Source organism: Engystomops pustulosus, chromosome 10 (assembly GCF_040894005.1).
Source record: "Engystomops pustulosus chromosome 10, aEngPut4.maternal, whole genome shotgun sequence".
In the NCBI taxonomy this organism is placed as follows: Eukaryota; Metazoa; Chordata; class Amphibia; order Anura; family Leptodactylidae; genus Engystomops; species Engystomops pustulosus.
Genome location: NC_092420.1, coordinates 25617871 through 25689959, shown reverse-complemented (window position 1 = coordinate 25689959; position 72089 = coordinate 25617871). Strand labels below are relative to the sequence as shown.

The window sequence follows — 72089 nt, the reverse complement described above, 5'->3', positions numbered from 1 at the left end:
GACTGCATACACTGCTATGTATGTTTTAATGGATGAAGAATAAAGAATCTTGATTTTATCTTGGATTTGCCACAAGAATCTTTATGTTGTTGAATCTATCTGCAACCAGACGCTGATGTGCTCTCATGTTCGATTGTTTCAGTTCATCCAGCAAAGCTTGGCTATGAAAGACTCCACTTTTTTCCACGTGCTTTACATATAAAAAGCAGTTTGATTTGAGCCTATGTAAAGTAGAACAAGAATTTAGCAACTGGAATTGGCTGCAGATGGTGAGAACGTGAGAATGTTTTTATGTTACTGAATCAATAAAAATCACAAAGTCGGTAAATGAGATTTAGATGGAATTATCTAGAAATTAGCCTTTTTATAGAGTTTAACAAGAGTGTTTGCGATTTGTATGGTTTACCTTTAGATGCTCCTCTAGTCTTGTTGAATAGATATAGCGCAGGACTCTTTACTCCAGACCTGGCTACAATTACAATTTGTCTACGATTTCTAACATTTCATGTTTACAATGGTCCTGAAATCTTGTATAACTGCAGTATGAGCGTACCAGCTGACACGGATGGCAAAAGTCAATTGTTGTTTGGATAAACAGAATTGAGGCAAACTCGGAATGTGGAGACATCTGGGAATGTTTAGGGACTACTGTAAACAACAAAGTCATTCTACGAAGACACTTGAGCAAATCTACTCATGCCCCGTCCCAGTCATCTGTTCATTTAGCTATCTGTCATATAATGCCAGGAACAAATGATTTTCCTCCTCTACAAATACAGAGGTAGTTGAGCAGTAGTGAGGTTGTCTCAAAGAATGATACATTATGGAGGAGATCTATCAGTGCTTCTATGTTTTTTGGCGTAGAATTACTGATATAAATGCAATTTTTTGTGCACTGCAATTATTACAGTGACTACACCACCACCGTGGACGTGGAGGGGCACCACCAGCGGATTGGGCATGCACAGGCGGACCTGACATAGTTTTGTCTGCCAGCAGGGCCGGCCGGTGGGTACAAGCATCATATTGCATCCGTCGTGGTGGCAGGGCGGGGGGTTGGGTTGTTGGTTTAAATCTCCCCCAATGACTTAAAGTGGTTACTAATGGGCTGACAAACAGTGGGGCACATTTACTTACCCGTTCCGTTGATGCCGCCGATCCGGAGTTTCCGACGAGGATTCGGAGCTGCCGCGATTCACTGAGATCGTGCGTCCAGTTTCCTGCATGTGTCACATCCCCGCTGAGGTCCGCCGGAGTTCACCTTCTTCTTCCCGGTGCATGTAAGCGCTGATCTTGCGACACAATTTGGTTTTTAAATTCCGCGGTTTGTCCGAATCAGTCGGGTTGTCCGACGTCTACGCCCCCCCGATTTGTGTCGGATGCAAGCCGTTCCAGGGCAATTCAGGGCAAATTGGAAAAAATTGCGAAACCCGACGGAAATGCGTCTGACGAACCCTTAGTAAATGTGCCCCAATGGGGCAGTTTCTTGTGCACATGTCACAGTGATGTTACTGAATATGGATAAACCCTATCCACATGGAAAATAAACAGTGTGATGTCACAGGGGGAGTAAACAATGGATTTGATGTCAAATACAAAACGATCATATAGTATTTCCAGATATATAAAGTGTAACGGATAGTGTAATGTATGCTATATCTGACTTCATGCACAGTACATTGTGTCAGTGGCTTTGACGTCACATATCGGATGCTAAAAATAGTAATACCACTGATATATCCACACCCCATTTTTATTCATATTCTCCCCATTTTTTTTTGTTCACACCTTACCGTAATGGGCATTGAACATTTATTAAACCTTTGGAGATGATCATAAAAGAAAGTTTCTTGCGTGAGAGATTTTCTGGATCTTCTACCTAGGCACCCGAGTGCTGGATTGTCTGAACAAATGTTAAGATGTAATTTTGCAATATTAACATCTTTTTCTTATCATAGGCTTTTACCTGTAATTGTACATCATATAATGGGGCACATTTACTTACACGGTCTATTCTCGATCCTGCGGCGCGTTGTCCGACATTGATTCGGAGCTTGCCGGGATTCACTAAGGTCCGTGCGCCCGATATCCACTAGGTGTCGCTGCTGCGCTGAGGTCCACCGGAGTTCACCTTCTTCGTTCCGGTGTATGTATGTGAGTGCAATTCTTGCTACACATTTTTTTTTAAAAAATTCTGCGGCTTTTCCGATTCCGTCGGGTTTTTCCACGGCCACGCCTCCTGATTTCTGTTGTAATGAGGATGTAATGGTACTAGTAAAGGGATAATAAATGTTGTGAAGTCACAAAACAAGAATCATACGTACAGGGAATACAAAATAAGATTTGGCACAAAAATAATATAGACAATATAGATGGAGAGAAGTGGGATCTAGAACTACAATCACAGGTCATAATTTATTCTATATCAATTTGCCAATTTAGCTTAAACTATTGATAGACCACAGTATCCACAGTAATATTTGAGAAATATCAAATATGTCCCTTGGTATACTGTATACCATTCCAGGGGTGCTACACTGGTCCTACGTCTGATTTCCCCCTATGTTTTTTAGGTGTGAGGATATTTATCATACACTGGTGCTTTGTGATGTATCAGGTACCGGGTGCTCTGGTGAACAATTATACTACAGTCCCTATATGGCGTAAAGTTGCCCTATGTCCATCGACAATTCAAGCATGAAGGCAATTCAAACCACACAGGCTATACTAGGCTGTGTGGCAAAAATCCTAACAGGTCCCCTTCTACCAAAATTTACCAATTCTGCCCAGTCCTCAAGCTTCCACAAATTCCTCTGTAATGCTAAACAATAGAACCTCAGTATTTATTACTTTACACAGCTTAGTATCAACTGCAAATATTGAAACTTGACTGTGTAAACCCAGTACAAGGTCATTAATAAAAGTATTAAAAAGGAGTGGCCCCAATACTGACCCGTGTGGCACTCCACTGGTAGCATCAACCCAATCTGAGAATGTGCCATTAATGACTACCCTCTGTTTTCTATCACTAAGCCAATTACTTACCCAAATACACAGATTTTCTCCTATTCCCAGCAGTCTCATTTTATATACCAACCTTTTATGTGGCACGGTGTCAAATGCCTTTGAAAAGTCCAGATATACAACATCCACGGCGTCCCCCAGATCCAGTCTGGAACTTACTTCCCTGTAGAAACCAATCAGATTAGTCTGACAGAACCGATCTCTCATAAACCCATGCTGACGGTTTTATAAACGTGGTGCATGCTGCACCATAGATACATTGAATGAATTGCAATGAATGTATGCATTCATATTGTATTCTCTATTTGCGGGACATCAATTTTCTTCCACAATGAATATGAGAACAAGCTTCATAAATGGTGTGTCAGTTGCCGGGCATGAACGCCACCCCCCCCCCCCCCACACACTGGCCCACTCCGCCACCAGCTACACCCCTTTTGTGCCCCTCCACTTGGTGTGGAGCTGAAGTAAAGATGAAAAAGATTGTAATACCTGGTGGTCTGCACAGCATTGTGATTATTTTAGGCCTTGTACCTGGTAAAACTGGTAAACAAGACCTGATAAATGTCCATAGTCAATATAGAAATTGTTTTCAGTGTCACTATGTCAATTTACAATGCTAAACAATATATAACATTTACACACACAATTGAAACTATGATTTATCAGAAGTGTCTGAGAGCAGAACTGTTCTAGTTGCTCATCAAACCAATCAGAGCTCAGCTTTCATTTTCCCACAGCTCTCACCAACGCTAGAATACACTACAGCATTCTACAATAGAAAACACCGGACTGTGCTGTAAGCTGTTGGGCGTATTCATGAGGGGGCGGGATTAGGGGCGGTGAATGCCACGTGAAGCTCAGCATTCACCGCCGGCCTATGGAGTAGGAGGGCGATCCAGGGGCGAAGCAGCCACCTCAGACCGCCCCCTTATGAATACACCCAACCGCTTACAGCGCGGTCCGGTGTTTTCTATTGTATAACAACAACACTGCGACGTCTGTTGTAGCACTAGGAGTGCAGTTTTTAAGGTGACAGGTGCAATATTAGCTGTAATATTACAGCTGAGCTCTGATTGGTTTCAATGGGCAACTAAAACAGTTTAACCTCAGATTGTTCTGATAAACTCCCCCTTTTATAAGTTTTTTACCAACAGTATAACTGGGCCAGTTTATTGGCTCCTAACAGTGTAAATTACACTGGTCAAGAAGAGTTAACAAGGGAAATGACTAGGAAAGTGACAAGCCTAAGTTTCTGCATCTTTAAATTGTCCCGAGGGCAAACTTAGCCCTAAACCTGCCAAAAGTTTGGGAGAAGTACAACTATAGTATGTACAATCCTTCTATTATTCAGATAATGAATATTATTTTTATATAAATCTTAGCTAAATGCTTTATTTTTGCCTTGCCTCTTGCTTTCAAGACTATTCTATAGCGCTTAAATACTCTGTAGAATTTCCTTTAATCAGGAGCGAGCTGACAGCGGCATGGCCTCCATGAAAAGTTTCTGCTGCCTTAACACATGTAGCAAATTCTTTGTAAATAGGTCACATGGGGAAAATTAGCGTTACATATAACAGCCGCCCTTCTAAGACACAAGTGCCTGCTCGGGTAGGGAAGTAATTACTGTACAATGCAGCTAATTAAAGAAATCACTCTGTGTAAAACATGAAAAGATGAACCCGAAAAATCCATCACATCATTGATCTGTATGCAAGGGATTTTATGGTAGGATTGTGGATCAATGTTGCTAAATTTTAAGAAGCGTAATCACTATGCACGATGTACCGTATTAGCGGAGTGTATTCAGTTAGTGATCACCAATGGTATCCAGGATGATGCAGACTACTTATACTACATCCCTAAAACTTACGGTAGATTGTTTGTATGGTTCTGGTCTATTTTAATCAGTTTGATGTACTGAAATATTAAAATTAAAAATACTTTAAAAAATTATTTGCAACTATAAAAAATTAATGGGGTTTACTTGGATAGAAATCGGATTAGCATATCTATACAATGGTCCTCGTTAGCATTCGGCACCAAACTGATCATACACAGGGCGGCACGGTGCCTTAGTGGTTCAAGTCTCAGGGTCAACATCTGCAAAGAGTTTGTATGTTCTCTCTGTGTTTGCGTAGGTTTCCTCCGGGTCCTCCGGTTTCCTCCCACACTCCAAAAAAAGGTAGTAGGTTGATTAGATTGTGAGCCCCATTGGGCACAGGGGCCGATTTGGCAAACTCTGTGTAGCGCTGCATAATCTGTGTGCACTATATATATTATTATTATTATTATTAATTATTATTATCATACAGCTGTTCTCTGACAGCTATGGTCCCTGTGTAGTGGTCATACCAGGTTACTGCAGATACTCCCCATCCTTTTAGTAGTACAGAGAGAATGTAGATGTCTGCTTCCATTCTCTTTTGGGTTGCTGCTTGTTGGTCTCCCACCAATATGATGTGGATGACCGAACTGGTCATGAGTATTTTTGCCAGGAAAACCCCTTTAAGTCTATCTGTATGTTGAGCATTTCAGAATGTTATCAATAGAAAACACTATATAAAACAAAGAAGTATCACATTGCCGTCAATGGGAAACCTCATTGTCTTTTTTTCAGACAGGTTTTTAAAACCCTGCAATTATAAAAAGTTGTAGTTTTTTCAAACAAATAAATATATTTTTATTTATTTGAGTGTTGACAAACATATAACCATCAAATGTTCTTTGGCACTTTATGTACTTGGTATATAACTGGTAGATATTTATTGCACTTTTCTTTTATTCTTTTAGGGTATTTATATCTGTAAGTTTTATGTCCATTATTTGAAAAAGGGTCCCGAAACGCGTTTTAATCTTTTATACAATAAAATCTTTGCAAATTTATCAAGGAGTGCATTATATGAGACTCCATTCCCAATACTAATTAGGTAGAGCACCCCGATTTTTTTCTTTTTTTTTCCCCTTCGTACTGTCCTTAGCCTAACGGTCATGCTGACATTACCTCTGCAGTCTGTGTGTATATATAGAGACCAGCAGTGACAAGAGACCAGAAGATAGGGAAAGCATGGGCTCTTTTCTGGCTTTATGTCCCCTCTTGCTAATGGATATAAATGTCTTAATCCTGGAAAACCCCTTTAATATAATAGGCTCACAATATTATGCAGTATAGGGCTTACATTTCAGCTTTTATCTCTCTGTGCATATGTATATATTTACATTTTACTAATGTAATAGGACATTTGCTTGGTAATTGCTTCCAGAATTATCTACTGACAGCATTTTGCAATCTGATCACACATTGTGCAACATTAGTGAAATATATAAAAGATGAATCTGTGAAATGTAAAATAGGTAATTGTTTCCAGAAAAAAATACTGCTGCAAGTCTGCTGGTCTCTATCTGCACAGTTTCTTCACAGAGATGACCTGTTATTACCGATTGGCAATTATGATACAGTATGGGTGGCTTAAGTGGCCACCCAAAGTCTCCATTATTTGATCTGCCATGTCAGTCCTGCATCAATGCCAAAAATTGGAAATGAGGAGCGTAGGTATTTGTGTATGATCTTAAGCTATTAAAATAATACATTTTAAGCCTGACAGGGTATGATATGGGGTTTTGGGGATATGAATTTTTCTAAAGATTCAGTTTGGGTCTAATTTACGAATCAATGCATATAGTGACAAATTTTTTTCATAATTCTATTTTTTTTCCCTTTTTCTTTAAATTTGCCTTGGCCATCTTCCCCTGATAGTAGTAGCTAACCAACATTTATTCAAAATTCATGTTAAGCAAAGCTGGAAAGATTCAAATTAGATTTGGTTGCTAAAAAGTTGGAGTATTGTACCAAATCTACAAACCAACGAATTGATCGACTCAACTCTATTGTCCCAATTAAAATACTATAATGCAGAATTAGCAGATTACAATTCCACACCGTTTTTTTTTTCAGTATTGAGGGTATTGCAATGAATTACATGTATGAACTTGGCATGGAAGTGGCATAACACATTCAACAGAGCAGCTGCGCAATGCAGATTTAGAAAGCCAAGATTGGTTTCTAAATGTTGGAAGTTCTCCAGGCGAAGGGTAACAAAATAGTTTTTGATCCTTACATTCTACAGTACGATAAAGAATTGCAAGGTAATAATAGATCAAGGCTGTGGGCAAGAGTGATCTATATCCTCAGTGCTGTATGGCATCTGCAGGGTCAGATTTAAGCATAAAGCTACATAAAGGAGCAGAGACTATGCTTAGATGCTACCTATCCTGTAATGGGATGTTTACCAGTATTCCCTTTGTGTGCTTTAAACTATCCTCCATAGCGGCGGTCTCTAACCACTGGGCCGTGGAACACACAGTTCCGGGCTGTGGCCGAAAAACTTAAACTCTTCACCCCGCGGCTCCAACTTCATCACCTCTCTGTCGGTGCACACCAGCTATGACACAGTTGTTTAGCCACCGGCCGATTACATCATAGAGGGTGCGTGCTGGCAGACCCTGTCCTGGACCTGAGAGTGGGGGGGGGGGAGTGGGGGGCTCTGCTCTGGACATTTCAGTGAAAAGCCTGAAGACAAGAGGACATTGTAGGTCTGTGGGGGCTGCTAAAGAAATAGGGGTATTATAGTGTCCCCTTTTCTGTAGCTGTCTTTTTTTCAAGACATTAAAAGAGGGATACAGAAAAAGGGGCACTATAGAGGGCGGACGCAGGAATTGGGATAATATATCGGTTGGTGTTAGATATGGAGTAATTGTGGGGCACACAATTTATTATCCATGGTTAGAGGGTTACCCGGCCCCAGTAAAAAATGTTTAGGTGCAGATGGTCCCCAAATAAAAAAAGGTTGGGGAACACTGCTCTATAGGATGCCTACACATTTTCAGCTATGGTAGACTACCTGCTATGCCATTCAGAGCAGACTATTATGTTTGCGGGAAAATGGCATGGATACCCCCTAAATATCTTTATTGCACAGGGAAACGATCTATGTGAAGCGGTTCCAATATAAAGCTTCCCCTCAATAAATATTAGTCTTCAGTTGAAGTACTACCAGCTGTTCCTGAGGACCAGTAGGAGGATAATTGCTCAATTTAGAGACAATTGTCAATAAAATTGTACAATGATTGCTGGTGATGGTCATGTACCAGGTCATGGTGTGGTATGCTGATAATCACTCACTTTAATAGGGCCATTATCAAATATTGTGTTGATCTTGGGACCACACAATATGCAATATATGGCTTTTTAATGGGTTTTGTAATGATACACAGTTAACTTCACATCACCCAGCATACGATGAGGAGATAATATCTACACAATTATATCCACGTAGGCTCAGGATAGAGAAATTAAGCATACCTATGTGTCCTGTCTCACCTTCCACTTGGTTCTTTATAACCCAGATTTTTAAAAACATGATAAGACAATACTCTCTCTAGTAGTATAGATGCTGTATATGTGGAAACAGGGGCCCAATTAAAACTTCTTCAACCGCATAACTCCTTTATAAGGAGAATGTAAGCACAGCAGGGTTGGTGCCTACCAAAGGCAAGATGAAGCGCTAGACGACGTGAAATGATTTGTCCCTCTCACTCTCACTCCTGTTGTCATAACTCTTCCTGGGTACCAAAGTATGTTTTAAAGATGCGAAATAAAGGATAAAGAATTTTTTTAAGAAAAAATGGTGAGTGCCAACAATTGTTTTCTATTTTCTACTTTTGTGATTGTTATGGTATAGACATTGTATGAACAACCTTGTTATAACATTTTGTCTATTTAAAGCCACCACAAGGGGGAGCTCATTTTGAAAACAAGGAAGTTATAATCACACATGCAACAAGCATCTTCTAGAGGCAACGGCTCTTTCGCTTTGTTAAGATGTTTAAGGCTGTTCTCAATTTTGAGATACCTCCATAAACAAATTGGGAGTGTAAAAAAAGTTAATGATTTACATACCAGTATGTTACTATATAGCAGGCAATTAATTAGATGTAAGTTTGCATCATGAAATACTGTAATATTGTATGTTGTCAGCAAAAGAATGACCAATTAAACTGCTTAAAAGGAACTTTTTTTTAGGTATTATTTTTATTCCATTCAATCTGCAATCAATGAAATATATTCTACCCTGCAATTTTCACTCAAGCCACTAAAATGAATAAATGTTTAATACTTGCTAATTTTGTAGGGGTTTTCTTTGCAGCAGTCACCACAATTACCAAACATACAGGACAGACTAGCTTGAAAACAAAGATAACATGTCACTACAGACAATAGAAAGTGTCACAGGTTATATATTCTTCATACCTGTCCAGAGAATGCCTAGAAAATCTCCCATAAACCCAGAGCATTGACCCCAGCCTTAATGCTGCCTATGGCTATGATGCTGCTGTAAAGTGCATCACTAAATGCTGTTAAAGGAAACCTACCACTTCTGAAGGTAGGCATGAGATGCAAACACCGGGCACCAGCTCAGGGTGAGCTGGTGCCGGTGCTTAGTCTCGTTAGTGTTAAAACCGCGGTATCGCGGTTTTAACACTTTTTAAACTTTCTAGCAGAAACTGCTTCGGCGCTGCGTGCGCACGATCGTGCGCGCGCCTACATTGGAAATGCCGCAGGCGTTGCGCGCGCACGGTCGCGCGCAGCGCCAAAGCAGTTTCTACTATAAAGTTTAAAAAGTGTTAAAACTGCGATACCGCGGTTTTAACACTAACGAGACTAAGCACCGGCACCAGCTCACCCTGAGCTGGTGCCCGGTGTTTGCATCTCATACCTACCTTCAGAAGTGGTAGGTTTCCTTTAACAGACCACAAACTAAGATGGCTGCCATCTTAAAAAGTTAAGTTAAGAAAAGTTAAAAATTCTAAAAGAAAATTGTTAATTCATTCACCTTAAGCAACACAATTATCAAACGAATGGAAAAAAAAAGGACATAGGAGCCAAAGACAATGGATTACATCAGAAGGAGGACTTCCTCCTTCGAAACAAATTGGGGCACATTTACTAAGGATCCGCACACCGCAATTCCGTCAGGTTTCCCGACTATTACACAAATCGGGGGGCGTGGCCGTCGGACAACCCGAGTGATTCGGACTAAGCGCGGGATTTAAAATTCAAATTGTGTCGCAAGACATGCACTCACATACACCGGGAAGAAGAAGGTGAACTCCAACGGACCTCAGTGGGGAAGGGACACATACAGGATATCGGGTGCACGATCTTGGTAAATCGCACCGGACTTCATCCTCGTCGGACATCGCACCTCGGGGATCGCAACAGGACCGGGTAAGTAAATGTGCCCCATTATCCCTATACTTGACCAATAAATTTCTGATGCAACCCATGAGTTTTGGCGCCTATGTCCGTTTTTTCCATTTGTTTCATGATTGGATCTAGGACACTATGGTACCATTACAAATACAGGCGTTTGTTTTAGCCTATAACAGGTAACCCCCAACCCATAAGGAATGGGATACCAGTGGGTTACTTGCTTACACAGTCTAACTACAGCAGTCTCCGGGTTACATACGAGGTTTGTTCTTAAGTTGAATTTGTATGTAAGTCGGAACTGTATATTTTATAATTGTAACCCCAGCCAAAAATTTTTTGGCCTTTGTGACAATTGGATTTTAAAAACTTTGGATTGTCATAAGAACCAGGATTTACACTAAAGCTTTATTGCAGACACCTCTGATAACTGTTACAGCTGTTTATTGTAGCCTAGGACTAAAGTACAGTAAATTACTAACATCCAGAGGGCTGTTTGTAACAAGGGGTCGTCTGTAAGTTGGGTGCTCTTAAGTAGGGGACCGCCTGTATTCTCTTTTTTTGACGCATTTTATTACTTCTTTTAAGAAACCTTAGACCTCCCTCTGGTGCATTATGATGGTTGCATTGGTCTCTTAAAATGACATGGTAAGAAAACCAAATTTACCACTGTTACCTTTCTATTACTCAGCATATACAGCAATTTCCAACCAGCTTTAACTTCATATTTGATCATTCCTCAGTCTGCAGCAATCCAATTTGTCATTTCCCTTGTGAATCAGCCATGTAATGAATCCGTTCTTGTTTCCAGCAGGCAGCGAAACTGCAATTTCAATAAATCCAGATTAAACACCCCAATTTTTATTTGAAATAAATCAGAATTAAGCATAAATAACCGGCTGCAATTACAGCTTTAGATTCCAAATGTTTTCAGCTAATCACTTTAAGAAACAAACAAGAGCCTGAATGTGTATCGCCTGCAGTTGTTATTGGAAACCTATACATAGAGATTGCTAAATTAAGTCGGTCCCAGTGCAATTATGATCACTCAAGCATGCTTTCAATGTATCGTGCCAAATTAGCTAGATTTGAGCAATTTAACTTCCTGCAACAAATCTCCGGGGCACATTTGAGAAAGTACAGACTGTTTACAAACACTATCGGATTTCATGAGTGACTCTCTGCAGAGGGCCTTCCACCGGCCTAAGCACACACACCTGTCAAACAGTCACCCGTGGACCTCGTCTTTTCTTCCAATGTGGTAAAAGAACTCACTTTTTGGAGTGTTTTCTTGTTTTATTTATACAACCCTTATAGTGCCACCAAGGATTTCATGATTTCAAACTATTTCTAAGAAGAGGAAAGATTTGGATCATCTTTTATTACTTCTGTCAGTTGAATCGCCGGTTGTTTCACAGTCACTGTCCTTCTATGGTTCTAGAGACCCCCTGCAACTTGGACGACTAAACTTGGTTGCAACCCCCCTGCAACTTGGATGACTCCAATGACTAAAGTACTGTGACGCAAAATGTTCCCACCTCCTACTCACAGTCATGTCACTCTATATGGCAGAGAGCGGGATCAATCCTTCACCTTTACTAAATATTTATCATTTTGTTCATTTTTTTCATTCTACAGAGGCCATTTATTTTGCCTTGACGTTTTCTGGCGTACAGAGTATAAAAAAGTCTAAATTTCGGGAATTGTCACATTTTTTCACCCCCACATCACCAAGAGTAGTGGACGATGGATCAGCTGTTAATAAATTCCCCCATTATTCTTATCACCTTATTAAAAATTACCATTAATCAGCGGTTAAAGCCAGTGGCCAGTCTGCTGCAAGCAAACTATATGTTCCAGGGCCAAGTGGGTTGGGGGGGGGGGTAAAAGTGTAGGTTTACCATAACCCTGTATATAACCACAACCCCTGTTTGTGCCCACAAAGTAAAATTTTCCCTTACTGTACCTCATGCTATATAGACCCTTCTTATAATACCACACTTCCTGCAGAAACCCCCCTAATATTGCACCATTTCCTGCACCCCCTATAATACCCGCTTCTCTGAAACCCCTTCTTCTAATGTCTCAATTACTGCAGTCCCCCTTATGCTTCTTTTGCTTGCAACACCCCCCTAAATAATGACCCCGTTTATGAAGCCCTCCCTTATATTGCCCCATTTTCTGCAGCAATCCTCCTTTGACGTCCCATTTCCTGCAGCCTCTGTTTTAATGCCCCATTTCCTGCAGCAATCCTCCTTATGATATCCTCATTCCTGCAGCTCCCCTCAAAATGCTCCCTTTTTCTGCAGCAGACTCACTTGTAATACCCGATTGCCAGCAACACCACCCTTATAATGACCCCCTTCTTGTAGCCTCTCCCTTTTAATTTCTCTCACCGGCATTGTTATGTTAAGTCAAATACAGTAAGTGACCAACACACAGTGGGAGAAAAGACAGACATTTCCTGCAATCTTAGGGAGCCACGTCATGAGCCACAGAGGCATAAGCCAAGAATGACTGCCCCCAATATACAGGGACTTTGTCTTAACTGGGCTATTCCATGGTGAATGTGCACAATGAAGTCAATTTTGGGAAAACGACACATGTGGACTCTGGCCCCTCCAATCCATATAATCATGAACTTTCTTGGAGGAGCAGATGCGCAGATGACTGAAATGCTTCTCTGAGTCTCGTCATCTTCGAGGTATAATTATGGTTTAGTAAACATATTCTTGTAGAAGCACCTGTTCTGGGCTATTGTGATATTTTGCCACCCAGTGTGATTTGTATCTGAGGACAGACATAGAACCTTTGTTTGTTTGTATTGCAGTGGTGTTCTTGGTGTGATATCCGGAAGGTATATATATATAGATGCTCCCAATTACCTTTATTTAAATCAACTTTAATTTTTTTTCTTTAATTGTCCCAACACTGTTTTTAACTGCAGTAAAAGTAAAACTTGCGACGTGTTGCACACTTATCCCCAGGAACTACGTACAGCCACAGGACAAATCCAGCATAAGTCCAACAATTAAAACATACAAAGTTAAATCTGACTGGAGCTCCAGATTCGATTTCCTCCACTGCTTTTTGGTCAATCAGTTTCGATACAAAAGTTGGTACTTCACCTCCAGTACAAATCTTCTGATAAGAATAAAACACCATTCAGAAGACTGCTCCTCCGTTATTTGTATATCCTCCTTCCTTCACACTATCCATTCTAGCGGACCGCTGGAAGAAATTCACACGCAGATAGCGTAGTACATTCTTAGCACTCAGGATTTATTCAATAAAAGTTATTCTCACAAACAATCATTAAAAATGCACATATAAAATCTCCACATGGGACGCTAGCTTCTCGTTACCGCCCGACCCTGGGTTTCACCACAAAAGGCTTCTTCCGGGGCGTTTTTAACTGGATAAGAAAGTAAAATAATCCTGTAAAATTTGTAAACTTTAGTGGGAAATACAGAATGTTTATTTAGTTATTAAATCAGGTCATCAATTATTAGAACGATCAATGTTGATAATAAAAATGTTAGCTTGACAAAAAGATGTAGGGGCACATTTACTTACCCGGTCCTGTCGCAATCCCCGATCCGGACTGTCCAACGAGGATGAAGTCTGGCGCAATTCACCAAGATCGTGCGCCCGAGATCCTGCATGTGTTGCTTCCCCAATGAGGTCCGCCAGAGTTCACCTTCTTCTTCCCGGTGTATGTGAATGCATGTCTTGCAACACAGTTTGAAAGTTAAATCCCGCGCGTTGTCTGACGGCCCGTCCACCAATTTGTGTCGCGTGAAAGTTGGCGCCAATGCGCCCAAATCCGATCGCGTGCGACAAAAAGCCCTTCTTAAATGCGGCACACATCAGAAACCGTTGGATATTCCAACGATAGTGCGGTCCGCGGACCCTTAATAAATTAAGAAATATATTCTGTGGCCTTATAAACAATCAACAGTCATGGAAAAAAGGGTGGTTTTTGGAGGCAATTTATGATTTAGGGAATTGATGGTGAACCATTCTGAGACTGAGTACCCAAACTCCAACCAAAAGCCACTTATTTTATGCCAACTCAGCACTTTAAGCAGTAATTTAGTGCTCCTTGTTCTTCCACACTTCTTCTTATCATCCTCCTGAGGATACCAACACAGTTGAAAGGACAAGGTCAAATTTGGAAGAATCTTTGAGTCCTATCTGGTAAACTCTTTTTTTGGGGGGGCAATGGCCTTGGTGCCCACAGAGAGGGTGATGTAGGTTCACCACCACTGATTTAGGGAATCCTAACATAAACACAGTGCATATAAGTAGTGTAGAGTGGAAGATAACATATGCCTACGTCACCTTCTGTTTCAATCACACACCATATTTTGAGATTTATCTATTTCTGTGCTATCTGCCACCAATCTCATTATGCCTCAGCAAAGTATCACATGGGCAGATATAAATAGTACCATCTCTGCCTGTCTGCATGTCAGACATGTCATTTGTCATTTGGGGGGGTGGAGGTTATAACCCTTTGGACATTTGACAAGTAGGATTCTCAGAATCTTCAGATAAAAATAAATAACTAAATGTATCAGTGATAAAATTATTTTTAAAAAGTTAAAGGTTCAATCATTTTCAAAAGTAATAAATCTATTAAATTCGGATGCGGGTGAGTTTGGCTGGATGCAAATTTACAATCCTGTTTGGGTCCGGGTACCTGATCTGACGCCCAAATAGTAATACCCACGATTCGTGCTGGCTCCGGATCCTGGGTGTTATCTATTTAAATGCTGGTGGCTTTTTAATTAATGTGGGCAAATGCCGGTTCTTATCAGTTGCAGTGCATGTGTGGCAATATTTTGGTGAGGATCGTTGCTCCCCATGAGACATTGCTCGCGATCGGAGCCAGAGATAAATTGACTGAAGTTTGTGTTCATGTCAGAACTTGTACTTCAGGTACAGACCTGAACTTTGCACTTTGAGCCCATTCAACACTAGTCACTTTCCTTCACTTACTTCTGATATGGTTTGGGGTGGTAATTCTCCTGAGAAAATGGCAGCGATTTCCAACAATTGAAGAAATATATCATTTTCCTTTGAAAATATTTGGGAGTAATATTGTAAATTGATAAATTCTGCCTAGAGTTTCATTTTAATCTGGACTCAATTCATGGTCTTAGCAATATCCTATTCATGGAATTTTCTGTAATGCTAAAATATCCTATCTATTACTTTTTACTTCTTCTGATCCCATGGAAATTATGTGATGCTTATACTTGGATGAAGGAATGTGTTTTCTACGGCAAATTCTCTCTTTCAATCAGGCAGCCCTCCTGATCTACGTCAAGAATGGCAGGAGGCATCATGTTCACTTTCAATGATTTTTGCGATTGCTCGGGGGCTACCTGTGTGACACCTGCAGACCACATGCAAGCTGTTTCCTTATTTTGACCTTTGTACATTTTTAATGACCTAAGATCACAAGCCACTGACCAGACCTCTGCACATGTTCGCCTCTGGCACACTTTGATGGGAGAAGGGCCGGAGTGTAGACAATAGTTCGCTGATTACACTGGAGCTAAACATTGTGCCGAAAAAGAATTAGTAACACAAACTCCTTGATGTTTGTGAAAATATGTTGGGTAAGTTTACCGCTAATTCTTCCATTAGAATTCTTAAATTAACCACATTTACCAGAATCTGATAAAATTGTATCGATACCATAAAAATATTGTGTGTTGATAAACTGTTAAAAAAAAATTTTGAAATGAAAAGGGGAATAAAAAACAACTAATGATTTTTGGATATACAGGCAGTCCCCGGGTTACATACAAGATAGGGTCTGTAGGTTTGTTCTTAAGTTGAGTTTGTATGTAAGTCGGAACTGTATATTTTATCATTGTAATCCCAGCCAGAACTTTTTTGGTCTCTGTGACAATTGGATTTTAAAAATGTTGGGTTGTCATATGAATCAGGATTAACAATAAAGCTTCATTACAGACACATTTGATAACTGTTATAGCTGTTTATTGTAGCCTAGGACTAAAGCACAATAAATGACCAATATCCAGAGGTCCGTTTGTAACTAGGGGTGGTATGTAAGTCGAGTGTTCTTAAGTAGGGGACCGCCTGTAAATCATTCTGACTTTATTTTTTTTTTCTAGTTAAAGCATTCAGAGTTACAGATAATTTAAGTTACATTCAAATAAAAAATTATTTTGTATTCGTTATTATTTTCTTGGTATGTAATTGTTACATTGTCATCACCCCAATTTACCTACAAAACAAACTGTTATGTTCTGACCACACATGCAACCCATACCTTTGTTTTCATGGCCCAGCTGCCACTTCCATGCCAAAACTCAATTTAAAAGGGGTTGTTTGAGCTTTGAAAATTTTTTGTATAAGACTTTGGGAGACTATTAAAGCAATAAAAAGCTTATATTCACCTTGTCCAATATTCCTGTTCATCCGGTTCGACATTACAGCATACCATAGCGTTTCCAACGCACTTTCCCACAGATATCAAGTCATGTTATCTGATATCAGTGTAAGAGTACTGATATTATTTATTAAAGCCTAAAGCACATGAGTGACTAACCTGCAACAAACTCGCATTTTGTGGTTGCAGGTATGCGAGTCTGGAACTGAATTCAGCAAAATAAAAATTTAATCAGACGGATTAAAATCACCATTGTCACTTTAATCCATCTGCCTTCATCTCTGTGCAGCATCTCCACCCGACGTCCCTAAAAATACCACAGTCATTTACAGTATGAAGTCTCCTGGATAACAACACTGTGCTCCTAAATAATATATACCCCTCACCACACAACTGACCACATGATCCACACATATAAAACATCCCTTCATTATACATATTCTACTGTAATTATAGCATGCACAGCACCAATCAATATACAACACCTCTAATTTATTAATACAGCCCCCCCCCCCACATTTGGTTTACATGATGCAAAGTAATCTATTGTATCCTATAACTAATAAATCCAATATATCCTACCGTTATTATGTTATTATGATTTTACATACAGTGCTACCCTGACCAAATATATAGCACCCCCTAATGAATATATACTGTATATATATATTCACCCCCCCCCCAATTTAATTACATACAGATCCCATATACAGATCCCCTATAGCTAAAATAAAATCTTGCCCCACATATACAGTCCCCTCCCAGCTTAGTAATATACTGAATCCCATATACAGTCCCCTCCCTCCTTAGTAATATACTGTACCCCATATACAGCCCCCCAGCTTAGTAATATACTGTATCCCATATACATCCCCCCAGCTTAGTAATATACTGTATCCCATATACAGCCCCCTCCCAGCTTAGTAATATACTGAATCCCATATACAGTCCCCTCCCTCCTTAGTAATATACTGTATCCCATATACAGCCCCTCCCAGCTTAGTAATATACTGTATCCCATATACAGCCCCCTCCCAGCTTAGTAATATACTGTATCCCATATACAGCCCCCTCCCAGCTTAGTAATATACTGTATCCCATATACAGCCCCCTCCCAGCTTAGTAATATACTGTATCCCATATACAGCCTCCCAGCTTAGTAATATACTGTACCCCATATACAGCCCCCCAGCTTAGTAATATACTGTATCCCATATACAGCCTCCCAGCTTAGTAATATACTGTATCCCATATACAGCCCCCCCAGCTTAGTAATATACTGTATCCCATATATAGCCTCCCAGCTTAGTAATATACTGTATTCCATATACAGCCCCCCCCAGCTTAGTAATATACTGTATCCCATATACAGCCCCCCCCAGTTTAGTAATATACTGTATCCCATATACAGCCCCCCAGCTTAGTAATATACTGAATCCCATATACAGCCCCCCCAAGCTTAGTAATATACTGTATCCCATATACAGCCCCCCCAGCTTAGTAATATACTGTATCCCATATACAGCCCCCCCAGCTTAGTAATATATGTATCCCATATACAGCCTCTCAGCTTAGTAATATACTGTACCCCATATACAGCCCCCTCCCAACTTAGTAATATACTGTATCCCATATACAGCCCCCAGCTTAGTAATATACTGTATCCCATATACAGCCCCCAGCTTAGTAATATACTGTATCCCATATACAGCCTCCCAGCTTAGTAATATACTGTATCCCATATACATCCCCCCAGCTTAGTAATATACTGTATCCCATATACAGCCCCCTCCCAGCTTAGTAATATACTGAATCCCATATACAGTCCCCTCCCTCCTTAGTAATATACTGTATCCCATATACAGCCCCTCCCAGCTTAGTAATATACTGTATCCCATATACAGCCCCCTCCCAGCTTAGTAATATACTGTATCCCATATACAGCCCCCTCCCAGCTTAGTAATATACTGTATCCCATATACAGCCCCCTCCCAGCTTAGTAATATACTGTATCCCATATACAGCCTCCCAGCTTAGTAATATACTGTACCCCATATACAGCCCCCCAGCTTAGTAATATACTGTATCCCATATACAGCCTCCCAGCTTAGTAATATACTGTATCCCATATACAGCCCCCCCAGCTTAGTAATATACTGTATCCCATATATAGCCTCCCAGCTTAGTAATATACTGTATTCCATATACAGCCCCCCCCAGCTTAGTAATATACTGTATCCCATATACAGCCCCCCCCAGTTTAGTAATATACTGTATCCCATATACAGCCCCCCAGCTTAGTAATATACTGAATCCCATATACAGTCCCCCCAAGCTTAGTAATATACTGTATCCCATATACAGCCCCCCAGCTTAGTAATATACTGTACCCCATATACAGCCCCCCCAGCTTAGTAATATATGTATCCCATATACAGCCTCTCAGCTTAGTAATATACTGTACCCCATATACAGCCCCCTCCCAGCTTAGTAATATACTGTATCCCATATACAGCCCCCAGCTTAGTAATATACTGTATCCCATATACAGCCCCCAGCTTAGTAATATACTGTATCCCATATACAGCCTCCCAGCTTAGTAATATACTGTATCCCATATACAGCCCCCCCCCCAGCTTAGTAATATACTGTACCCGATATACAGCCCACAGCTTAGTAATATACTGTATCCCATATACAGCCCCCCAGCTTAGTAATATACTGTATCCCATATACAGCCCCCCAGCTTAGTAATATACTGTATCCCATATACAGCCCCCTCCCAGCTTAGTAATATACTGAATCCCATATACAGTCCCCTCCCTCCTTAGTAATATACTGTATCCCATATACAGCCCCTCCCAGCTTAGTAATATACTGAATCCCATATACAGTCCCCTCCATCCTTAGTAATATACTGTATCCCATATACAGCCCCCTCCCAGCTTAGTAATATACTGTATCCCATATACAGCCCCCTCCCAGCTTAGTAATATACTGTATCCCATATACAGCCCCCTCCCAGCTTAGTAATATACTGTATCCCATATACAGCCCCTCCCAGCTTAGTAATATACTGTACCCCATATACAGCCCCCTCCCAGCTTAGTAATATACTATATCATATATACAGCCCCCCAGCTTAGTAATATACTGTACCCCATATACATCCCCCCCCAGCTTAGTAATATATGTATCCCATATACAGCCTCCCAGCTTAGTAATATACTGTACCCCATATACAGCCCCCCAGCTTAGTAATATACTGTATCCCATATACAGCCTCCCAGCTTAGTAATATACTGTATCCCATATACAGCCCCCCCCAGCTTAGTAATATACTGTATCCCATATATAGCCTCCCAGCTTAGTAATATACTGTATTCCATATACAGCCCCCCCCCAGCTTAGTAATATACTGTATCCCATATACAGCCCCCCAGCTTAGTAATATACTGAATCCCATATACAGCCCCCCCCCCAAGCTTAGTAATATACTGTATCCCATATACAGCCCCCCCAGCTTAGTAATATACTGTACCCCATATACAGCCCCCCCAGCTTAGTAATATACTGTATCCCATATACAGCCCCCCAGTTTAGTAATATACTGTATCCCATATACAGCCCCCCAGCTTAGTAATATACTGAATCCCATATACAGCCCCCCCAGTTTAGTAATATACTGTATCCCATATACAGCCCCCCCAGCTTAGTAATATACTGTACCCCATATACAGCCAGTGGCGTAACAACCGCCGTAGCAGCCATAGCGGTTGCTACGGGGCCCGGGCATCTCAGGGGCCCGGGATAGACGGCGGAGAATTTAACAGTGAGTGCCGTTATCCCGGGCCCTCTCTCCGTGATGACCGATACAGCACAGCACTAACAGGCGCCCTGCTCCACACACTGTAATCGGGCCCCGCCTGCTGTGCTGATCATGTCCGCCCACCTGTACGGACCGCCAATCACTCTCTTGCCCACCCACAAATTTCTCCCGGCACGAGGAACAGAATCCTGCCCTCCCTCGCGGCTGATGCTGCCGCCAGCGCTCTTCAGCAATTCCATCCGCCCGCGGCCCGTCCTCTCACCAACCTGATGAAGGAACTACCCGGAATCCTCCCTACCCCAACACAGCTGCCGCCGGGCCGGCCAATCAACACACAAAGTAACTTTTTGTATATCTATATCTATCTATTTTGTGTGATCTACATGTATATATGCCGCCGGTATGCATGTGTATGTGGGTATATATGCCGGTATGCATGTGTATGTGGGTATATATGCCGGTATGCATGTGTATGTGGGTATATATGCCGGTATGCATGTGTATGTGGGTATATATGCCGGTATGCATGTGTATGTGGGTATATATGCCGGTATGCATGTGTATGTGGGTATATATGCCGGTATGCATGTGTATGTGGGTATATATGCCGGTATGCATGTGTATGTGGGTATATATGCCGGTATGCATGTGTATGTGGGTATATATGCCGGTATGCATGTGTATGTGGGTATATATGCCGGTATGCATGTGTATGTGGGTATATATGCCGGTATGCATGTGTATGTGGGTATATATGCCGGTATGCATGTGTATGTGGGTATATATGCCGGTATGCATGTGTATGTGGGTATATATGCCGGTATGCATGTGTATGTGGGTATATATTTCTGTATGTATGTGTATGTGGGTATATATGTTGTATATACATGTGTATGTGGGTATATATGTTGTATATACTGTATTTATGTGGATTTCTGCATGGCCTCCCCTTCCCCTTCAAAAATATATACATACATTATAAAATCACATGCATTTACGCATTCATATATACACACATTTATATATTATACACACACTGCGGCATATTTACTAAGGGTTGTGCGCCACTTTTCTCAGAGTTTGCACAGGTATTTAAGAAGTGTCTGCACCACATTTGAGTTGCATGCGACCCTTTTTGTGGCGCGGCTGCACTAGTCTTCATGCGACACAAATTTCTTCACGGAAGGGGCACTCAGTCATACAGAGTTCAAAAGAATTGTGTTGCACGTCCCATGTTAAAGGTGCACCAAAAAAGTGGTGCTTTCTGTCAGGGCAGTGCAGTGGGCGCCAGATTCATGAAGAACGTGCGCCAGAAATCCTGAATCTGACACCCCCTAAACAGGCAACTGCACATAGTACACACTGCACTGTTCTTAGTAAATGTGCCCCAGTGTGTGCATAATATATATATATGTGTGTGCATGCATATATATATATGTATGCATGTGATTTTATAATCATGTCTGTACAAATATGTATATATTTTTGAAGGGGGGCCCCATGCAGAAATCCGCTATGGGGCCCAAGCTCTCCTAGTTACGCCTCTGTATACAGCCCCCCCAGCTTAGTAATATATGTATCCCATATACAGCCTCCCAGCTTAGTAATATACTGTACCCCATATACAGCCCCCTCCCAGCTTAGTAATATACTGTATCCCATATACAGCCCCCAGCTTAGTAATATACTGTATCCCATATACAGCCCCCAGCTTAGTAATATACTGTATCCCATATACATCCCCCCAGCTTAGTAATATACTGTATCCCATATACAGCCCCCCCCAGCTTAGTAATATACTGTACCCGATATACAGCCCACAGCTTAGTAATATACTGTATCCCATATACAGCCCCCCAGCTTAGTAATATACTGTATCCCATATACAGCCCCCCAGCTTAGTAATATACTGTATCCCATATACAGCCCCCTCCCAGCTTAGTAATATACTATGTACATGTGATAGGTAACAGAAGTCGATGCTTTTACAAGTTTTGCATGTTGTACCACAATGTACTGGAAGGACCCCCGTGTAAATAATTTTAACCGCCTGGTGTTCATTCCAGGTCACATGAGTTACAGTGACAACACTTGAGCGTTCACTTGTGGCGTTTACACTGCATTTTGAAACACAATACAACAGCTAAGCTAATTACATGTATCGTAAGTCTGGAAACCAGTCTAGTTTCTAGTTTGTGGGATTTTTTTGTTAGGGCGCTGTCACACGATGCATTGTGTCACGTTTTTGACGCATTCCTTAAACTTCAGCTTTGATCACATGCTAAGGTTACATTGCATTTCCACTGCATCTGCTAAAATGCAATGGAATGGAATGCGTCAAAAAACGCATCAAAAAATGTGACGCAACCCATCGCGTGAAAGCGCCCTAGGCGTGAAAACGTGGCTTTTTGAACCTGTTTTTGCAGTTTAAGCAGTCCGTTAAAAAACACATGCATTTCTACCGTTTTTGTCCGGTTTCAACTGATGCATTTCAATAAAACGGATGCGTTTTTTAACGGACTGCCCAAAAATGGTTCGAAACGACACATGTGCCATCACCCAAAGGGTGATGCCACACATGGCGTTTTTAGGCCGTTTTTAGTTAGTGCGTTTTCACATCATAAAAAACGCATGCGTTAAAAAACACATCCGTTTTTTTAAAAACGCATCAGTTTTTTGAAAACGCATGCATTTTTGTCAGTTTTTAATTGCGCAAATTCGGAAAACTGGACAAAAACGCATGCGTTTTCAAAAACCGCATGCGTTTTCTAGTGCATGCGTTTTTTACGATCTGAAAACGCACTTAGTAAAAACGGCCCAAAAACGGCCTAAAAACGCCACGTGTGTCTTCACCCTCATAGTTGCACACCCTTACCTCACCACCCTAGGCTGTATACTTTCTTTTCCTTCACTTGTCACTTCACAGCTCACTGCTGCAGCTGCATCACTCCAAGATGGCTGCCCCCATTCTGCTAAAAGACTACATCGCCCACAATCCCCCTGGTCAGCACAGCTTCTTCATACAGAGGAACTTGCAGCCACACCCCCACAGCAGGGAACAAGGAGCTGACTGCACATGTCAGACCAGAGAGCAGAGACAGTATACAGGTCGTTTCTATGGAAACTGTAAGTGTTGCAGGAGCTGGCAGTGCACAGGAATGACTTTGATTTAATGAAAAGGGGGCAATCTTTGTCACCGGAGAACCCCTTTAAGGGTGATGTCACACATGGCGTTTTTAGGCCGTTTTTAGTTGTGTTTTTGTCCGGTTTTCCGAATGGTTGCATTTAAAAATGGACAAAAATGCATACGTTTTTTAACATCTGAAAACGCACTAACTAAAAACGGCCTAAAAACCATGTGTGACATCACCCTAAAAAAGCGACAAAAACACCACATGGGAAACCGCCCTCCAGCTTTGCTCAGCAATAGGGTTCCTGCACAGACTGATTAGGTTGTGCACTGCACCTGATGTGTGGCTGATCACAGTCATTGATTAGTTTCTTGAGCTTCACCTCTGTTCCTGTGTATCATACCCTAGAAATGTCTTGCCCTGGTTATTTCTGACTGTGGTTGATTTTCTGTTCCTGTGTACTGAACCTAGTTTACCTCTGAGCACAGCTGATCTTTTGCTTCATTGTACTCAGCCCTGCTTACATCTGACCGTGGCTGATCTCCTGCTCAAGTGTACTGCACTCTGCTAATGTCTGACCACTGCTGATCTTCTGCTCCATTGAACTGGACTTACTCCACCATTTATGAGTTACAACTCCTTATATTGCAATTCCTCAAACACTATTTCTACAGAATGCAGTGAGCTGTGTCAATGTATCATCATCTGTGGACGCCAAAGAAAACTCCGTTGTGTAATATATATATATATATATATATTGTATATTATTTTTATATAAGCAATGGAATTATTTTATTTCTCTGTTATTAGGACAATTACGCAAAATCCCCATCTGGGTTTATATGAGATCAGCGAGCACCCCATGCCAGCACGTGAGTTCCATTCCTTGTAATGTAATGAGATAAACTGATGAGCTGTTCACACTCATTGCTTAAAACTATGTACACAGATCGAGCAAATATTTTTTTCTGCGTTAATCCTCGTTACAAATTTCTGCTAACTATATAAATTGTTTAGTCAGGAAATTTTGCTAAAAGCTGTGATCTGTTCTAGTGTATTCAACACAATGGGAGATATTTATGAAACCATCTAGAATGTGAACTGTATTTATTGCTCCAAGCAGCCAATCACAGTACAGCTTATATTTTTCAAGAGCAATTAAAGACATTAAAGCTGTAATGTGATTAGTTGCTATGGGTAAGCTTTGAAACCTGGTTAGTGGTCCTGCTTAGTGATGGACAGTAATCTATGTATGCAGGCCCATGTATACATCTACAGACGCCTATAAATACTGAGTGGGGCCGCACACTGGACTCCAGGCCCTGAGAGAGCAGCTTTTTATTTGAATAAAGTTGTACAAAATCTTTCTCAAATCCATCTACTCATATGCTCCACTCCATCGTATCGTTTGAGGGCCAGGGCCATTGTTCATTGGGACAATATGACTTTAAAGGAGTTTTCCCACATACTAAAGTTAGGCCCTATCCATGGGATAGGGCCTAAGTTGCTGATCAGTAAGGGTCTCGGTGCTGAGACCCCCAAAGATCGCAAAAACGAGGGATCTGTCAGACCCCTCGGCCCTCTGTCAGACTAATGGAGCAGACGGCTGCGCATGACCTTTCTGCTCCATTAATCTCTATGGAGCTGACGGAGATCGGTGAGCGCAGCGCTTGGCAATTTCCGTCAGCTCCATAGAGATTAATGGAGCAGAACTGTTATGTGCGGCCGTCTGCTCCATAAGTCTGACAGGCCCCTCATTTTCACGATCTGTGGGGGTCTCAGCACTGAGACTCCTACTGATCAGAAAGTTAGGCCCTATCCCGTGGGAAAACCCTTTTAAGCCCTTATCTCCTCTCAATCCTATTAATGTAGATGTAATCTGGTGTCACTGTATAGCGGTTAGTGATTAAAGCGGTTGTTCATTTTGACCTGCAATCTGCCGCCAATCTATTATTGAGAAGGGTGACTGGTTCACAGTGATCACCTCCCATATGGTGGGAGATTCAGGACTGTGCAGAAAAGGTCTTTAAAGGGGTTGCACATGGATTGTTTACCCCCATTCAATTCCATGGTTTCCATAGTATTGAATGGTGTGCCAGGACGCAAGCTCGACCTGCCGTTTCATTTAATTGGTGAGACCAGGACTCGCCAAAAATTCCCAGCAGTCCGTTTCCCACCAATCAGATTGTTATCCTGTGGACTATTGGTGTTGGTACAACCCCTTTAAATGTTGAATTTAAATGACCTATAGGGAACCCCTAGAGGTGGTGAACAGTCACGCGGGGATGTGCCCTCTTAGCCGGAATTGTCACATAGCCCAGATACAGCATCACATTTCAGTTTTGGTTGGCATCTGCTGAAGTTCATTTCTGATTTCATACTTGTCCCGTGGGATATTATCCAAGCAAGAAGGCAACATCCTAGCAAGAGTATAGCCCCACCCACATGACTCCTTACACAGCATTTCAAGGATCTTTTTCAGCATAAGGCTACATGCACACGACTGTGTGCTCACACGTGCCGTAACCCTGGTGTAGCACATGTTCAGGCGGAGACTGTGGGTTGTGAGTGCTTTTTCACTAATATTGAGCTAACCCAAACCGCAAGTTCAGGTTTGTAACTTTTCTGGTTCAGGGGATCCGGACCTGAGGCTAAACTACTTTTGTAGAAAAGGTTTTTCTCCACCCTTAAACCAGTAACACCATTGAGTGGTTCTGTTAGCACAGATAACGGGTGCTGCTGGTATGTATCAGGGTCTGCTTTTGGTACCTGGACCCAAACAGACTTTTCAAATTCGGGTTCGGTCGTGAATTTTCACGGGTCCACTCATCATTACTATTCACCCATCTCCTCTACATAGAGGAGCTCAGTCAAGATACGGAATACACAGTGTGAAATTTGTGTGGCTTAATCACTGCCACAATTATGGTCATGTCCATGAGTTTATGTCATCGCTTTAATGATATATTATGAACCATATTCAATCCATGCTGCATCTCCCCTAAAATGATCAACCAAGAAAAGTAGAACCTTGTTCCTTGTATCACATAGAAATACCAAGCAAATGTCGTGTATTTGATATGTAATTGCCTTTTCAGAGATTTTTAGTTTTTGATAATTTTTTCAGCTTGACCCCATATAACTCATTGCATAGGTATCGTCTAGGCAATATAAACTCTGTTCTAACTCTGACCCTGACTGCCCCCTCTAACTCCGACCAAAACTTGATTGGAGATCAGACTGGGAGTCTAATAGGATGTGATTGAAATTTCAGGGAAAAACTTGAAACGCTGCACTTTGTGTCTAACTCAACAACAGCCCAACACTGTTACCAACATCCCCTTTACTGATTGCTTGTCATTCATGATATGGAAGGTGGTAGTCTGAATACCGCAAAGGGAGTCGGAGAATATCAGCTGTAGGTAACCAACTAAAACCTCTAACATCAGTGAGCAGTTTCTGGAATTATAATAACCCGTGCGAAACCTGGAATGTGCTTGTGGTCTCGGCTGAAAATGATGACACATATAATGAACTTTACGAAACTCAAGTAGAAATGGTTGTCTTATCAAATGCACTATATACAGTACATATCATTCTTTAATTTCTTAAATACATGCATCCAAAGGTAAATATTCAGAAACTTATTTGATTTTTGAATGTGATGATTTTTGATTGGGATGACCCCTCATAAGTTACGGGACCCACATCTTTCCCGGGAACTAGGGTCCTTTAGCCCCTTTCCCACAGCATGATCGAATGTAAAGTTTTCTGCTCGTGTGCAGCCACCCTCAATTGAGTTCTATCGCAATGCCGAAAACCGCCTGAGGAACAGGAACATCGGGTGACCATTCTGTGGACCTCTGCACCTAAGATACATTACACTTCTCATGTATTTGACATATCAACAGGATATATAATAAATAATTGACTTTGGAGTTCCCTTTTGATAATAATTGACATTTACAGTCTGTACCGACATCAAGGCCATCTATGAAAAAAATACTCTGGCAAATCAGGTGAAAATGGACTGATTTGCATCTCACGAACAAGATAACTAGCCCTCTATTGCTTTGGTAGTTTGTTATAACAAAGATGTCTGCTCCTATTAAAGCCCTTATAATGTTTTGGGTGATATGGGGGGCATTGAAATTGTGTGAAAAATTTTCTGGACCATAATAATATTCAACTGGAAGTTCTGATGGGTCAATGGACCTCCTGTTGGGAAAAACAAAAGAAGTTACCTCCTATAATGAAATCATGTGATGTCCCGTGGTCTGATGAGGCCACTCATTGGCCAAAAAGTCCTGTGACAACCCCAGAACTTCAGTGCCAAAATCCAAAGCCCCTAAACAGCAGCTTTAATATTTGGAAAAGTGAGACCTGTATGTGTAATTTTTAACGCCCGGATCTACGAAGATGCTCCGACCTCCTTGTAGATCTGGAATTGATCTCCGCCAGATGAGACCAGTTTAGACCACATCTGACCTGAAGGAGATTTCTGGTGGAGTTTTTCCGGTAGAGACTATTCCTCGCTCTTAGTCATGTCACAGACAAAACTGTCAGCGGGGTTTATGCTTTGTCCACTAGAATACGGGGCTATAGTAGATTACTCCCAATATCTCTCCTGCCCATAAAATCTGGATCACAGTCAGGATGGGATGGGGAAAACAATAGGTTATTCTCAGGAAAAGCAAACGAATATGGCGTCTGCAATAACCATTCTCTATGGGGTCCCTTCCACTCCTAACACACATCTCAGAAATACTATATTTAAAAAATGTCTTAACCTGTTCAGGAAAAAGATGCTCCATGTATGGAGATTCACACGATCCTACCCGGGGAATGGTGAGAGCTCACTAGAATTCTTCCCTTATAAAGTGAAGTGAAGGTTAGAACAAATGGAGGGATTGTGCCTTTAAGTCCATGGAGTGTTACTCATCACATATTTCTGAAGGACAACTTGCTTTTAAACAAATTACTCCCTGGAAAATGACCTCATAGCTTCGTGGACGGCTCTGCGTTCTAGTTAAGTGAAGTTATGACAAGTTCCATATTTCTAAATTGCTCGCTGCTTAACTAAATGGATTGAGACAAAACGCTAAATGAGACTAAGTGGGGATTACTGAGTTAGTGAGCAGAAAGCACAATTTGTCAAGCAAAAAAACAATGCGTATTGCATGAATCCGATCCGTCCACCGGCTGACTGATGGCTTCAGATGGGAGCTGTCAAAGCCAATCTCCATGCGCTTCATCGCTGAGTGCTTCTGAAAGCTGGCATCAAAAACCCCAGTTACCCAACTAAGATAACATCTTAACTCAATCATGTAGCCATCTCCACATGACAATCCCCACACACGTGACCTGAGACAATGCAGAGTAGGGTCTTTGGTCTGAACTTCTTTCTATCGGGATGATAGTATTTATATGGACAGTTTAAAGCATAGCTTTGTCATTACCTGTAAGAAAGTTCTTTGTGTTACTCTGCAGATCATTCACGCTAAAATATTACAGATGGGTCATGGAATAGCATTTTCTTGGTAAGGAGAAATGATACTGTATCAGTTTCTCCCTATAGGACGTGATTTGGAAACTTCTGGGACACAATCACCTGACAGCTGGCACTAAAAGCCCTATGGATGTCAAAACATCATACATCGCACCAAACACTATACACAGCAATGGTAGAAGATATCCCATTTCCAAGTCAATCAAGTTCGGCATTTTCTCATCTAAATCTACTGTAGGAATATGTTTCCATTGGGTTGAATGTATTAAGACTTGGGTTTCCCAATTTATTAAATTCCAGAATTATAAAAAAATCATTTTTACGAACTCCGCATTCCAATGTGTAACTGAGGGGCAACTCTGTTTCTGGTCTTTATGGGACTTGTAGTTTTCAGCGCTGTCTAAGGATGTTGTCACACGTAGCACTTTGACTCCGTTTAGAAATGGAATCAAAATCTAAGGAGGACGTGCCATGATCCGATCGCATATGTGTTTCTTTGGAAACGTATGCGATCGGTAATCAGCATCCGGTGTCTTGCATTTTGACAATCCAAGATTGGGTGCTGGTTACCAATTGCATGCATTTCCATAGTCTTGCATATGCGATTAAGCCGTGGCACGCCCCTTGCGATTTCATTGCGTTTCAAAGCGCCACGTGTGACCGTAGTCTTTCTGTCTCTAAAGTTGCTGATAGCTCAAAATTGCTGGGAGGAGACAGCTGGGCAGAGTAATAAAAAAAAAAATTCCAAAAAAGAATTACAGAATTCCAAACTCTTAGCAACCAATTAGAGCTCAGCTTTCATTTTCCCACAGGGGTTTATGAAATGAAAGCTGAGCTCTGATTGGTTTCCATGGGCAACTAGAACATTTTTACCACATACACTCTCCCCTATATATATGTTTTTTATTTTTTTCCCATGTACACAGCTGAAGAGCGTTAGTATTCTGTGTAACAAATTGTACTTACCAGTATTTTTCTGAGGTTTTAGAGGAGGAAAAATAAGAAAAACAGTTTTTTCCCCAAATAGTATGCTAAAATATTTAACAAAGTAACAGTAAAGTAACTGGGTGGTGCAGTGCAGCCATGTTCCTCTTTGGAGAGGTGCAGGGGCGAGCAGCGCTCACCCCCTCCTCCTCTCCCTGACACTGCTGTCTATCTTTAGATATACTCATACCTATACAGCCCTGGTAATTCTATGTGACAAATGCTCACAAGAGCTTACAATCTATGAGGAGGAGAGGTCACAGGAGATGACAGTGCTTGTACAATGGCCACAAGAGCTTACAATCTATGAGGAGGAGAGGACACAGGAGATGACAGTGCTTGTACAATGGCCACAAGAGCTTGGTCTGTGGGGTAAGGTACCTTTACAAGACAGCAGCCTCTACATACCAGGCAACAAGTGGTTAAGAGTGTGAGAGCAGAGACCTGGGGGAAAGGAGGGCTTATCACTTATCTGATCCTGTAGGACACTGCACTGTACAGGCTCCTCTTCTAACACACTGCCGATCGTCTTCACTCTGAACTTCCCGGGCTACTTACAAGCTGGGCGGGGATTGGCCAGAGTCAGTGCCTTTATCCTCCCCCCTCTCTCTCCACTGCTGCTGCGCTCCTGCTCTGCTTTGTATTGGTGCCCTGAGGACTGCAGAGCGCAGCGGGCTGCCGTCCTCCATACCCTCCAGCAGTGGAGGGCTGAGAGGAGCGCAGCGCAGAGCCGCAGAGTGCAGCCGGGTGCCCTCCATTCCCTCCTGCAGTAGGCTACATCCGGACTATAAGACGCACCACTGTTTTTTCTCCATTTTCTGGGGATAAAAAGTGTGTATTATAGTCCAGAAAATACAGTAGTAGTGACAGTATTTATTGTTCCATGCTGTGTACTGGGAAGCAGGAAAAAAATCCAAATGCAGTGAAATTGGTGAATGAAAATGAATTTGCACTATTTTCTTGAGGCCTTGTTTTTTACGGCTTTCACTACGCGGTACATCGCCTTTATTTTTTGGGTCTGTACAATCATGGAAATACCAAATTTATACAGTCTTTATTGTGTTTTAATACACTTAAAAAAAACCTTCTGTATGAAATCGCCATCTGCTGGGTTCCACGTTGGAAATAACCATTTTAATCAGTACTTTTGTGACACAGGTATACCTAACTTTTTAAGATTTTATTTAATTTTTATAACAATTCTTGGGAAAGCAGGGCGATTTCAACTTTTTTAGGTTTAATTTATTTTTTTTATTATTATTTAGACCCCCTAGGTACTTTAAACCTAAACTAATGTATTGCAATAGATGGAGAAGTATGTTACTTTGTGCAATAGAACTGAAGATGGGGGCGTCTAAAGGGTCCCTTCCCCTGCAGCCTCTGAACTTGACTCACCTCATGCAAATGTTACTTTTCTCTGCTCATTTTAAGGGAAATATTAAAAGTTCTCCTTTTAGATGGTTCCATTTTTTTATGATTTTGATCAATACTTGGAAACATGACAATTCTGCAATGCTGACGGGCTAAGTGTCAGGTTCTGTGATCTACTAAATGTATTATAATATAAAGATTATTTTAAAAAAAATCCAACATTAAATAGACTTTGGTTTAAAAACATAAATCTGATCAACCATTCCACAAAAGACATTTATTTCCTATATGTCATGGTGAGAAAAGCCTGTAACATAAAGTTAGCTGTCAGTAATTCCTCACAATCCCCATTTTGTAGTGAATTCTCAAAAAAAAAAAAACAGGTTTTGCAGTTATCAACAGGATAGGGGAGAACACGCTAATCGCTAAGGGATCCAACTGATGGGAACCCCACAGTCATGAGAACAGGACCCCAGCAAATTAGAGATTGGGGTCCAGTTCTCACTAATGGGTGGAGCAGCAGGCCACACATGCCTCTTTCCCTTCCATTGAATAGTATAGGAGTGTCTGAAATTGCTGAGCACAGCGCTTTACTATCTCCAACACTCTTTTGCTGTCTATGACAGTGAAGTATTTATCATTCTCCCAGAGAGACTCCAAAGCACATTAAATAAATGCAATGAAATCTTGGACTAGAAAAGAACTATTTCATGTTCTACTAGAAACATTGGGGCTCATTTACTAAGGCCTCCGCGGCCGCATTTCTGTTGGGTTTCCCAAATTTTTCCGTTTTGCTGCGAATTCCGCTGGGATTTTGGCGTCCGCGATCGGATTTTGGCTTTCACGCAACGGAAATTGGGGGCAGGGCTGTTGGACAACCCGACGGATTCGGAAAAACCGCAGAATTTAAAAATCAATTTGTGTTGCAAGATCAAGCACTTACATGCACCAGGAAGAAGCAGGTGAACACCGGCAGTCCTTGGCGCAGCAGCGACACCTGGTGGATATCGGGCGCACGATCTTTGTGAATCTCAGCAGACCCGAATCCACGTGGGAGAACGCGCCGCTGGATCGCGACTGGCCCGGGTAAGTAAATGAGCCCCAATGTCTCTCTTCAAAAGGGTTAAAGTTATGTAAGGGCTTCTCCCCGTTTGAGCTGCAATACCAGCCTGAACCCATGGACGAGAGTGGCGCTGTAACTGAAAAGAAGCCGATCCTGTATCTGAACCACCAAGAGTAAAAACTATTAATTCTCCGTTAACTACTCTGGTTTATACCTTGTTTTAATTATCTAAATAAAATGCCTATGAAACATGTGACGGTTTAGTCACAATCGTTTTTTAACACATCCATTAAAATCCCATTTGGACTGTAAAGTTACCGAATGACGGTTTTAATGGGCCGCCGCATTAAATAATGCAGAGCCTTGAAGTAATGATCCTTCCAGTTCCTTCTAAATAACACTTTACAGTTAGAAACAACTCCGTGTTTGTGCTCCTGAGATTTTTCTTTGGAGAAAAAAAAAAAAAAAGAAACCATTAAAAGGCAGGTTTATTCCATGAAGACTTAGCACTTGTTGTTCATATTAAAAGTCACTTAGAGAAAGTGGTTTAAATTGTTAGTAAATTGTTAGGGAAAGTTGCGTTACAGGACGGAGCTAGATTACCATCTGTTATTTTCTGCTGAATGTGTTTTTATTCTGGAAAAAGATTTTTCTCCAATGAGAAATGTTCCCTCATATTTTGTAGACCATTAACACAGTTTTATAAGATGATGAATCTAGTTTGCTAAAATAAGGAATCCTTCCATGCATCAACTTGTATTACCCATCTGGCAAAACACAAGACCGTACATAAATATATAAATGTAACTATATCAGAGTGATGGAGAAAGAATGTAAAAACGTTTCACCCTTACCCCGTACAACTGTCGCCTAATTGCCCTGACCTGATTGAGCATCTTGTATTACTACAGAAATATAACCATAAAAACTTTTAGTTATTAAAGGGATTGTCCAAGAGAGAGAAAAAAACCATTGGCGGCCTAAAGGGGTCTAGTTAAAAAATTCCTTATCTCCGTGGTTCCTCCAGGCGTCCCGCGCTGGCAGCTCTCTGGTCCATGCCCCATGTAAACAAATGGGCACGGAAGCCGCACTGCGTTCAGCTTCTGGCCGGCAGCAGTCGGCTTCTGTGCCCCAGAGACATGACAGGGGACACAGGAGGGACCGCAGAGGTAAGTAATTTTTTTTTTTTTAACTAGCATCCTACCAGCCGCCAATGAAGGGGTTGTTTGAGAGCGTAAAAAACCCCAAACCCATCTGTCACCAGGATTATACTACCTGGGCTAACTGCTATGTTACATAAGCTACACCTCACCATGCCTTTTTGTTTTTATTTTCCAGCTGCTCCTTATGTACCTAAAAATGTACCAAAAATTTTAGAAATTTGGAAATGAGTCTGAAGTGCTTTTGGGGGGGGGGGGTGTTAGCAGAGCACCTCATGGCTCCAGCACCACAGCAATAACCATGCCCCCAACTACAGTTCCACCACTCAGTGCCTTCTATTATAATATCACCTCCGGTACATAACTCCTGAGGAGATCATGATGTAGAGTTGGAGCCCTAAGACTTCAGTTTCATTTTTATATATATCTAAATTTGAAGTTTTGCGAAGAGCAGCTAGAAAACAAAAACAGAAGTATCGGTGACGTGTGGTTATAGCCCTACATAAATTCAAGTAGGTAAATCTTGGTAACGGGTTTCCTTTGAAGGGGTGGTCCGGGAGTAAACCATGCTGGTCTGTCTGCAGGATTGTTGGAGGCAGATGACCCTCTCTTTACCGCTGTATGGCTCCATGTTCTGGGTCGTGGAAAGAAGGCATCTACATCAGCTCCCATAAAGCTGAATTTTGAGGGGGGTCAGTTATTTATTCCCACCAGACATTGATAATCCCACCTGCAAGCAGATTAAAAACACGTATCTACTCTTTCAATTTACATCAAATTACATTGGCGTTCTGAGACCTAGATCTTTGTTTGCAGCTCAAATATCTTTATCAGCTTGAAGGCTGAATTGTAAAAATCTGGCCTGGCATGAACCTGGACCCCCACCAGTAACACCCCTAATTGGTACTGGAACCGATCGCGGGTGTTTGCTGTTTAAATGCTGCTGGCAAAGTCATTAGTGGCATTTAAATTACTGTGGCTGCCACATGCCGGTGTATATATAATATAAATGCCACTGGCAACTTTGCCAACACCGATCAGGTGCGTTAATGTTGGCGGGGGGGGGGGGGGTCTGGTTCGATTGAGCCAAAGAGTTTTAGTTCAGTAAGGATATCTGATCTATCTACTAAGTCTGTGAACAGGGTTGTTACTACAACAGCAGGGGGCCTAGGCATCCCACCTGATACACTAAAGAATAGAGGATGTGCATCATTATATACATATTATGCTACACATCCTACAGCATAAAATGTATATAACAGTGCACATCTTTCACAGTACACAGCATGAATCAGCAGCTCAGATAAGAAATGACAGGACCTCTCTAAATTCTGCTGTGTACCCCCATCCCCCGCGTGTGGTCAGCAGCTACTGGGATAGATCTGTGTATACATGTATATATCGGTGTATAAGTGTGTGAGAATACAAATATGTATATTTTCTGGGTGGCCCCAATCAGAAGTCTGCTATGGGGCCCTGCCTCTCCTAGTTATGCCCCTGCCCGTAAATTTATTTAAATTGACCTGTGCAACTTATGGACCTATTCTATTAAGTATAGAGTTTTTACCCTTTCCATGGGTCATTGCATGGGACATAAAATATTATGCTGGAAGATAAAAAGACAACAAGAAATTGGGGTCACAGCACCACTAGCAATAGACTAGAATGAAACAGGTAAGAACATAAAAAATTACTTATTTTCTAATTCTATGAATGCACAGGATTTTAAATCCTGATATATCCTTTGAAACAGACTCCCAAAAATGTTATTCTCCCCTACATATCTTAATAAAGGAATTGTATGAATATCATATTAAAACATCTCTCATTAGTTTCATAGAGGTTTCTTTTCCCTTTGTAATGTGATAAGGCCATCGACACAACCAGACATGTAAATTCACACTGCATTAAAATCTGTCTGATAGAAATGGAGAAATTGATTTCTGACCCATATGTTGAATTGGGGGGATTTCTTGTCAGTCATGTGCCACGACCTATCATAGAATGAGTGGAAAGGTGCCTAAATAAAGCAAAATGTGACCATGCTCGGAATACCAATCCGAGAGAAAGCGGCGGACCCTTGGAATGCTTTCTACCATTGCCCACTATTTGTACACAGCTTTACCCTTCGTTTTGGAGAATTCTACAATAAGGTTAGTGTTCTTTATGCACCACATTGCCCAATCCATCCTCCCTGGTAGCATCCACTCGGTGGACTTTGGGGTCATTGCCTTCAAAAACTAAAACGTGTCTACAAAGATAAAGAAATCTATTCTTCATAGACAATGACCAAACGGTAACTTGGTTAAAAGTGTTTTAGTTCTGCAAACTTCAGCAAGAAGTGATTAATATTCCCAAGTTTTACAGTTCTGTCAGCAGTGAGTTTTTCTAGTCTCCACTAATGGCTTTCGCTAATGATAACTATCTAAGGAAAACTTGAATGTGCTTCGGATTTTGCTTGCCCCAAGTGTGAATGTCTAAACGTATGCACCATTTAACCTTGACAAATGCACTGGGGTGTTCTCTTGATTAAAATCACAAAGGTATGTGGACGTCAGTGAGAAATTCATCTAGGAAACCCTTCACAGACCATTAAGAACTTCTTTTAAGATGTTGAAACCCTTCAATCGAGAAAATATCACAAGCCGCGCTCTGCACACAATGTTCTAATATTACTCAACCAAACCAGCAGCAGATGTCAGGAGGGCTCATCGTGATCATTTTATCTAATGCACATTTGTCTCATTGACACATTTACTGCTCTGTTATGATAGGAAGTTGTTGAAAATGTCATAAAGTCAGGTCAGTAAAATCTGCCCTGATATTTTAGTGTATTTGTATATGTTACAGTATACTGCGTGGCTAAAACGTTAATCATCTACAGCCAGGAGACAATTCTTTCTATTATATGGCTTGTCTTGAAGTGATGCTGCAGCTTCCTTTCCACATAATTTATTGAGTTTTTTAAATACTTGGAAAACTAGTGTATTTTCCAAGTTTTCCTGGATATGTGTTTGTATTTTTTGATGTTTAACCCTTTCCGGACTCAACCTATTTTGGCCTCTAGGATGCGGCACCATTTTTTAAATCTGCCCTGCGTCACAATATGTGGTTATAGCTTTGGAACTCTTTAAAATATCCAGGGGTTTTGAGGCTGTTTTCGCGTGACACATTGTACTTCAAATTCAAATTTGGATGATATCTTTTGTGTTTAGTTATGAAGAAAAATTAATTTGGCAAAAATTTTGAAAAATTCTTAGTTTGCAAAGTTTCTAAAATGTTCTACTTTTGAAGCAGATAGTCATAGCACCCAAATTAATTAATCTTACATTTCCCAAATTTCTGCTTTTTTTTGGCATTGTTGTTTAAGATTCCACATATTTTACTAAAATGTTATGAGGCTGTTTTTTTTTTTTTTTTTTTTTTTTTTTTAAACGGGCAAAACCTGTATTTATAGGGACCTGCTCACCTTTCAATTTACTGCGAGAGGCCTAAGTAATAGCTAGACTTATAATGACCCCATTCTGGAAATTATACCATCAACGTATGAAAAAGCACTGTTAAGAAGTTTGTTAACCCTCCTAGGTGTTTTATAGGGTTTTAAACAAAATGGAGGTGCGGTCTACAAAGTGTAATATTTTTGGACATTACATTACATTTTGGGTGGAAAATTTCTATATAGAAAATGTATTGATCCCTCAGGTGCAACCTCTGTCTAAATAAATTTTCTGAAAATGTGAGCCTAAGAAAGTCTCTTCCAAATATTTCCTTGGATAATTTCTATGCCTGGCTCAATATCTGATAACCGAAGTGACAGTTCAGTTATGGGTAGTGGTGTGAACCAGCAACTTTTGGCTACCAAAAGTTGTGTTTGCAGAATAGTTTGACGGCCATGGGTGCTCTAGAGAATAAAAAAGGCAGTATATCTAAAAACAATCCAGTGCAAAAGTTAAGTAAAAAAAACAATGACATCAATTTTTCTTGGCCACGTTCCGGTTTATGTAGCCTAAGGCTACCTGTAAACGATTGGATCATTATTTGCATCCCTTGTGTCAATGGTGCGTGTGAAATCCACCAACGACCAATGTCTGAGCTGTAAACTCAGGCAGGAATAGGACCTGCTCTGAGTGCTCCGGATGGACAGTGAGCAGAAGTAGCCGTGTGTGAGCCCATAGAAATAAGAGCAAATTGTCTTCCATAAACTTCAATAGGCAGCGAAGATGGGGTCTAAAACTAGCAGGCATCCACACATGGGACGCAAACCAATTTTCCATAGATACGTGGATCTATATGAAATCTAATCTCAGTACTCCGTGAACCTGGCCTACTCCGGTTATGCAGAGATCTGCTCTAATAATGGTTTACCACTGCTCTGTTCTGTCACTTGACCGACTTTCATCCTAGAAGGGAGAGAACATTAGCTCCACAACTCTCTGCAAAGTAAATAGACTGTGTAGTCTGACCATATCATTGACGTTGATGAATGATTTCATGCTGTCATATCCTTCTTCATGTCATTTCCTATGCAGTGCAGTATAAACAATCTTCAATGTTAACCATCCTTGATATTCTTGATCCTGGCACTGTCATTTTCAGCCAACGTTGAAGAGTTTGGAGCAGTGAGCTGGGCCTGACCATGTCTCCTAGAGGAAAGACAGTTTTTCTTCATACTGTAAGAAAACATTTTTCATACAAAAATGTATAACTGAATTGTAATATTTCCATATGCTTGCCAAAAAGTGTAGCTTTTACAATAGTAGAATTGTATTAGGGAATTGATGGCTAAAGAAGATCTATTCCTCTAATACACTGTCCTATTAAAGGTCTATTAATGACCTATGGTGAAAGGTCTGCCAGGCACTTGGTTAATGGCATCATGAGGAAATACAGAAGAATAAATGGGTGTAACTATAGGCGTGTTGAGGTTCAACTCCTAGGAACCGATAAGCCCTGGGTTGATCTTGACCATAGCACTTTAAGGGTAAACACATAATCGTAGGTGTCTGCTGTATAATAGGGCAGGCACCCACCCTGTTTGCAATGGACTCAGCCATTGAGTCTTCCTCAAGGCTTACATTGGATGAAGTTAAAGGGATTTTCCAGGTACTTTGACTACTAATGGCCTTTCCAAAAGATATGTCGTTAGTAGTTAATCGGTGGAGGTTCCAACCTGATCTTAAGTAATTAAAGGGGTTTTCCAAACTTGGCAAGTTATCCCAAATCAACAGGATAGTGTATAGCTTCCTAATTGGTAAAGGGTTCAACAGCTGGAGCCACCACTGATCATGAGAATGGGATCCCCCAGCAATAATGAGATCAGTTGACACTCTTTAGTTCTGTCTGTCTCGCACTGTGCCGGAAATTTTCTTCTGCTCCGACAGTGTATGGCGGAGCAGGGGGCATGCTCGGCCTGCGACTCCACCCGTTAGTGAGAACGGGATACCCGTTCTCCTAATTTCTTGGTGGAGCGCTGATTCTCATGATTGGCAGACGTCCCATCTGTCGGATCTTGACCGATCCCCTATCTTGTTGAATCAGGATAACTTCCAAAGTTTACATAACCCCTTTAAAGTGGCCAGAAAACCCCTATTCAGGTTTATTGCCTTCATCCATGTGGGCTGTGAATATGTCCCTCACGGACCAGCAAGGAATCAAAAATTATACTTAAATTTAAGAAAACAATATCCTGGAATACAAAAAGTGCCCTAACTAAATTAAAAGAAAAATCTAGGTTTCCATTGTTTGTTTTAGCTCGTCATACATTTCCTGCTGCAAGAAAATTCAGGATTATATCAAAGAGCACTTGAATCAGGATATGGAGCTTAGCAAACTGAAATTGGTTCCAACTTGCAAAACACACTGCACAATTCGATAACATCAACGTATTAAATCCTTTAAAGTACTTCAGTGCATACTGGCAGCAGGAGGCTTGTGAAATAGCTATTGAAAGAGATCGGCTGACAGTACGTTCCGCTCAATAATACTGAGGACTTGATCGTGGCATGTTGAGGTATCTAAGTAATTATGTACTAGCAACCACGTTAAAGGAACCATTGTTCAGGGGGAAATTAAATTAATAAAGGCTAAATGTAAATCTGGGTTAGATAAACACGATTTTAACATTACTGGCATCACAATGAAGCAAGGTATTTAGGGAGTGGTCGTAGATGGAACGTTCCTAATCATGTAACTGTTCCACTAATCTGATAATATCCCTGTGAACTTTTAGCATTTTACCATTTTTCGCTCACTATTAATCCTTACCCAAGGGTATTACACTAAAGGGGTTTTCCAGTCATGAAAATGGGGGCTGGCAAATGTTTATAATACAAAATCGCTTCGAATTACCTTTAGTGTTAACAGGGCCACCGGTGCAAAATGGTTTCCAGTCTTATACTTTTTTGCAGAGATTTTTAACTATAGGATTTTTTTTAACCTCTAGGATGCGGCCCCATTTTTCAAATCTTCCCTGTCTCACTATAAGTGCTCTTATAGCTTTGGGATGCTATAAGATTGTTTGTTTGTTTTCTCGTGACACATTGTACTTCAAATTAGTATAACAATTTGGATGATATCTTTTGTGTTTAGTTATGGAATGAAACGAAATTAGGGAAAAATTTGGAAAAATTCTTTATTTTCAACGTTCTAAATTCTCTACTTTTGATGCAGATAGTCATAGCACCCAAATAAATTCATAGCTTACATTCCCCACATGTCTGCTTTATGTTGGCATGGTCTTTTAAGATTCCGTATATTTTACTAGAATGATATGAGGCTTAGAATTTGGCGGACAAGTTTTTGGGGAAATCCCCAAAACCTGTATTTAGATGGACCTGCTCAACTTTTAATTGACTGTGAGAGGCCTAAATAATGGCTAGACTTGTAAATTACCACATTATGGAAACTACACCCCTCAACGTATGAAAAAGCACTTTTAAGAAGTTTGTTAATCCTTTTTTATAGGGATTAAAACAAAATGAAGGTACAGTCTACAAATTGTAATATTTTTTTTTTATAGACGATACACTCATTTTCGGTGGAAAAATTAAACATTTGCAATGGATTAAATAAAAAATTTCTCACTGATGCCCCAAATTTGGTGGTATCCTGCTGTATGGGCACACGGCTGGGCATAGAAATGGATGGAGGCCCCATCCAGATCAGATTTGCATTGTCACTGTACAGGCTATAATTAAAATTTTTTTTTTTTTTTTAATGTGGACCTTTAGGGGCTTATTTTTTGTGGCACATGAGATGCACTTTTTGGTACATAATTTTGGGGCATCTATAGCCAATTGGTGAGATTTTATTAACTCTTTGTTGGTGGAGGAAATGAAAATCATCAATTTTTAGGAAGATTTTTTTGGGGGGTTTTTGGCCGTTTACCATACCATAAAAAAGTGTATTATTTTTATTCTATGGGTCACCACAATTATGAAAATACCTCATTTATATTGACTTTTTAAAATTTTTGCCCCATATTTACTGAATAAAAAGTAAAATGTTGTTAATTTTAGCATCACCGTCTTTTCATATGCATAACTTTTTTATTTTTCGGGTGACAAATCTGGGTAAGGGCTTATTTTTTGCAAGAAGAGTTGTTCTTTTTATTGGTCGTAATTTAGAGTGCGTAACTATTTTGAGCATTTTTTTAAGGTATTAAATAAAAATTATATTTTTTCAGAAGGTTCACCCCCCCCCGGCATTTACTGTCTGAGCATGCAGACGCATGGAAGAGGTCTAACTTTTAAGAACATCGGTCAGCCCCAGGGCACTTGGCAGACCTCAGGGCTGCCCAGAAGAGGATCGGATCCCCCGGTAAGTGGCACGGGGGATCCGATCCATAGAGGGATGGTTGACCGCAGCCTGTAAGGGGTTAACACTCTTGATCGGAGCTGGCTTGGTTAGTGAGCCGTGCCAGAAGCAGGACGTTATAGAACGTCCCCTTACTGGAAGTATCTTCCTGCAGGGACATACTATAACGTCCAGGTGCGCGTAGGGGTTAAACAAAAGTTTTAATTTTGTTTTTATTTTTCATTTTTTTTTGTTTGATTCAAAATATATTTTGAATTTGGTGTCTCCATGATCCTACTGGCCCAAAGAATAAATGTAAAGCTGTAAAAACAAAGCCTACAAGAATATAGCACAACAGTTTCTTTGGCAATTCTGACACTTTTATAGAATTTTTTTCCAGCTTTCCAGTACAATGCACAGAATATTAAATAGTGACCCCAGGAAGTACACAGCTGACATATTCTCTTTACATAAATCTTCTGCTTTGGACTGATGCACAACACAGGTGATGCATCCTCTTATTGATCTGTGTCGTACAGATCGCACACTGATGTGTTGTGTTGCTCTCTGTCAATGGCATCTGTTTCTTAAAGACACAGATGCCATTGATTTTTATTCGGATTGCATGGAGCTATCAATAATGTATGGCAGGTCAATACATCTAATGGGCCACTCAAGATCGCTCTTGCAAATTGCACATACATAATCTGCCATTGTTGACCAGCAGTGCCCCCATTGGTGGGGAATAATGTGACTCTGGGTCTCCTCTTCATTCTAACTGTCCAGGCCCATGTCAGAAGTGACTGTGCCCCCCCCCCCCACCACCTGATGGCAGGCCTGTGCATTACCTAGCTTTCGTTGTTTTGATGGTGTCTTTTATTGCAGCTGATCGGTGGTAGATTATAACAAGGGCGGTTTGGAGGCTACAGAAACCCACCAAGTTTGAGACTACCCTGTAGGGATACAGTAAGAGGGGGGAACCTCCAGACCTGAAATCGGCATATATATGATGGATTTCAAGTAATAATGTAAATAATAATGCAAATCGATAACAACAAAAATCTGTGATATACTGAGAAAACAATATATGCCAAAACTTCACCAATCCAGATTTACAATTGTGTGTGTGTGTATGTATGTATGTGTGTGTGAAGGGTATTAAAACATAACCTTTAATGATAATGACTAAAATCATAAATACAAACCATGCTTCCACATGAGGCCAATCTCGCCATATGGGCAAACCAAAATGGCGGCAATCAAATGAATAAGGACACAAAGATGGTTAGATCTTAACTATTCGTAGCAGGCCAGGATAGGGAGGCAAGGGTGGTAGGGAAAGGCAACTGATGTCGTCAGTGGGTCCAGGTCAGGAAGGGTTCCCTGTTTTATTAGGGCAAACTAGGGTCTCCTGGAACAGGGTGAGACTGTCCTTGTCAGGACGGGGGCAACTTTTTCGGGGTGTTAGGGCACACACATGTTAGGGGTGCACCAGGGGCAGTGCTGACAACTTTCTTCCTGTCCTGGACCCACTGATGACATCAGTTGCCTTTCCCTACCACCTTTGTCTCCCTATCCTGGCCTGCTACGAATAGGTAAGATCTAACCATCTTTCTGTGCCTTATTCGTTGATTGCCGCCATTTTGGTTTGCCCATATGGCAAGATTGGCCTCATGTGGAAGCATGGTTTATATTTATGATTTTAGTCAATATATAATATATGATGTTACATAGTAATAACATTGCCAGATGAAACCATAGGAACGGTGCCCTGCTCGCAAGAGCTTATAATCCATGAGGTAGAAGGGGGGGATACAGGAGGTGACACTGCTTGTACAATGATGCAGACAATCTTTATATTTATACAGTTTATCCCTTATAAATAAGCATGTACAATCAGCAGCCAACATCTTTATGTAAATGTATGCACAAGCTTTTACAGGACCTTTCGAAAGTCCTCCAAATCATTATATGATGGTGTCCTGAGGCATCCTGGAACTGCTAGTAAAGTAAAGAGGATTGGAAAATGGGGAAATCTAAAAATCGAGATGGAGACTTTCTTATGTAGATGAGAGGATGCATTGCAAAAAGTATTGTGTTGTGGGAGTTGGAAACTAGTAGATTATGCCCACTCAAACCACAGTTTTATACCAGCCTGTATAGATAATAGGGAGTGGACCTCCGGCTCTGAAAATCTGCTCTATAATATGCCCCTTGCACTGTACATGGTGCGCTACCTGCCCAGCTGGTTCTGTTCTATTGCATTCTGGGACACTACATACAATGTACTTTCCTTCTCTTGCTCTATAACCTACTGCTTGCAGATGGGACACAATGAACATCTGCTCACCTCCTCTTTTCTCAGGAGCCTTCTTCTTCCACATAAGTCTACTGTACTGTGGCCTTGACAAGTACCTACCTGAAACCGCTGATCAATATCGGAACCAGAAATCCATTTTCATAACTGAGAACATTTCCTAATGCTGAACGAATTAAGAAACTGTTAGATATGGGTCATATGGTAAATGTATGTTTTCAGACCGCTCTACCATTATTCAGATGCAGAATTGAACATTTCATGTAGATCGTATGTATAAAAAAACATGGAGAACATGCCTGATTCCAACCGCATGCAAGACGATCCATCAACCTGCCATTTGGAGGTTACTCATGGGTTTTAAATTGCCTTTTTTACAATCCTAAGAATAATGGAATGGTATATCATTAGACACAATTACATAACTCCTGCATGTCTCATTACAATGTCTTATTAAAAGATTAGCTCTAGAAACATATGTGCCGGATTTCGTCAGATCGGTAATTACCTGTCGCCCATTTATGTTCAACGTTTGTTTTATGTGGAAGGAGAATACAGTACAATGCAGCCATTCTTGTGCGCCAGAAACTGGCCTAATGCTCTTTCAGGTTAAAACAACCGTTACCAGCCGTGTGACGCTCGGGGATTGTTTTATTGGCTTTTTGTGGAATTGTTTGCTTTCTCGTTCATGGTCCTTGATAAAGTTGCAGTGATGAATTTCGGTTCTCATCTGTGCAGTTTGAGTCATTTTCTGGGGAATTCCCGGCAATTTTCCATGTGTTCCTTTATAGCTTTGGTATATTTAGTATATTGAAGAATAAACCACTAACCCAGCATGGAGGAACCATGAGCAGTAATTGTTCTGGGGCTCATCTAATAATCCATGGTAGACTTCTGCCTCTTATATTATATTATACCAGTGGTGCACAATCCACAAATTGCAAGCATTTGTCCGTTTGCCAACAAACACCAATGAGCGCTTCTAGAATTGATGGAAGTACTTTTTGGTGAAGAGGTCCAGATAGAGGTGAATACAGTTGACTCTAAGTCTCCTACTTAAGGACACCCGACTTACAGACAACCACTAATCACAGACTGACCTCCCTGCCCCCTGTGACCTCTGGTGAAGGTCTCTGGATGCTTTACTTTAGTCCCAGGCTGCAATAATCAGCTGTAAAGTGTCAGTTATTCATAATCCTTGGTCCCCTTTACAGCAAATTTTTTTTTAAATCCAATTGTCACTGGGACAGTTTTTTTTTTTTTACAATTATATGATATACAGTTCCGACTTGCATACAAATTCAACTTAAGAACAAACCTAAAGAACCTATTCTGTATATTCTATCCTATATTTTGTTCTTTGTACAGGGAAGCTGGAAATTCCAAATGTGGTAAAATTGCCCAAAAGAAACACACTTCCTATGGGCTTTGTTCTCACATTTTTTCCTGTGTACTCTAAATAACCTCCCTTTTATTCATTGGGTTGGTACAATCATATAGATACCAAATGTATATAGGTTTTATTATGTTTTGATGCTAAAAAAAAATGTAAAACTTTGTAGAATAAAAAATATTCTTCATATTGTCATATTCCTACAGAGGTAATGTTTTCATACTACGTTGTATGGGGATCTGTAAGGTGCCATTTTCTTTGATACTGGGGACTTTGTGATCCCATTTTATTTAAATGTTTGTATTTTGCAAAATGCCGAAAAAATGGCGATTCTGGCATTTGGGCACTATTTTCCGTTATGGGTTCACGTTGGGAATAATGTTTTTTTATATTTTGATAGATCAGGCATTTTGGAACGTTGTAATAGCTAACATGTTTTATGATTTTACATGTTTATTTTTATATGTGTTCTAGGGAAAGAGGGGGAATCTGAATTTTTTTTTTTTTTTTTTTTTTTACTATTATTTCAGGCCCCTTAGGATATATTAACCTTAGGGGTCTGATCATTTATACATTATACTGCAACACAATTGTATTGCAATACATTGTGGATATACTGCTTCTGTGTTAGTCTATTTATGACCGCTTATAATACAGAATGCCTAATGACCGCTCTGGGAGCCTTTCCTAGCAATCATTACAACCAATCTGTGACGTTATCAGAGGGCGCTGATCGGCCAAACAAGATGGCGGAACCTATGGGAAGCACTGTTAGGTGCTGCGGTCGGCTTCAGCCATGACACCTAACAGGTTATTTGCCTTGATCGGTGCCAGCACTGACCGTCTTGGATACCGGCAGGTTTAAGCTGTGTAATACAGATCACCCCGTGAGCCCTCTGCATACAACCCTTAGTTCTGTATGACCTATATAAGCTGTAAAGCAATAAGCAAGTAATTAAATATGTAACTGTAAACAAGCCCTCATACATCTCTGTATGGCACAGGCAGCAAGGGGTTACGACTGTGTGTTCCAACTTTTCCACCTCCTTTGGTTTATAGCAAATAATGTACCCAAAATGTCTGTCCAGCTCCAAAAGCTTAGAAAAACGTAATCCGGCAGTCATTATACTGGGACAATATACATAATACAGTTGACACAATCTGATTGGCTGACGTGGGAAGCGCTTTCAATTTTTATCTGCCCTGGTCTTACATAATGAAACCCACTCTGTCATTCCTGTGTTGTAGGAGCAAATTACGGTCTGTGTTTTGCACACGCACTAAGGCTTACGAGGAGCTTCTATATATTTAAATTCTGGAGGAGGCGAACATTGCAAAATTCATATTTTGATCTGAACATATAGAACTGATTAATGTTTATTTACAATGGAGGGAAAAAACCGATTGAAGTGTTTCAACAAATCACACGCTACAAAGCGTGCACTTAGTTTGGATTAGACATCGAAATCCTCAGTGGAAATCGGATGACTCATGTTTATTTTTTCACAGTTCAATTTTATGTAATGCAACATGTGTGTGCAATTGAACTCCTGACCTTAGGTTCTCTGTGTGCTTTGCGCTGCAAGGGTTACGTTACCCTCCATAATATCTGCACATGGGGATGGCAAAGCCTCTGAAAGTCTATGTCAACAATGTCCAACCAATTCTATTTTATTGGCGCTGCCTGCCAAGTTTTCAGCAGAATAAAAAACGCAAAGCGCTGGCTCTTCTACAATCATTGAGAGCGATATATTAGGAAAATCCCACAAGTGGTTAAAATTACGACCTCCCATTAGATTTGCCAATGACAATCCCAGCACAATTAAGTGGAAATTATAATAGATTTGTAAAATGCTACGGAATTTAATGGCACTATATAAATAAAGATTATTATTGTTTATTATTATTTATTATTATTGTTATTATTGACATGAGATGATAAATTGAGATGAAGGAATCTCATTGTCACGATTTATCATATATTTTGGTTAATCAAATGGGGAGACCCTTTTCATTTAGAACATTTCTTATATACACAGCCATAGAACTAGATTCAGTTCTATCAGATGGATATTATCAGCTGTTTTGACCATGCAAAGTTGAAGTATTAGGACTGTAAATACATTTTTATTCCAGGGTTGTAGCAGGACTTGGATCTCTTGTGTGAGATTACTTCATTAAACATGGCACAGCCCCCTTCACTCAGAACAGTTATAACTTCTGATTAGATATTATAGCACAGGGGAGAGGCTGGGTAGCAGTTTGAATGCAGAGATTAAAGGGCATCTACCACCAGGATGAAGGACTGTATGCAAATGAACCCGAGAGACTCCAGGCTTCATAGGTGTTAATGGAGCCTGGAGCCCGTCAGGCCTTATTTCCATACAGTCTTTCATCCTGGTGGTAGATGTCCTTAAAGAAAACAGCAGAGTGCGGAAACTGCTCCAGTGCTCCAAGTCCAGCTACAATCCTGGAATTTAAATGAATTTTAATGTGGATCCAGTAGCAAAGAGGTATTCATATTTCTAGAAATTGATTTTTTTTCTTGATAGTAGTGATAGCCATTTAAGAAAAGTTTTTAAGAAGTCTTATGCCCTTACGGCAGAAAAATCTGCCTAGATATGCTGTACAGATCAATATGACTATACACTGCAATTTATTATCAAACTTCAAAATGTGTCGTACAAAAATCGTAAATGTCTAGTCCAGTTTTCTGGCAGGAATTAGACCAACTTTTAGGAGGTGGAGATCAAAATAAGATAAAGTGTGATCACTTGAATTTTTTTCAGGAATAATGTAGTCTCTATTGGTCAACATTTGATTGATTTTTGTAAGGGGTGCACCATGCCACTAGAACAGTGTTTTGCAAAATTACCAAAGTATCAACATAAAACCTTTTATTTTGCAAAAAAAAGTGCTGATCATAATGGGAGAACAGCAATGACTGTGGCACAGAGAAAAAATATAATTAAATTAAACTTTACTTTGAATGACTTCAGCAAATTTGTGGTCACAGGACATCGCTAGTCTCTCACACTGCTATGGTCTGATTTTGGTCCATTTTCCTACCAGTCTCTTCTAAAGTTTTGTGACTGTTGTCGGCTTCTTGGCCATAACTTTGTCACCAAGGATTTTCAGAAGGTTTTCTATTAGGTCAGGGGCCTGGGATGGCCATCTCAATGTTTTCTGTTTCAAGGAACTGCTTACCAGGTTTGCTGTGTGTCAGGGGGCATTGTCCTGCATTAAAGGGGTTCTTCCACAAAGACTAGTTAGGCCCTATCCATGGGATAAGGCCTAACTTGCTGATCAGTGTGGTTCTCGGCAAATGACTTGGCAATTTCCATCAGCTACATAGAGATTTTAAGGAAGCAGAAGGGTCATGCGCGGCCGTCTGCTCCATTGGTCTGAGGAGGGGCGAGGGGTCCGTCGACCCCTCATTTTTGCGATCTGTGGGGGTCTCGGCACTGATTGAAGAAGGTTCAACACTTGCAATTAGAGATGAGCGAGCACTAAAATTCTCGGGTACTCATTATTCGAGACAAACTTTTCCCGATGCTCGAGTGCTCGTCTCGAATAACGAGCCCCATTGAAGTCAATGGGAGACTCGAGCATTTTTCAAGGGGACCAAGGCACTGCATAGGGAAGCTTGGCCAAACACCTGGGAACCTCAGAAAAGGATGGAAACACCACGGAAATGGACAGGAAACAGCAGGGGCAGCATGCATGGATGCCTCTGAGGCTGCTTAATCGCACCATTATGCCAAAATTATGGGCAACAGCATGGCCATGACAGAGTGACCGAATGAGGCTAGATAGCATCTAAAACATGCAATAATTGACCCTGACACTATAGAAGACGGCATGCAGAGGCAGCGGCAGGCTAGAGAGTGTCATGGCGACATACCCTAAATGGACTCAGGCTTCACCAAAGGAGGTGAGCAAGAAGCGCTGAAATGATTTCCTATGTGAACAAAAGGTTGACGGTATATTTAGTCGATAACACAGCATGGTGGCGACATAGTGACCAAGTTCCATGACATGTGGAGGCAGCCATGGAGACTACTTCCATGATTAAGAGCGACAGTATGGGGCATTCATATTGTGCTGCTATGATTGCAACTTCAGGTCTCCAGCATGACGGCGACAGATGGGCCGAGTTCCATTATGTATCTGGTGAAACACCTGAAAATTCTGCCTGACACAGCTCGTTTGATAAGGGGATGATGTGCTGCATATCCTCTCGTGCTCCAGCGTCTGGGGTATAGAGAGTTGAAAGTTGCGCATGGAGACATTGGTGGACGCTGTGGAGGATCGTGGAGGCAAAATGGACAGGAAACAGCAGGGGCAGCATGCATGGATGCCTCTGAGGCTACCTAATCTTGGGATGGAGCTGGCGGTCCGCTGCCAGGCGAGCTTTCGCCTGTCCAAGCCCCTGTCTCTCGGCTCCTCCCCACCCAAAATGGGCCTGGGGGCCAGAAGCGTTTACTTTGAAAAAATTATAATTTTCAAAGCAGGCCGGGTCGTTTGAATATTTCACCTAGGAATAATGGAATAGCATAGTGGTTCTATTTTTAATTGTTTTTTCGGAAATGGTTCCATGATTAAGAGCGACAGTATGGGGCATCCATATTGTGCTGCTATGATTGCAACTTCAGGTCTCCAGCATGGCGGCGACAGATGGGCCGCGTTCCACTATGTATCTGGTGAAACACCTGAAAATTCTGCCTGACACAGCTCGTTTGATAAGGGGACGATGTATGGAGGCAGTGAAGTAGTAGTAGATTAAAGGTGCTGCAGTTAAAACTATGTTAGTTGGATCTTGGGATGGAGCTGGCGCTCCGCTGCCAGACGAGCTTTCGCCTATCCAAGCCCCTGTCTCTCGGCTACTCCCCAAACAGCACTTCTAAGAACCTTTTGTATAAGATCAAGTGTAGTAGTGTTGTTATAAGTTTAGGATATGGCGGGTGTAAACAGATGCGCTGAAATAATATTGGTAAATGATAAAAGTTTGCCAGTATATTTTGTGGATTACACAGCAGGGTGGCGACAAAGTTAACAAGTTTGATGTGGAAGCAATGAAAACAACCCAAAATTCTGCCTGACACAGCTCGTTTGATAAGGGGACCATGTATGGAGGCAGCTATATGGACGACTTTTGGAGGCAGCTATGGAGACAAGGTGTGGAGGCTGCTATGGAGACAATTTAATTTGGATAGTGCCTGTATGTGGCAGTCCAAAAAAGTTTTCAAACCAGAGGAGCAGGTAGGTGGTCCTCCAGAAAAATTAAATACATAGAGTACTATAGTTATAGCCAGTTGGCCCTGGAAAAAAATAGCCAGTTTCCTCTGCTTTAGTGTACAAAGAGGAGGAGAAGGAGGACAATGAGGAGGAGTGCATACATTATTCAGGTTGAGCGTCTTTCACCTGGTGGAGAATGGAAATCCTGAGAAATCCAGGCTTTATTCATCTTGATAAGCGTCAGCCTGTCAGCGCTGTCAGTCGACAGGCGTGTACGCTTATCGGTGATGATGCCACCAGCTGCACTGAAAACCCGCTCGGACAACACGGTAGCGGCAGGGCAGGCAAGAACCTCCAAGGCGTACAGCGCCAGTTCGTGCCACATGTCCAGCTTTGAAACCCAGTAGTTGTAGGGAGCTGTGTGATCATTTAGGACGATGGTATGGTCAGCTACGTACTCCCTCACCATCTTTCTGTAAAGATCAGCCCTACTCTGCCGAGACTGGGGACAGGTGACAGTGTCTTGCTGGGGTGACATAAAACTGGCAAAGGCCTTGTAATGCGTACCCCTGCTAGTGCTGGACAAGCTGTCTGCTCGCCTACTCTCCCTCGCTACTTGTCCCGCAGAAGTACGCCCTCTGCCGCTAGCGCTGTCAGAAGGGAAATACTGTTTCAGCTTGTGCACCAGGGCCTGCTGGTATTCATGCATTCTCACACTCCTTTCCTCTCCAGGGAAAGACTTTGCTTGTACCGTTTGTCCAGGAGAGTGAATACCCAGTAATCGGTGCTGGAATAAATTCTTTGAACGCGAGGGTCACGGGATAGGCAGCCTAGCATGAAATCCCAACGCGCAAGAATTCACTCCCCTCACTGGCCTGACTCTCCATTTCTTCCTCCTCATCCTCCTCCACCTCCTCCGATATGCGCTGAGAAACAGACCTGAAGGTGCTTTGGCTATCAACAAGGGAATCTTCTTCCCCCGTCTCTTGTGACGAGCGCAAAGCTTCCGACTTCATGCTGACCAGAGAGTTTTTCAACAGGCCAAGCAGCGGGATGGGGAGGCTGATGATGGCGGCATCGCCACTGACCATCTGTGTTGACTCCTCAAAGTTACTCAGCACCTGACAGATATCAGACATCCACGTCCACTCCTCATTGTAGACTTGAGGAAGCTGACTGACCTGACTACCAGTTCTGGTGGAAGTTGACATCTGGCAGTCTACAATCGCTCTGCGCTGCTGGTAAACTCTGGATAACTTGGTTAATGTTGAATTCCACCTCGTGGGCATGTCGCACAACAGTCGGTGAGCGGGCAGTTGGAGGTGGCGCTGCGCTGCCCTGAGAGGCAGCATCTGTGCTGGACTTCCTGAAATGTGCACAGATGCGGCGCACCTTCGTGAGCAAATCTGACAGATTGGGGTATGTCTTGAGGAAACGCTGAACTATCAGATTTAACACATGGGCCAGGCATGGCACATGTGTCAGTCTGCCGAGTTGCAGAGCCGCCACCAGGTTACGGCCGTTGTCACGCACAACCGTGCCTGGCTTCAGGTTCAGCGGTGCCAGCCACAGATCAGTCTGCGTTGTGATGCCCTGTAATAGCTCTTGGGCGGTGTGCCTTTTATCGCCTAGGCTCAGCAGTTTGAGCACCGCCTGCTGTCGCTTAGCGATGGCACAGCTGCTGTGCCTAGAGCTACCGACTGATGACGCCATGCCCACGGATGGTAATTTGGAGGAGGAGGTGGAGGAGGGGTGTGAGGAGGAGGAGGCATAGTAGGACTTTGAGACCTGGACCGAGGTAGGCCCCGCAATCCTCGGTGTCGGCAGTATATGAGCAGCCCCAGGGTCAGACTCTGTCCCAGCCTCCACCAAGTTAACCCAATGTGCCGTCAGCAATATATAGTGGCCCTGCCCGGCAGCACTCGTCCACGTGTCCGTGGTCAGGTGGACCTTGTCAGAAACGGCCTTGGTCAGGGCACGGATGATGTTCTCTGACACTTGCTGGTTCAGCGCTGGGACGGCACATCGGGAAAAGTAGTGGCGGCTGTGGACCGAATACCGAGGGGCGGCCGCCGCCATGAGGTTTCGAAAGGCCTCGGTCTCTACCAGCCTATAGGGCAGCATCTCCAGGCTAAGCAGTTTGGAGATGTGGACGTTGAGGGCTTGGGCGTGTGGGTGGGTTGCACTATACTTCCTTTTGCGCTCCAGCGTCTGGGGTATGGAGAGCTGAACGCTGGTGGATGCTGTGGAGGATCGTGGAGGCGAAGATGGGGTTTTCGCACGGGAGGTGTTTGGGCCGGGGTCCTGGGCAGGGGGCTGACTAGCAGATGACACAGCAGTGGTGTGCCCGGCCGGAGGTGATTGGGCTTGGTGCCATTGAGTGGGGTGTTTAGCATTCATATGCCTGCGCATACTGGTGGTAGTTAAGCTGGTAGAGGTGGAACCCCTGCTGATCCTGGTTTGGCACAGGTTGCACACCACAGTCCGTCGGTCATCCGGTGTTTCTTTAAAGAACCTCCAGACTTTTGAAAATCTAGCCCTCGCCACGGGAGCTTGACTACGTGAAACATTTGGCGCTGATGCACCAGCTCTGGCCCTGCCTCTAGATCTGGCCCCACCACTGCCTCTTCCAACCTATTCTGGTATAGGACTCGCCTCCGTCTCAGAAGCACTGTGTTCACCCGGCCTATCAACCCAGCTTGGGTCTGTCACCTCATCATCCTCCGATCCCTCAGTCTGCTCCCCCCTCGGACTTCCTGCCCTGACAACAACTTCACCACTGTCTGACAACCGTGTCTCCTCATCGTCCGACACCTCTTTACACACTTCTTCCACTACGTCAATAATGTCATCATCACCCACAGACCGCGACCGGTGGAAAACCTGGGCATCGGAAAATAGCTCAGCAGCAACCGGACAAGTGGTTTGTGACTGTGGGAAGGGTCCAGAAAACAGTTCCTCAGAGTATGCCGGTTCAAATGCCAAATTTAGCTGGGAGGGGGCAGACTGGGGGGAAGGAGGCTGAGGTGGAGGAGTGCTGATTTCGGTGACATGGGTGGACTGCGTGGAAGACTGACTGGTGGACAAATGGCTCGAAGCATTGTCAGCAATCCACGACATCACCTGTTCGCACTGTTCTGGCCTCAACAGTGCTCTACCACGAGTCCCAGTAACTTCAGACATGAACCTAGGGAGTGTAGCTCTGCGGCGTTCCCCTGCTCCCTCATCAGCAGGTGGTGTCTCACCCCGCCCAGGCCCACGGCCTCTGACCCCTGCAGTAGTTGGACGTCCACGCCCTCGTCCTCTACCCCTAGCCCTTGGGTTAAACATTTTCCAAATTAAAGTGTAAACTTAAAATTTTTTTGTTGTTTTTTTTTTTTTTAAACAAAACTAGTTTCTACACTGACAGCACACAACTGGATTTTGCGCTGTGCCTGATGAATTTGAGTTATAAAAAGAAATAAACGTAAAAAAAAAAAAAAATCAGCAGACTCTGCCTAATTCAAATCAAACCCCTAATAAATTGTCCCACTTCAGTGTTTGAGGTGGATATGTGTGTCACTATGAGCTAAACAGAACGGTCGCAAGTCTCCCTGCAAATTCCTCACAATATGGTACTAGCTGCACTACTAATGGCAACAAGCCCTGCCACAAGCAAACCAAAAAAAAGTAAAATAAAATGTTATTGTAGCTCTGAGAAGGGCTGTTGGGTTCTTGTAGAATCACTCCTGCCTAACACTATTCTAATAGAACACCCTAACGCTTTCCCTGACCAGCAGCAGCTCTCTCCCTAGCGGCATCCAGACAGAGAATGATGCGGGCAGGGGCTAGTCTATTCCAGGGTCACCTGATCAGGCCAGCCAACCACTGCTATCGACGTGTAAGGGTACCACGTCATGCTGGGTGGAGTGCAGAGTCTCCTGGCTTGTGATTGGCTCTGTTTCTGGCCGCCAAAAATCACAACAGCGGGAGATGCCATTTTCTCGAGCAGGCAAAGTATTCGTCCGAGCAACGAGCAGTTTTGAGTACGCTAACGAGTATGTTCGCTCATCTCTACTTGCAATTACTTTGCCATGTAGCTGGATGAGAGGTCCAACTCCTGCCGCAGAAAACAATCCCCAAACCATGACACTTCTTCCACCACCTTTCACTGACTTCTTTACACACTTTGGGTTCAGCCTTTCCCCACTTTGTCGACGAACATGTTATTTCCCATTAGATCCAAATAAATTAAGCTTACTTTTATCACTTAAAAACCTATGAAGCACTTCTCCATCAACACAAATGTGCTTCTCAGCAAAGGTGAGTCTATCCTTTTGATTTTTTTTCTGGTCACTGCAGAGTGGGCTTTTAGTCCAAATGCTCTTAAAAGTTGAGGCACTGTATGTCAAAACAGATCCCTAGTCTCTTCAGTGCTGAACTGGTGAGTAATTCCAGCTGCAGTGTTGAAACAATTACCCATGGAGAATGTCCCCCTTATCCTTTCCTCTCTTGCATTTGTCTTTTGAAGACAACAAGCCTTCTTTGGGTGAATGAGTTTCTGATTTTGTAAAGATGCAATATTCTAGATATCAGACATGGAATGAGCAACTTATCTTGATACAGTCGAAAGGATCCCCTCTTTGGCCTTCATCTGGACAACCTGTTGACACAGGGTTTCAGTCACTTTGGAATAGCGTACCATTTTTGCGAAGACTGTGAAAACTGGAAAATAAGGCTTTCAGTTAAATAGGGTTTGTCAGATAAATAAGGAAATTTAGATTCAGGTGTGAGATTAAAGGGGTTTTCCCACAAAGACTAGTTAGTCCACAGATCGTGAGAACAAGGGGCCCGACCGACCCCTTGTCGCTCCATAAGACTAATGGAGCAGACGGCCGCACATGACCATTCTACTCAATTTACCTCTATGGAGCTGAGGGAGATCTTCGTCAGCTCCATAAAGGTTATTGGAGCAGAACGGTCATGCACGGCCGTCTGCTTCATTAGTCTGAGGAGCGGCAAGGTGTCGGTCGGACCCCTCGTTTACGCGATCTGCGGGGGTCTTGGCACTGAGACCCATGGATAAGGCCTAACTTGTCTTCGTGGGAAAACCCCTTTAACACCAATAACTTACAGGGATCTGAAAGTGATCTTTAGTTTCGATCAGGGTTCTTTTACAATTATCTCATTTACAAGTACAAATACTGCTATTTTACTCCTGTTAGGATATATTCACATAGCATTTTGGAAATCGTTTTTTCACTGAACCCATTTTAGCTTATGAACACATACATATTGGTTTCCTCTTCCTGGGTACAGTGATTTTTCACTAATTCCTTACTGACCCATTCCTTTAAATGGGATTTTTCACATTGCAGTTTTTTTCAGTGATCAGTTAGAAACCATTGAAGCCAGGAAGAGAAAACCAATCTGTATGTGACCATAGGCAAAAATGGGTTCAGTAAAAAAATCACTGATTTTAAAACAGCGCCATTGTGAAACCCCCTTTAAACTACACCTTACTAACTATCCAGTAGCAGATACATTGATGAATCTGGCGCAGCATTAAACTGTCTGGTCTAACTGGGCGCAGTCTCACCCTTTCAATATATCTGTGCTATGTTGAGTATGTCCCATCTCACACCAGCCTAAATCTGTAGCAGGTCAATTGTTAACTAAGTGATATCCGGGTTCAATTTGGATTATTTCTTCAAAAACACTGGGCAAAAAAATTTCCAGTAGATATGTGGCAACTAAACCCAGGTGTGATGTTTTGCCAGAGGCTTTTTGAGTAACAGTTCAGCAGCATTTCTCAGTTGGGTATGTGTCTCCATTTATAGTTACTAGTTTATTACACTTGTGCCTGTTATTGGATTTTTCTTTCTGGCCTGTTGTGAGACTTCTTGATACTCTGCTATGATATTGCTGTGATCTGACCTTTTGGACTGAACTACTACTTCCTTTAAGCCCTACCATTTTGTACCTTGCTGCCTTCTTGGTTTTTGACCCATTTTGTCAGACTTTGCCTTATTGACTGTCGTGATTATCTTTGTCTGCCATGTCCAGGGTAGGAACGGCCACCCAGTTGTCACTTGCGATTTAGTGCACAGCTCACAAGTAGGCAGGGGCAGTGGTTGTTTTGAAGCTCTCACTTCTTTCCTGTCTTGACATTTCATGTTTTCAGGAAACTCATTACATTATCACACCGCAAATTGCTTAATTAAAGTCTTGCAGACACAGAGTTGGAATTCAATTATAATCAGATTTGTAGTAGTAGTTTTCTTAGTTTGAAGGATTATTTAAAAATACATAAAACCTGGAAAATGTTTGGTTACAGGAAGTGCTGCTGCTTTTATTGGAATTAAAACATTCAACAAAACCTCAAATGTTCAGTAAAATTTAGACCAACGGCAGTATTTATTTGAAGTTTGACCATAAATGTGTCCAATAAGATTACAGCTGTTTTCTAAGCATCCTAATATAAATACAAATCAAAGTGCGTATTCTTGTATAAAGAGGAATTCTTATATTTTCTCGAAGTATATTCGGCATTTCTATTGATGTACAAGGAAATACCTTATAGGACTTTCCACTAGCTAGTGGAACATGTTGAGATGTGAGGTACATTCTTTATGCCGCAATAATCCGTCCTTACAGGGGGGGGGTTTAAAACGTTATATATTATTTTAATAAACGCTAATAAAAATAAAAAGCCAAGAGCCTATCCAATTTATAAATTTACGGCTTTCATAACCTAGTCTTTAAAAGAGATTTCCAACATTGCACATAGTGTTCCCAAATGAGTTCTTTGAAGTGGATAATTCTCCATTACAAGGTTATTACTCAATAAAATATATTAATTTGCAGTTTGCTTACCATATTTTTTTAGACTATACACCAGACTATAGGACATATCCAGCTTAAGAGAAAACGAGAAAAAATAATGTATACTTGTGCGATTCCTGTTGACCCGCGTTAAAGGGTTGTCCTGGATATTGGTGGTCTATGGTGTATGAAGACGTTAATATTGTTTTACCTTGCGGTAAAGGGCTGTGATCAAGGGAAGATTTTTGCCATAACATATCTCATACATATGAATGTGGCCCTGGAGCTACAAGGACCCACTCAGTGGTACAGTTGATTACAGGTTGTACAAGGTCAGTTCTTCAACTATTGGCTAGTTCCAATAGGGTACCTCAAGACTTAACAGTGCCCTGGGACTCTGAAAAGTCAAATCTACATCTGAAGACTCTGTAAAATGCTGAGCAAAAGTGGCTGTGACTACTGGTGCAACCATTTTCCTGACTCTATTCTCCATGGATGTGCTTGCCTCCATTGGCAGTCTATGCAAAGAAGTCTACAGAAAGTTATTGATTTATGGCATTCCTTTAAAACCTAGCCTTTAATTAAGCCTTTATATTGAATTGAATCCCAGAATAATTTGAAATGGAAGACAATAGTGGACTGATCATTAAATGAAGTATAAATTCAGAACCTCAGTTTGTGTTCGATTATCTACTATAGCAGTGATGGCGAACCTTTTAGCGGCCGAGTGCCCAAACTAAACCCAAAACCCCCCTTATTTATCGCAAGGTGCCAACCAAAAATTAAAGCAGTAACTTATTGCTCCTTGTTCAACAACTTCATATTGGCCTCCCGAGGACAGAAACACAGTAGAAAGATGGGAAATGTTCATCATTTTAGCTTCTTTCCAGTGTCCCTCTGTACACAGAGAATTGTGGGGCCAGCAGGTGGTCCTCCAAAAGATAATTCGGCCTTATCTACTCATTCAGCCCTGTCTCTCTTCCTATAGTCCCAAGTATCAAAATATGACTGAAAGCAGCGTATTTTAGGTTGCTTGGAAATGGAGGAAGTCTGGTGTGCTAGGGCGATGGCCCGGGTGCCCACAGAAAGGGCTCTGAGTGCCGCCTCTGGCACCCGTGCCATAGGTTCGCCACCACTGTACTATAGTGTGACATGGATTCTATCCATACTTGTTTCTATATATGTTCCCAATTCCACCCTGACAAGTGTAAGCAGGCTTCAAGTGCAAAATACTGTCCCATATTATAAATATATATATATTTGTGCTTACATTTGTAATGATGTTATGTTCAAATGTGATCTCTACAGAGCAGGAAGTGTCAACCTTTTGATAGACTTTGCAACCAATGAGAAGTTGTTTATATTTTGGTTGTAAAATAGGAAAAATGAAAGAATAGCAAAATTCTTGAAAAAAATATGCTAAAAGGAACTTGTCATTAAGAACAGGCACCTTACTCACCCTGCTTACCCCCTCCACTGAGCCTTTGATGAAAAGGGCAGCACAGATGTCCCAGCTTAAATCTGCCTCTTCCCACCAGTAAAATCTTTCCCCCAACTTTTTCTCCCATTGTGCCTGTTGGCTACACCTATTACAACACTATGTATGGCTTTGACTACCACTGCTTGGCCCTGGTGAGAACATCTGCAGTTTCCCCCACAGTCCCCCTATAGAGACAGCATTCTGGTAAGGTTCTGGAGAGGACTTCCTGTCTGCTCAGTTTGAGATTTGAGGAGACACAGAGCTGTCTGTCAAAAGGAGGCGTGGTTCACTGGGAGCCTGAAAGAAAAAACGACTCTTCTTTTCAGAGGTTGGCTCATGTCTATTTGTTGGCATATCATAAAAATGGCTGTAATTCAGGTACAGTGCCTCAGGTGATATGGGAGTTTTAACTATTTGCTAGCAGGTATTACTGGTATGAGGGGTAAAATTCTAGTGATAGGTCTTCTTTAAGTCCACCTACGCACAGCATGTATAAAAATGAACTCGTGAGCTGATCTTTGTTGGGGACTGAGTGACTACAGGGGCTGCAATACGGCCCAAGCAGTTGGCTCATGAACAGGGCCAAGGAATTCGCAGCATTGTGCATGCGGAGGTGAATTGGGACGCGTACTAGCTGCACACAGCTAGCACACAACCCGGTTCTTAGCTATGTACAAGACATAAAAAAATATTCTGATGACATATTCGCTCTATATTAAATACAGATTTTACCATTTTTTATTTCCTTTTTCCTGTCCCATGTAATGCAAAATAGCTTAATCCAGAGAATAAATAATAATTAGTTTTAGTGGAATGAGTACAGTTCTAATGACAATTCCTAATCCTCTTAATAACTGACCCATAGTAAAGGAAAAGTATTTTTGACCCCCAAAGTGACATTTTGTCTTTTGAAGTTGGTCTACTGTTGCTTATTTGCACAATAAAGGGCTTTTGAAGGCTACTGGCTGATGGATAACACATGCTAGGTATAAAATCATCGGTAATATCAAGTAATAAGACAAAACACAGTGCATACACATCCACAAAATGCCAACCGTTTTATCGTGATTGTTGCCTCCGAGGACTTATCAGAGGGTTAACATTTTACTTAGAATAATCCAAGCTCGAGTTTCAGATCCCTCTCTGCAGCCATTTCTTGATGAACTAGTTACTTGGCTTAAATGCTCACATTAGCAGAAAACAGCAGTCAATACAGCTGGATCCACTTTGATAAAACAAATAACCAAAAAAAGAGGGAGTCATGATAATTACTTCTTTTCTTAGAACTAAGGAATAATATTTTTTCAGCCCGCTAAGTGTTCAGCCAACAGTCATCAAATTAATAATTCTGGCTCCCCAATACTTGGTATTTACGGATGTGAAGCTGGACAGACGCAATTGCATAGATCTTGTGTTTTTACCTCGAGAATTAAGACTGTAATATCTAGATAATTATCTGATCCACCTGATACCTACACACAAGGCAAATCCATTTTTAAAATATTTTTTTTCTATTTGCACAGTACAGAAGAATTTTCAAGACTTTATAAATTTGTTCTTGTCCTTTCCGTTAATTGTGTCTGAGATTTAAAGTGACCCTCCACCCATATAACTCTATATTTATACTTGAGTATATGAAGATATTTGTGGCGATTTTCCTATATTTTAAAAAAATAAATGGACTATTTATAAGGGAGACCATAAATCGGTTACTAATAATCAATTTCCTGTAGCACCGATATAAATCAGGATATTGCAATATATTTCTGGGATAGAGAATATGGTGATGATGAGTGTCAGAGCTGACTGTGTACTGGGGTTGGGAGCCGACTGGGGTTGGGGCAGGGGTTAAGTTTAAAAATGTTTTGGTAAAAAAATATTTTGTATACAATGGACTGGGGTTGGGAGCCAACTGGGGTTGGGGGAGCCAACTGTGGACAGGGGTTGGGGGGAGGGGAGTCGACTGTGGATTGGGGGCGGCAGGGGTTAAATTTAAAAATATTTTGGTAAAAAAATATTTTGGATACAATGGTATGTATCAATGTGGAAATGGATTCAGGTTGGGAACAAAAATCTTCCAGTTGGGCCCCAAAATTCCTGGGGTAGTTTTGTCTATATGGTAGGGAGGAACAATCGGCAAATAGAACGGGTGCAGAGGTATCTGCAAAGAGGAGACTGAGCATATGAGATCACAAACCTCCCTTCAAAGAGGTTGCATTAATGGGCACAACCAAAATATGTGTTCTAGAGTACCTCCCATGGCGTGACAGCATCAGCACATACCTGGGGTGTCCGGGAAAAGCCAATGCAATTGTGATGGTGTGTGGTAACTGAGCCTAAGCTTTAAAGCAGTTACCTCTTGTAATGTCTCCTTTTTTGTGCTCCTCGAACATGATTGAGTAGAAAGTTCCATTAGGGTTTTTCTTTGTTGGGTTTGAGTTTGAGGCTGAGTCTTCACTAATTCTGAGAGCGAAAAGGTTGTAGTGTTGATTTAGCCCTGACACGCCATTGCTGGTTTTCCCAGTACAGCAGTGCCTTGACCATCTAGCTTTACCAACAATTGTATTGTCCACATAATTGCCAGGGTTGGGAATCCCAAAAGCTTAAGCTACCAGCGATAATAAAGTGACAGCAAAGATTAAACTAAAATATACCTTTCCATTCATTTCTGGAAATTTCACAAAGTAGCTCTTAAGGATCAGTAATCACAAGGTCCGGTAATTAACATGAACATTATATCAAAGCAAATAGAGACTGTGAATTTAGATTTGACATTAATTTCCAAATTTTTGTGTTTTGTAATCAGAAATTGGCTACTAGGAAAAAAAGGTAATGATGCTCAGGGACCCATGACGCAGTGTGAGGTTCCTTCTCAAATATGTTCTGATCAAAAGAGGACAAATCTGGTCCACAGGTGCAGCATATGTCGCGTCGGGAACTCGGCCTAATGCTGAAATTCAATAGAACTTTCTCCAGAAATCATTGTGATGTTGCATCCAAGTTCCAAGTGGAAAGGTTGGAGCCTGACAAAAATGGTTATGTCAGGACTTTTTTTTTTTTTTCCCGTCCTGATTCATGATTTATGAAAGAATTTGGTCTCAGTTAGACACCAGATGTTGAGAGACCTATGCACTAGCCGATCCCAGCACCAAAGCACAACAACACGTTGTGCGGCTTTACAGAACCAAGTCTCAGGACTGAGCTAACAAAGCAATAGTCTGTGCCAGTGGCAGCAACTGCCGACCGTATTACGAGCCTATTAATATGCAAAGGAAATGCCCTAGGTTAAAGTGTGTTCAGCTTGGTGACCCAGAGGTCATCCATAATTGGCCTGAAAGGTGGCACATGACATAGAATGGGCTGTAATGATTTAGCCAATATCTATTTCACATCAAGACATTTCCATTCCAAAAAGAGCTAATCGAAAGTAATCTGAAAATGAGAGAAAATGCAAAACATGCACAAGGTCACTTAAAGACCTATTTCCTTATGTTCACTGCCCCAAATAACCTCTCTCGGTTGAAATGTAATTTTTCCCTCCTGCTTGGAATACAAGTGCCTGGGAGAATCGTCTGATCATAATCACACATTAGGAACTGTGACTGTTAAAATATTATTTTTTTGTTAGAGGAATAATGAATTTTGCAATGTCAGGCTGAGGGTAACTGGGGTGACTGTGTAATGGGAAGCATCTTATTTAACGGTGACATGGAAACTTGTGCAAGAAACAAGCCGTGTCTTATGTAACAGTCCAACCCTCACCTTATCCCAAGACTATCACACATTCCCTTGATATATACTAGATAGATGGATAAATGCGGGATTGATAAAAGATATGGATAAATATGAGATTGATATGCGATAGATACTGGTTAGAGGGATAGATACGATATGCAAAATAGATGGATGGATATGAGATACAAGACATCGGGATAAATACAGGATTGATATGAGATAGATACTGGATAGATGAATGGATATAAGATACAAATTAGATAGATGTGGATATGAGATGCAATACTTCGGGATAGATACAAGGACGATATATAGATACGAGATGTAAAATACATTTTATGGATATGAGATCCGAGACATCGGGATCGGGATAGATATAGGACATAAGATAGAGACTGCATAGGTAAATAGATATGAGATGTGAAATAGATTTTATTGATAGGAGATAAGAGACATTGGGATAGATGCGGGATCCATATTAGATGGATACTGGACGGATGGATAGATAAGAGTTGTGGAATAGAGTTTATAGATATGAGATACAAGACATTCGGATAGATATTGGATTGATATGAGATAGATACTGGGTAGATTGACAGATACGAGCTGTAAAATAGATGGATGGTTATGAGATGCTTGACACCAGGATAGATACGGGATTGATGTGAGATTTATACTGGAAAGATACGAGTTGTAAAATAGATGGATGGATATGAAATACGAGACATTGGGGTAGATACAGGATCATTAGGAGATGGATACTGGATAGATGAATAAATATGAGATGTGAAATAGATTTTATGGATATGAGATGAGAGACATCTGGATATATATTGGATCGATATGAGATAGATGGATGTATCCGAGATGTGAAATAGATGGATGGATATGAGATACGAGACAGCGGAATAGATACAGGATCAATATGAGAAGCAAGATATGAAATGACAGATATATGGATGGAGTCCCATCTTGAATTTGCAGTTGCAATTTGGTTCAAGACACCAGTTTTAAATACAAGCAATTACACTGATAGGGGGGATGATGGATCTTGCTTATGAGGACAGATTAGAAGAATATTCTTAATTTAGTCTTGACACAACACAACTAAAAAAAAAAAGATAAAATTATATAAACGTTCCATAAAAAATAAGGTGACAAACTGTGCCTTGTTTAATCCCTTTTGGAGACATAGTTTCTGCCTGAATGAAATGATTACCTATTTCTAGAAAAGGCAATGATTTTTTTCCTGTCAGGGTGGTTTCAGATTTGGGAGTTGGGAGCCTTAGACTGTGCAGCGTCCTGCTTCACAGACCGGAACCAGTGCTCGAGATGGGTCTCCAAGCACCATATTGATATATGATGCACATGTAAATACAAACTGTAAAATTCTGAAAGTTGAAATGAAAATATGAATTGCTGTACGTACGTACATACATACATACACAACATCCCCCACTGGGACCTAACCTTTTCTTGGCAGCCTGGAGGCAGACAGGGCCCAGAATGCCGGAGTGGGTGGCTAGTGTGGCCTTGGGCACGCTGTGGTCACAGGGCTTGGTAGTGGGACTGGAGGTCGAGCCTGGCAGGTCTCCAGCAGGTGGTGTGTGCAAGAAATATGGAGGAAGAGGCTGATGTGCTGGTTCTCCCTGGGGCAACCCCTGAGGTGTATATGAGAGTACCAACGGCTTTAACATTAACAGAACAAGCTGGCGAGTTGGTAGGAGATTGCTGGTCTGCAGGAAGAGTTGCTCACAGCCTGGTAGTAGCTCCACGCTGGGCTGGTAAAGATGGAGGCGAGTCTGGATGGTGGACCTCTGCTCAGGGTCTCCTGACTTGCCCAAGGTGTCAGGCAATGGCCTGAAGCACCTCTGCTTCCATGGTAGTGTGTCTGGATGGCAGCTCTGCAGGAGCTGCACACTGGACCTTGCTTCTCACTCTGACTAAAATCCAAGACCTGACCATGAAGTCTGACTCTCTGCCCTGATTGACTCTGTGCTTCCACCCACCAGGGTTTTTTTTTGGTTTTATACTCCCCTGGTAAGGAAGCAGCTTCCAGCGTGCTTTATAATGGTAAAAAGAATATCATTGGTTAATAACATTTGACATGTTAACTCTAGCTTTACCAGACAGTCATTTACAGGTGCAATTACCAAGTTCTCCCCTTTTGGAGATCTCCTAGAGAGGTGATCAGTCTCCCTAACAGCTCCTGACCTAGCCTATGAGTTGCCTAGGGTGCTGCACCTACATACACACATGTTATTGTCATTATAGAAGATTTGGGTAAAAAAACTAAAACTGGATATATACAACACTCTTCATTCTTCCAGTAACAAGATCTCCGTTTTCTGGATAACTGGGGATCTCTGCAGTCGTCGCTTTTTGATAACCCCTTTAACTTCAGGATCTTTGTGTGTACATTATGTATATTCTAATTTAGGGTATGTACAGCGGGACCTGCTTAGGTGCATGGATAGTCATAAGATTATTGACCTTTAGAACATCACTGCAGAATTTATGGTCAGTGTATATATATATTTTCTCTCAAAATAAATTATAAGGCTCTTGACAGGACATTTTGTTGGTTTATTTAATCCCCAGAGGAAAAATAAGCCGTCCATTCAAAACTATGTACTTTGCTAACAAGATTAGAGTCAATGAAGGAAAATATATACTCAACATCAAAACATCGGAAAAAAATGATGCATTATGTGCTTGACTGAGAACCTTAGCCTCTGGCTCCAAAAAAAGAATGAAGTTAAAACCTGAAAATTCCTTGAAGATATTCCAAAATATATCCTAGATAAGGAAACCAGAATAGCATGCAGCTTTTCATGCAGAAAAAAATAACTATGAATTATTTAATTTCAAGCAAACTTTTTTTTTTTGTTTTAATTTTGTGTGCGAGCTGCGACATCTGTTTTAGATGTACATGTGAAACATACATTGCATGGTACAAAATGAGAAATGACACAGAATTCGATCAGTTAATGGAGGTTACCTCCCACTCTGGCATGAGGACATTGGTCTCCAAAATATGAAGTCCTGCCCTGGTGCTTCTTGCACAGAAGTATCTGATGTCTTGCTTAGGGTTGAGGATGGATGGTTGAATGGTTTAACTTTTTATCTTTGCCCCATTTAAAAGTTGACTTTTCATAAACTTTAAGTTAATGATGTTTTCCAAATGATCACTGGTGAAAAAATAAAGTAGTTTACCTGTAGCTATGATCCTTGCACACATCTTCTGCAGTGTTTTGTTCTGAGACTACAATTCCCATGAAGCCTTGCACAGCAGGCTGAGTGTGTTGTGTTCAGGGGCGTAACTACAGTGGTAGCAGCAGCTATAGGGCCCGCAGTGTCAGGGAGCCCCGTCATCTGACCTGACGCAATAAGGAATGGAGGATGTGCACTATTATATCTATATTGTACTGCACATGTCCAGCATAATATGTATATAACATATACTGTGATGTATATATGCAATATCTGTGATGTGTATATGGTGTCTGTATATACTGTATGTTGCATATGGCACTGTATATATGAGTGTATTTATATGTGATTGTAACTCGCATGTGTGAGTATACTAATATGCATATTTTTTAAGTGGGAAGGGGGGCCCCATGCAGTAGCCTGCTAGGGGGCCCTGTCTTTCCTAGTTACGCCACTGGTCGTGCTCCATCTCCCACTTGGCTCTTTTAATGCTTTACAGATTAAACACACTCTGCAATAGCTAAATACCATATCTGCTGCTAATTCTTCCCCTCTGCACACTGATGATATAGGATATACTGCAATTTAAATTTTGCCCAGAAAACCCCTTTCTAAAGGTGTAACCACTGAATAGACTGACTACCGGGAGTGCACAGGATCCTTACCATATAGGTAAATTATAACACACCAGTTTTCTGGCACAAATAATTTACATTTTTGTACAATCCACTTTTTGAGCAAAGTTTTGCAACTTTTTACTTATTTCGCATGACATTCTCCTTTTTTTCTCTTAAGGGTGGAAGGGGGCAGTAAATTTACAATATTTTTTTTTTCATGAAAATGGAATAATTGTGCAGCATGCATTTCACAAGTCTCTTGCTAGTGTAGAGTTTTCTGATTCATAGAGAGATAAAGAAATGCCTGACATTAAATATTAAAGTGGTTGCACTAGGTTTAGAAGTCATCTGCTATCCACAGGATAAGGGAAAAAAGAGATGATCTCATGGATTCGACTGCTGGGGCCTCTACCGATCACATGAACAGGACTCTAGTCATCTGTAGAATGGGGTCAGTCTACGCCCTGCTGTTCTATTCTCTGAATATGTAAGTACTGGAGATGAGCACAGTGCTTGGTGGTCTCCACTACTCCCACAGACTATAATACAGTGGTATGGAGCATGCTGGACTTGCACCCCAACAATTACTGAGAACTGCTCCCTACCAATAGTGGCTCATAATGTAGGCATTTTGGCTGGTAGCCTGAGGCCCATGACCACCCAAACCATCCACCAGGGAAGGACCCTTACCCATGAAATCCTCCTTCTATTACTGCTCTCGGTACACAAAATCCTCTAAAGGTCCTGAAATCACAGGCAGAAGGGACACATCCTCCATTTTTCAAGTACCTTATGTAGGGCGGGAATTCCAGACATGTAGGGGGTATAATATTCATACAGCCCAGGACCCATGGCAGTCTTAATCTGTCCCTGCTCCCTATTCTCACAATCATTGGGTCCCAGCAGTAGGACCCACAGCAATGATCTTGTTATCCCCAATCCTGTGGATCGCAGAAAAACGTCGCAACAACCCCTTTAAGTGGTATAGGATGTGTCAGTTTTGATAAACTCTGTGACAAGTTAACGCCTAATTGTCAAGATTCTGGAGATTCAGATGAAATATAATTACCCAATTTAAGTTGGTTTTCAAAATCTCAAAGAACAGGTTGTTACTGACTTTGAAAGTGCCAGAGCCTTTTCTATCGGTATGGGGGGAATTTTGTAAACTCTGCCATCTTTGTCCATGGACTAAAACTAGTAGTACAACTTATACCTTTTCAAGCAATGCAAAATGAATAGCTGAAGTAATTTTTTTTTAACAGATTTTTTTTCTTAATGACCTTTTAAAGTAGTCTCCAAAATTTATTCCATCTGAAAATCGTTGTCCGGCCGCCATTGACTCATCTTTCAAAGCTTTCAATTTACAGTCATTTTGTAAACAGAGATTTGTAGCCAATTACTGTACAACGCAACAAACCTAGGACACAGGAACGGTTTACGTGCAGAAGTTAAGGCAGACACTGGAGCTGGAGAGCATGTTATAGGAACCAAGCATTTTGTTACAATTACACGTAATCCTGGTGTTTACAAAGGTTTTTAAAGGAAAAGTCAGCCATCGGATTCATTTTTTATTCCTTCTGTCATCAACCTATCATATGATTCACCGATGAAACAATAAAAACCAAAAAGCAAAATAATTTTAGTGGATATAATGTTGTACACTCAGCTTAGTGTTAAATTTTAATCTATTTTTAAATTTCTTACATATTTGTGTTTTTAACCAATTGATTGTAGATAATCCAAAGAGTTTTACAAATCCTAATGTTATTCTTTAGAAATATTTTAGGCACAGTGGAATGAAACCTAAGTTAGACTTTGTTAGTGCAAGGTTCCATTATATTGTCTTGGTGGGTTTTTTTTTTTTTACACTTTGGATACAGTAGGTTAAAACCTTAAAGGCGCAAGAAAAAAAAAAAAAGGCATAATTCTTCTCCAGGTGACCCTGGGAATCATTCCACATCATATTTTGCCTCTCAGCCCCCATTTGGTACCATTTGGGCCCATAACAACCTTGGTTTCCAGCTCTGAAAAGAACTACGTGCTGCTGACCAATGAGACCGGTTTTGAGGCTTGTGAATCTTAGACACACCCACACAGGTGAGTGTGGGACTTGTAGCCTAAGAGGCTGAATAATATACATATGTGAATATGTGAAGGTTTATTCAATGACAAGAAAAGTTTCAGTATTATAACTTTTGCATCTAGAGAGGAGTGAACACAGATAAAAGTAATAGAGGGCATGGAGACAAAGTACCCCCACTAGATTAAATAGATTGTTCCCAAAAAATAAAATTTTATTATTTGGTGAAATAACACCAAAAAAAGGAAATAACACTTTATTAGATCAAATAAAACAAATCCATTTAAAAAGACAAACATACAGAGAAAAGTCCACCAATAGTCAAATAACTAATTATACATGAGAAATATATCACAGTAACCTGTATAGAAGGTATGTTGTCCTTTTAAATGGATGTGTATTAATTGAACTGTTATTAAAGTGTTATTTTCTCCTTTCTACATTTTGGCGAGCTGGTGTCTCACATGTACATTCTCACTCCGTATTCAGCCAAGTGTGGACGGGAAGTGACTAGCAATGGCCATCTGAGGGATCACTGATAGCAGAAGGAAGGCTGATGAAAAACACTGAAAGGAGCAAGATTCAGGTAACTAATCCAATTGCAGAAGGGCTTAAAATTGCACGCCCTACAACCTATCAAAAGGTTTTTTTTTTTTAAAGAAGGTTACTCTTTAAGGTAGCATTCTAAACATAGGAAAAGAACTCCTCACTGTTACCAAGACTTGGAAGTCATGAAACTAATGTGAATAAAGGATTGTAATATGCAATGAAATCATCCAAACAAGGGTAGAGAAAGGTACATGTGTCCAAAACAGCAACTATAAAGGCTAGAGGTGGCCATAAACCTTCAATAGCTCTTATCCAAATGTTTAGCTAATAATGTTTCCTTCACATGTGTCATCACATGTGCAATGGTCAGATTGGCCAAGTTTGTACATTTTCTTTTAAAAAATCAAAGAAAAACAATCTTTCTCTTTGTGAAAAAAGCTGATGTAATTGATGGTCTATCCTTAGGACAGTGCCACATACACATAGATCGGATTTGTATAGGCGCCTTACGACAGAAGAGTTTACATACTGCTGGTGCAGAAATAGTGGTCACCTTGGGTAGTGATGAGTACTTTTTTTAAAATTTGGGCCACACACAGGGGATAAAAGTTCAAGACCCGGACTTGAACCAGAACATGAACTCCATTGAAATAAATAGGCACCCAAATTGGCTGTAAGACCCAAATGTGGGTAATGTCACCACCATGCATGCTTGTACGTATTTTATCTAGAGTATTTGATCATTGGCCTGCCTTATAACACCAGATCTTTTCAGTTCTTTGGTTAGTGGCAAGGTGCACACCACAACTGAAATGTGGACAAGTAAGGATGCCCCCCCCCCCTCCCCTTCAGAACAGATCTGTGTAATAGTGGAGAGGCCAAAGCAGACAATACAGTGCTCAGATCAGGCAATAATAATGGAGAAAGCCCTAAGCAGATAATAATAATGGAGACCCCTTCCCCAGAGCAGTCCTGTAATACCAGAGACCCCCAGAGCAGCAGACACCCCAGACTGAAGCCGGTGCATAATATAAGGGCCAGGGCACAAAAGAGCAGAACAGGAGGAGGGGACCTGGGAACAGCGAGTACTTGTCTGACGTACTCACCGCTGCCCTTGCTCCTGCATCACCTATTGATCACCTATGGCTGCTCACAGATATAATATAACCCCTCTTCACAGATATTGAACTGTTTTGCAACTTGGAGTGCAAGATTAACCTATGAGATCACTAAACGGCCTCAAAATGTCCTAAGACTTTTCACCTATAAATAGGTAAAATAAACCCTGTCACCGTCGGTAAAGTTAATTTTGCACAATTTTTGGATTTCTGAAAGCAGCCATTACCAAAACTGCTCACGTGCAAACCCGGCATTATTGTCATCTCTAGAGATCTTCAATGAGACTTTTCCCATCTGGTCATCGTGATAAAGTCAACAAGCGTTCCTTGTGAAAATATTTTCAGGACTTTTAAGATGCCAACGTCATCCCGATGAGAACTGATGTTGTTAAACAGAGCATTGTTCACATTGTGTTCGGAAAATACGTCAAGACCGCAAGAGTGATCCTTTAATCCTAAAAGCTCCCAGTTACTGAGGTAATGAACTGGGGAGGTGTGCTCTTCTCATGAAGAGAAGCTTTACCTTCAAAATCAACAAAATCCCAAATCTTAAGGCCATTGTCAAAAAAATGCAGAGAGTGAAGAAGATGCCAGAGATGTTATGAGCCCGACTTAATTCCTGAACTAACGAGATATTTGTCTTATTATTTGCCCAGATTAGACTTTCCCTTAAAAATCATATTTACATGTCTTCTCTAATGGTGTGCTTGTTTGTGTTGTGCCTAAAATAATAATGTTTAGATAGATCTAATCTCTTAATCTGCCATGTAAAAGGCTGTGCGGTTTTATCCACTGATGCTTATGATCTTCCCTTTATGTTTGTGGTGGCAGAGCTGTGTGTGAGAATATAGTTTTCTAGAACAAAAGTTGTGGGATGACAAGTATGTTTTTTAATTTAAGCTCCTATTTTCAATTTAAAGTGTACCCAACATTATTGAAATTCCAAGCCATTATATGTCTTTGACATTTGTAGTAGTTTTCCTCTATTGTTGTTTACTTACAATCAAGTTTTTCTTTTTTTTTTCCGAAAAATTCACGTGCCTGACTTATGGACCTTGCCTACAATTGCTCAGCTCAACCTATGTGCTAAGGTTAGATATTGGTTCCGTCTGGTAAATTCGGCATGTTCAAGGAACAAGTTTGCCGGAACCAACTTGCTCATGGGCAACCGGCCTACATCTCAGTTGTCTCTAATCTAGTAGGTAGAAACCAGATGCTTTGATGTCTTCCACAGAAAGCACATGGAATAGACTAGAGAGTTCTCCATAACTGTGGCCAAGGCAAGGGACCATACGCTCCACCTAGAGGAAAGACAATGGGGCTCATTTACTAAGGGTCCACAGACCGCACAAACGTCGGATATTCCTTTAGATTACCGCTTTGCGCCTCATTTAAAAGAGGATTGTGGTGCATGCGATCGGATTTTCATGCAACACTAATCGGGGGTGGGAGGGCACGCCGCCGGACAATCTGATGGATTCGGACTGAGCGTGGGATTTACATTTGAATTTGTGTCGCAAGCCATGCACTTTCATGCACCGGGAAGAAGATGGGGAACTCCGGCGGACCTGAGCGGGGCAGTGACACAAGCAGGAAATCGGGCGCACGATCTCAGTGAATCGTGCTGGAGTCCTTGATCGTCGGACAACGCACAGCGGGGATCGTGCAAGGGACAGGTAAGTAAATGTGCCTCAATGTCCTCACGACTTATACAATGATTCTTTACTGTAAGAGCACTTGGTCTATGAACCCTGCTGTGTAATCAAGAAGAGACTGGACATTACGGGGGAGGTTTGACTTAAGGCAGTGGTTTGCGCAGACTTCTATGTGTTAGACTGGCGGGTTTGCTACAGTGTGATTTATGCAGAGCTGTGTGTGCTCTGTGCAAATAAACTGCACTAGTCACACTTATGTTTAACATCTGTGCAATTTCTGCCTGTTTATGCCCAAAAAATTCGCTGATACCTAAAATTGCTCAAA

At 41.4% G+C, this 72089-nt stretch overlaps 1 long non-coding RNA gene across 2 annotated transcripts; it reads left to right on the top strand.

Moving 5' to 3' along the window:
• Positions 1–23517: 23517 nt before the first annotated feature.
• Positions 23518–71030, top strand: LOC140104081 (uncharacterized). 2 transcript variants are annotated; one of them, XR_011850241.1, is made up of 4 exons: positions 23518–23679; positions 24495–24556; positions 68932–69028; positions 70380–71030. It is a non-coding gene; the product is annotated as an uncharacterized lncRNA (long non-coding RNA). The 2 variants fall into 2 exon arrangements; XR_011850242.1 differs by lacking the exons at positions 68932–69028; positions 70380–71030 and adding an exon at positions 43931–44580.
• The last annotated feature ends 1059 nt before the right edge of the window (positions 71031–72089 follow it).